We start from the raw sequence: 72089 nt of genomic DNA, 5'->3' as shown, positions 1-72089 counted from the left end.
TCCCTTCCAATAACACGAGATAACTGAGTCAGGAAGGGGGAGGGTAGGATGCTGCTGCCTACTCAGTGTAAGACTTGGCTAAACCGAGTCCAGTTCCAGTGGGAGAACGTTTTGCATAGTAGCCTGCACAGAGTAAGTGCACAGTAAATAGTAGCTACTGTTTATTAGTGGACCCAGGTCTTCTTGCTCCAAGCCCGGTGATGCCTCCTCTGTTTGCTTCCCAGAGTATACCTTTCAAAGATACTCAACAATCTCTAATGCCTTCTTAGCAAAGTGAAGGTTTAACCCGACATTCAGTGGTCTGTTTCTGGACCTACCTATCATGGTAACCATATCTCTTTTGTGACCCCTTTACTCTCTCTAGGTTGTGTGGTCAATTGGAGTGTTGTTTTGATTCCTGTAAATACCCACGGTTTTCTTCTTTTCCCTCTTTTCTGTCAGTTCCCTCCCCTAAGCTACTTCCCTCAGTTTCCTAGAAGCCTTTAGTACCTGATTCTCTTCCTGCTTGCTTGAGCAGTATTTGTTTCATTCAAACAATTCATTTGACCCCTACATTTCCTCAACTCCAGAGATTTTCCTTCTTCACTCATATTTTCATTACTCAGAACTTTTCTCTAAAAACTGACAGCCCAGTATCCCACTTGGTGGCCACCATGTCTTGTCTTTCTGGTTTTTGGACTTCCTATCCTATGACACTGCTTTTCCCTTGTGTCTCAACCTCTATGCCTTTATTTTCCTTCCCTCTGCTTCCTCAGCCTTGTCTGTAGTTTATCACTTCACTCATCCTTAGCACCTTCTGCCTTACTAATCCTTCAGCCGTGTCTTCCCAGCTCTCAAGCTGGGATTGATTTCCCTGCTGTGTTTCTTTTCATTCTTCGGCCTGGGTATCTGAGTTCTACATAGCTGCCACTGCAGAGTTACAAGTTGACTCCTGAATATTTCCCAAATTTGAGATTGTGTTGCTGTGTCTCCTCCCCCGTCCATGCGTCTCCTAGACTAAGCTTTGCAAGGGTAAGAGCTCTGCATTAGATATCTGTACTCCAGCACATCACACAAATCTCACCATCCAGGCCTTAGTAAATGCCCTTGAGCTGAATGAAACAGTATCCTCCATTTACTCACCAGCATCTTGTATTGGAAGGAGACGACCCAACGTCTGTGGAATGAGTGAAGTGAGGGACTGGATGCCAAGACTATTCATTTTTGTCATCCATCTATTTTATCCAAGCCTTTCTTGAACCTTTAGTGACATCTGGGCTACAGACATATTTTTAAAATAAAAATGTGGTCTTATAGACAAGTCAACCAAGGCAAGAGCTCCAGGATATAGGTCCAAACTGTACAGCCACATTGCTGGATATGTGAGCTCCAGACTGTAAGTGACATAGCAGTTTCCAGAGGAGTCAGGCTAGAGCATGAAAGGAGAAGCATTTGAGGATTTCATGGAGGAAGAAATCAATCAAGGAAGCTTCACAGTGTAGAAGGAATATAGGATGTGGATGTATGTGAGGAGGGAGTAAAAGGAGCATGGAGAGCTTTGATTAGATGCCTTCAAGAGACGTTCCAATCCTAAGTGCCTGCAGAGTGGAAAAGTCTGGATCACAGATCTTCTCTCAACCCAAGCATACCAGAGGGATGTGACATATGCCACTGGTAACAGTGGCTCACTTGGGTACCATTTCTAGTGCACAGATCCTTTCTCAGATAATCAGTGAATTTAAATCAGTTCACCTATTTACACAGTGGGGAAATAAGGGGTTACGCCTAGGTGTGCTGCATGTTGGCTAGGGCCTGAAATCCCTGTATCCTGCCTTTAAGTCTGGAGTTTCTCTAATGTTTCACATAAATTGAACTCTGGCAGAAAACTTCTGTTACTGTGTGAATACAGAACTCTGTTGTTTTTTTTTTCCTCCCAAAGGTGAAAATATAAAAGATTCCATGAATAGTTAATTATCAGGCATCATGCTTTCTTTTTCTTAAATAGGCAATTTCCTTTAAGTATAATACATTTTTGCAGATAAGATATCTAGGGACCAAGGACTGAAGTACCTTAAAATCATGGTGGTTCGTCGATAATGAGATGATAATCTAGTCTTGAGATTTATGGATCTAATCTCCATTTAATTTCCACCATCCTAAATGCAAGACACGCTGGGGGGGGGGTGCATTTTATGACTCACCACAGCACCTAATGGGCAGCTTGGAAGCTGAGGGAGGCAGATGGGTAATGAGCAGTAGTGACAAGGCGTCTTGCCAGCACCAAGTGCCTGGGGATATTTATTATTAATCACACTAATGGACAACAGGGAGGGGAGGAGAGGGTTTCTTCCTGGCTTTTCCTCACATAAAGTTGTAAGCATTTCAGGATCTTCCCCCAGCCAGGAGATCAATTCAATTTGAACCAGTGTCCTCTTGGAATAAGAAATGAGTCCTACCAACAGGAACTCCCAGTCTAGTCAGTAGATCCCAGTTCTGTCACCAAAGACAGGCGGTCAGCCACATGTGACCAATCTGCATGGGTGGCTTGGGTTTCCTCCACAAAGCATGAGTGAGTGCTTCACCCTTGGCAGTTCTGGGAGGATGTGCCCCCTCCCTCCCTCCTGCTGTGCTCCATAGTGCAGGCCACCTCCCAGAGGCCAGGCTCTGTGAAGTATGCTCACCCTCATCCTTCCTAGCAGCTCTCCATCTGTTAGTGGTTTTGCTGTTGGCACTGTCTTGTATGTGAACGGTATCATCTTGTTTAATACTCCTGTTTGACCATCTCTGTTGGTCAGTAAGTTGGGCTCTGCTGTGTGTCTGTCTTCTACAGCTCCCTCCCTCCATGTCTCCCAACAATACCTGAGGTCCACCCTTACCAACTGTTTTGGATTGTGAAGACTAGGTACCTAGTCTTCTTGCCTCTAGGTTGCCCTGTCCTGCCCTTGCAGTCCTCTCTGTGGTTAGCATGGTGATCTTCAGAAATGGCAACTTTGGCCTGTCCTTAGAGTTGGCAGGTGTCCTGCCCCATGATACACACACTTCCCTTCCCAGCCTTTCCTTTTTCCAGCTCCCTGGCACAGGCCTTCCCCTTCAGCCAGGTTACTCTGGCCACAGGCAGTGTGCGCCCTCTTGCCCCTGGGCCACCTGGGCCTCACCCCTATGAAACCCTCCCTGAGTCTCTATGCCCTCCTTGTGTTCTCTGCTTCTGCTTAGCTCCTATAGCACCCACAATCAATTCACAGTGCTCATCAGGCCTCCCTCCACATTGGCTTTGTCCAGTCAACTGCTACTCTTCTTCTTGACTTCATTCCAGGCTGGGCTGTAGCTGCTTCCATAAGAAATCACACGTTGTATTCCAGGCAGAAGAAGCCAGTACACTGCCCTCTATATCCTTGGCCCGCAGAACAGAGTCCTCCAGTGTTCTCACTTTTCTGATTGCCAGCCTTGCATACCTATTAGCTAGTTTGTATATTTAGTGTTTCAGTGCAGACTAGCAGCTATCATTAATTGCTTGCCATTATGTGCCAGGCACTCCGCCAGGCATTCTATGTGAGCTTTATTTATTCCCCGCAAGAACCCTATAAATTGAAGTGTTAATTGTTTTCATTCTAATGAGAAGTCATAAGAAACAGGTGTACCAAAGAGCTGGTTCTGCATACATGGTCCTGTTGGGTTTTGCACTCCATCTGCTGTGTTGTGCTGCCTATCAGAGGCAGGTGTGAAGTTCAAAGAGCAAGTTCAAATTCCAGAGTGTTGAGCTATGATGTAGGTGACTTTGAGACATTGACTTTTTCCCTACTCTGTCCCTCTGTGTGCTTAGAGTCTTCAAAGCCATGGGGCAGGTCTTACCAGATGAAGAGCAGGAGAAGCTGCTGCGAGTCTGTTCCATTTATACTCAGAATGGAGAGACTGGCTTGGCCAAGGCAACTGAAGGTTCTGCCTCCTCCTCCTCCTCCTCCTCCTCCTCCTCCCCCTCCACTGGGAAAGCTCCATACACATTGGATACCTTACATCAGGACCTACAACCACCTGGTACCACCTGCGACTCTGAAGAAAATATTCAACAGAAGGAGCAAGGAAACCTTAAGGATGTCAAGCAAGAGGAGGAAAAGGAGAATGAGGAGGAAGAGATGGAAGAGGAGGAGAAGGAGGAGGAAGAGCAGGAGCAGGAGGAGCACCAGGAGGAAGAACAGGAAGAGGAGGAGGAAGAAGAGCAAAAGGTCTTTCAAGATCAGATGGAGGCAGATGTAGAGGAAAGTGATGGCTTAGAAGAAGAGGGGGAAGTAGATGAGGATGAAGATGATGATGACGATGATGATGATGATGATGATGACGACTATGATGATGATGATGAAGAAGAAGACAGGATGGAAGTGGGGGGATTCTCTCTCCTACATGGATCCTATATTTTTGAGAATGCTAGGGTCATGTCTCGGAAAAGAGAGGCTTTGCAGGGTTCAGCTTGGCAAGTTAGCTCTGGTAAGTAGTCCTCACACCCACTTTTATTTTCTTCCATTTATTAATTCCCTCGGTTCTTGATGGGCCCCTTCTTCCTGTCCCCCCTCTACCTTTCCTCCCACCTCTTAAGATTGAGTCTCACAATAAAATCTTGATATCCTGTGCCTAAGCCTTCTAAGTTAATGTCCCAGTATCCAGACAGCTTTAACTCTTCATTTCAAAAATGAAGATTGCCTGAAGATTTCCCCTCTCTCAGCCTCCTGAGTAGGTGAGCTTATAGTTTGATACTACTATGCTCTGCTAGCTGAACCTTGAGACTTTCCTTCACTCTAGAGAATAGATAAGAAAGGAATACGATGTGAACAGTATATTGCAAGCCTCAGAGGCAAGTAGATAGATGAATGGCAAGTGACTTTCCTCTTAGGTTGGAGTATATAAGCTGTTAAACTGATTACTGTTTCATAAAAGTAGCTGTGTATGAGCCCTGGGCAGTAAGAGCAAAAGAATGTGAAAGGTGAGGGGTAAAATTTATTAGAGCACGTGTTTTCATGTACACTCAGTGTAGTAAAACTGGGTTTTTCTCCGTGTGTTCAAACCCAGGGCATCAAGTCAGAGAAACCTAATCAAAAGAAAATATGGAGTGGTTCAGATTTTAGATCTTCATCCAAGTCTTTGAAATTGAAGCTCAGAAAGGATACAGGAAAGCTTGGTGATGGGGAATGAGGTGCATCAACCTGCTGCTCTGAGGGTCTTCGAATGACTTCATCCAGTTTAAGAAGGAGGAGCCTCTAGGGAGGCAGACATGCAGCAAGTAGAACAGTCAGTATAGGGTGGTACATGTTTATATGCACATGAACACCAGAGACATGGCTCAAGTACCTGGAAAATAACTGAGACCAGTGAAGAGTAAGATATAATCAAATAGGTATCATTGAATGAGTTCATGGGGAAAGCTGGAGCCTTTGCCCTGTGAGGACAGGGGTAGAAATGTATAAAAACTTGAGTGGGAGTTCTAGGGGTGAGTGAGCACATTGTATGTGTGTGTCCCTACACCTAATAGGTAAATTATGACCAAAAAAAAATAGTGACCAAAAAAAAAAAAAAAAAAACTAAGGGCAAGGAAGGCTGAAGTTGGAGATTTTGTAAATAGCAAAAGAGAGATGAATTGGTAGAGGAACAGTTGTGCTATGGGGTGGGTTAGATGTGGGTATAAGAGAAAAGTAGGGGCTGTGAAAAGAATCTCAAGTAGGTCATAGTGTTGTATATATTTTCTGAAGAGGAAGCATAATCAACTAAGAACCATGTGATGCAGGAGGTATCTATGTGAGGGATGATTGGAAGCCTGTTGGAGGGGTTTATGACTAGGCAGTGAAATAGTCCTTATGAATTGTATTTGTGTTATCATTGAGGAGATATGTGTAAGAATGTCAGACTAAAGATGCATGGGCTATATATAATACACGTAGCTTTGGGAATAGTCAACTCAGTGCCATTAGATAGAACCCAGGGAGTGATCCTTGTGTATACAAATATCTATATTATTGGGTGCTAAAGATCATTAAAACAGATACAAGTTCCTGTAAGGGTCAAGGATAGAGAGATAGGCAGTTTGGGGGTAGCTCTTCACTTTGTGTGTGTACAGTTCTGAGAATCAAACCCAGGAAATCAGCAGGCTAGGCAAGTGTTTTTCCACTGAATTATACCCTCAACCCTTCCTTTTTTCAACTGACACTTAATTGTATATATTTATGAGATAACAGTATGATAATTTTATATTATATAACATGAAGTGACCTTCTTGAGTGGTTTGTATGGTTTTTATATTTAAAAAGTTGATTACAAGGCTAAATGTTATATCATACATCCAAAGCTGTGTTACAGGGAGAATTATGTTTCATCCCAGAGTGGAACATTTTCATGTATACATGTATGTTTTGTGGAAATTTTAGATTACGAATTAAGAAAGGTTATAATGTTAAGTCCTTCCCTCTCCCCACCTTGTTCTCATTCTTTCCTCCCCCCCCCCCCCCCCCCGTGGGTGTTCATGCGGGGGCGTGTGTGTGTGTGTGTGTGTGTGTGTGTGTGTGTGTGTGTGTGTGTATCTTTGGAGAATGCCTCTAAGAAAGAATATGGCATTCAAACACATCATGGGGAGTATAGTTGTATAAACAATTTCAGTCACTCACATAATTCTCAGTATTGGTGGGTATGGAGAAGACGTGCTTTGAAATTCTCTGATTTCTATTTGTGGATTGCCACATCTGAATTTTCGTGCTTATGTGGAGTTCTCTCTAAAAAGAATGTGAGAAGGAACAAAAATGTGGCTATGTGTGTGTGTATAATGTAAGCATACAGGGGTAAGAGTTACAAAGTGCTAAGCTGTACAGAGGTGTCCTTGAGAAGTTGTAACAATGAGGACTGAGCCCAGGGATATGCAGAAAGCCCATGCTGAGTTGGCTAAGATGGATGGGTAGATCGGTGGGCCAGTGTACTAGAAGGAAAACCCACTGTTTTCTGTAAATGTTATTTGATATTTTACAATTAATTTTTTAAGTTTTGGTGAAAGTATACACTGTATGTTAAATATGTTCCCCATCATACCCCTTATCCTCATTTTGTACTCTTTCATTAGTTTACCTCATTAATGTCTGACATAGTACATATGCATCTTTATAAGATCTGGAAACCACAAATGAGATACAGTATAATATTTGTCTTTCTGAGATTGGCATTCTTAGTGATTTTCTGCATCTGTATCCATTTTCTTTCTAAGAGCTGAAAAAAATCCTTTGATTTTATGTGTATCACATTTTCATTAGTCACGCCTCTGTTCTTGGACACCTCTGTTGGTTCCATGGGTTAGCTACTGTGAGTAACGCAATATAAAGCATTGATGTGCAAAAATGTGTGTCATACATTGATTGTGGAGTTCTTTGGGTAAATAATCAGGAGTGGAATACTTGGGTAGAAAAGTACTCTGGGTTCTTTTTTTTTCTTACAACTTTATTTTAAAAAGGGGTTGTTTGTTTTGTTTTAAGAAACCCCTATTCTGACTTCTACAGTGGCTAGACTAGTTGGCATTCCTATCAGCACTGTTTCAGAGTCCTCTTTCCATATCCTTGCCAGCATTTATTGTTATTAGGTTTCTTAATGGCTGCCATTCTGTCTGAAGTAAGATGGAATCTGAGTATAATTTTGACTTTTCCAGAGCTCATTTGTCTTGTCCTCTCTTTGTTCTACAGAAGATGTACGATGGGGTACATTCCCTATAGGCCGAATGCCAGGTCAGACTGAGGACCCTGCAGAGCTTATGCTGGATAATTATGACACCATGTATCTTTTGGACCAACCTGTACTAGAGCACCGGCTAGAACCCCAAAAGTCCAAGAGTAGGTGGGTACCTTTGGCAGTGGGATTTTTCACATCTTTGATTGCTACTTTCTGGATAAGAAACAAAGTGGGGTAAATGAGTCAGTGGCTGTGCCCTTGTTAGGATTCCTTTACCCTAACATAGGGAATTGATGAAGTCGCCACACAGATGAGTTGACATCCCTTCCAGGTTGAGACCAGTTTGTGTGCAAGTGTCTGTGTATACACTGGTCTTTGGGCCATTGGAATTGAGAGTCCGTTCCTGTTCTGCTTGCTTATTCCCTAGGAGATGACTTGAACTCAACTTTCACAGGGTATTCTGGGAGAGGGCCCTAGATGCCAAGTGTCCCTGAATCAGATGAAACAGAGGGGGTATCTGTGGAAGCCAGTTAGAAGTAGAATACTATTGCAGTATATTTGACCACATTGTTAACACCAAGATTGTATTATTTACTGAGACAGTCTGTTTTTGGTTGTGGTGTGGTTCAGCCCTTAGCACACACCTTTAATCCCTCATAAAGACAGAATAAGCCAGAGATGAGAAGGATCCAGAAGATTAGAACAGATTGCTAGAGTTTGAGGCCAAGCAGAGCAATTCAAGAGAGAACTAGAGAGAAACAAGATTGAATCAGTTGGCAAAGTTGACCAGACAGCCAGAGCTCAAAGGGTGAGTTTATTCAGCAGTAATCTCAGAGGCTGAAAACATTTTAGGCCTAGATAAGAATGCACGGAGGCTAGAAGCTTCTAGGACTAGGCCTAGATTAGGCAATGGAGGCAGTAAGCCTCAAAGATGACAGTTACCTCGGGCGAATATGTTACTGTTACAAGATTCCATTGTTTAGAGGCCCCATTCTCTTCCAGCTAACCTGACCTTAGGAAAGCTTAGTCCAATGAGTGCCTGGTTATAGAGGGGGAACCGTGTGCTGGTAGAGCTGTTGACCTGGCCCAGCTTGTTAGCCCTCTGCCATTCGTAGTTAATAGATAACAGGCTCTCCCTTAATTCTTTCCTCAGCCTCACCCTGGACTTGGCTATGTGACTTTGGCCAAATCATTTCTTATTCAACTCTGGAACTCAGTTTCCTTCTTTGGAAAGTTATGGGTGGTGGCAATGGGTGGGACTAGAGTACTTCTAAGGTTTTGTTTTTCCACTACAGTAGTATAACTATGGATCTGCCTGAGTGAGTGAAGGATGATATCTCCTCTAGTTGGAAAGTCCTTTGACCTACAGGAAGCAGGGACTTGAGTGTTTTTGAGCTAGGTTAGGGAGATGGGGCACTTAAGCAGTGTTAAAATATGGGTTGGAATTAGGCCATATTATCTCTGTATCCCAAGCCTCACCTTAAACTGTTAACTAGTTATTAGACATGGGAGGGATCCAGCCAAGTCTTCTCTGGGTCCCTAAGCTCTAGAACCTTGGAAAGAGGACCTGCTGAGGCAGCCACTCTGATTTCTCTTCCTGGGGCTGGGGTGGAACTTTTATCCCTTAATCTCAAGCAGCAGCACCCTGCATGCCTAGTTTCTATACTGCAGGTCTGTATAATGCTTCGTTTTAGTTCTACCCTTCAATTTAGTGGAGGGCAGAGCCACCCCTGGTTCTCATCTGAAATCACTTGTCAGAGTAGCTCTTGTCTCCTTATAAAGACAAGCAGGAGGTTGGCCCTTCCCATAGACACATACAGGTCAAACTCCTGCAGAGTTTAGAATGGTCCCTGACCAATTGTCCCTTCTCTTGGCAGGGCTCTGAGCTTATGTTGTGACAGCAATAGCATCCACATGGAGGGCCTTCTCTGGAACCAAGGACAAATGCATAGGCTCAAAGCTGGCCTGCAGCTCTTCTGATGGCTGTCCTGATGCAAGTGTCCATGTAGCCCTGCCATTGTCACAGCTCAGTCCAGAATCCACCCATGATACAGACTGGACAACATGGGAGACAGATCAGCCTTATCAATTCAGCTTTCTACCACAATGGAAATTTGAATGATTTTTTCCGCGTATTTTCTGTTGTGTTTTGAAAAATAATAAAGAGATTTTTGTCATGGTGTTTGTGAGATGAGAGATGTGTCTCTTGGGGTAGACCAGTTGATTCTTCCTTTACTTTGTGGCTATTCTAAAGATGGTAAGATTAACAAGGCTCTTGAGTAGAAGTTGGAGCCTTAGACCTATGAGGTATACCAATTCTGATTACTTTCCTAGCTAGTCTGTAGGCATACATTTCTGCCTGGCTCCTTAAACTTATTTCTGCATCTCCATCCCCTGTAATGTGGGCAAGCCCACATAAAAGCATCAGGGCCTAGAGAAGAGGCATAGCTGGCTATAGAGCCTAGTGAACATCTGAGGCTTGGGGATGTGTGGGGGCAGGAGATAGCATGGAGTGGGAGGAGGATCCAGTTTTTAGTTAACAAGAAATAGGAATTGAAAGCTAAAATATGTAATACTTTGTTGCTCTCTGTCCTTTGGCTTAGAAAAGACATGATGTATTCCTGCAGTGGCTTTTGGAGCTTTAAGAAATACCTTAGTGATAACAGGATTTCTTGAATCCACCAGCACAACAGATTTGTTTCCATGTAACCAAACACGTGTTGACAAAGCAAGCTTGTACATTGGGCTAGACAAAGGGTTTTTTCCCAGTGTTTCTCCTCCCACAATGACAAAGGTTTTCTGGCATACTGGAGAGTTGAAGCTGGAAAGATCCTCAATGAACTTCTAGATTAAATGTGGAGAAGGAACTTGAAAATATGAGTATTCATATACTGTGGTCTGGGTGGGGGACTGTGCCAACAAGGTTTCAGTTCTAGTCTACCTGAGAGTAGTTCTCACTTTACTGCATTTGTTTTGGGGACTTAAATGATACTACTGCTTTTTTAAAGATTAGTTTTTCCACTAAAAAGAAGTTTTGAAAATAATCGTTCTGGTATGGTTGCCCCTATGGTCACCAACCCCCCCCCCCCAGTATATGTACACATTTTTTCCCAGACTTCCTTACCCCTAATCTAGTCCCCCACTATTTTTTTGAGTTAGTTTCCCTGTGTAACAGAGCCTTTGGCTGTTGTGAACTCACTTTTATAGACCAGCTTGACGTCCAACTCAGATCTTTCCAGCCCTGCCTCCTAAATGCTGGCATTAAAGTGCACCCCCACCACCTGGATTAGTCTCCTGATTTTTAATTGTGTTGATATACTGGGACAGACAAATGAGGAGTGACTAACCTGGGGCTAAAGAGCATTTGCTGGGTTGGTGTATATCAGTATATTCTTGAACATTATCTGGGTTTATATTAGGAGTACAAATTATTATACTCCAGTGGCAGAATGCATACCTAGCATTTATAAGACTTTGGGTTTGATCCATAAAACAATAAGAAACACAGAAAAAATAGAATTTGGTAACGTTCAGATGAAGTCTGGGAGTGGGGCTGGGGATCTGTGCCCCATTGTTTATTTAACAATGTACGTCAAAAGGACATATGCTTAGTATTTCAGGAACAAATTGGAGTGTGCATTATTTGTGTGCGCAGTTACTTGTTGCTGATGTTCTTAAAGAAAGAGCCATCAGTGATTAGTAGACAAAGTTTATGCAGTAAATGGGTTTACAGTTCATTGTTGTCAACAATACAGCATTTTCATCACAATTACAGGTGAAACAAGAATCTAATGAAGTCATAAGTACACTCATGCTTGTGAGAATATTGTATAAAGCATTGCACATGCATTATAGAGGCAGACAAAACTGGAGAAGGGTTATATTTTTCACTCACCTCAGGTTGGCTCTGTGTATTTTGTCATTGAGACTTACATTATATTTGGGTCAATCAAGGAACCCAAAGTGGTTTTATAAAAAGTTTACAACCATTAAACAATACTGTTTAATCCCACAAATGGATAAAACAAATTACTATAGCTCAATGATACACAAACCAGGACTAAAAAATAGTCAATCTGCCTATGTGTATAGCTAGCTATAATACAATAGATATCAAATATGCTGACTCTTCACAGAGGCATTGACTACTTTAGACAAGCAAGTTCTAGAAATACACTGGTTTCAAATGAAAACTAACATTAGTGCCATTTTGGTTGAAGGTTATGCACTCCTCAGTGTCATACCGAAGAGAAGCAAACTAGGAGGTGGAAGAGAAGGGTTAGGAGGAGACCTGAGCGGGGGCTCTTTGGACAGCTTGGCATTACTTTCCCTGTGCAAATCCAAACCTGATTTACAAAGCAAAACAAACTCTATTGAAATTGCTGGCACTTGTACAAAGCCGCACACTTAGAGCACAGATAGAACGTTAACTGAGAGCCTCTTCACAATGAACTGTTCCATGTTAGAGGGAAACTGTAACAAAGATGAATAGATATTAATGATTGACGTTTTTATAAAGGTTATTGATTCCGAGAGTTAAAAAAAGGATTGTGGAGAAGTAGTCTCTTAGAAACTAGAAGAGGTTGAGAGAATAAGAAAGGGAGAAAAATCATGCCATATGCTTCATTACTTAGAAGAAAAGTTTTACAGACCATTTCCATAAGGCATCTGTCATTTTCCCTTCCATACCTGGCACCTTAAGTGAGTTCAACAGTCCCATGTTACCTTTGAAAAGGCTCCTCTTTCTTTGAGCTGTCTTATAGAAAGGGTGCTCTGGATTGACCATGCCCTTCCAGAGTCACATTTCTCCTTTAGGTGGAAATGAAAACAACAACAATAATAAGGTCACAACAAGAAAACGAAAATCAGAAAATACAAAGTCTAAGGCCTGGACAGGCACAGATTTGCTATGAGGTCAGAAAATCAGTGAAGGAATTCAAATGGCAAAGCACCTCTTACAGAATCCGCTGCTTCTTGAAAACCACACAGAACACTGTGCCTTAACCCCTGCTGTGTACTTGGAGGTAAGTATCCTGAAGGACACATACTTAGCCCCTCGAAGGGTGCTACCGAGGTCTCAATGCTCTTCTTTATTTGCTAGTTTATAATCATAGACAAAATGGAAAAGTCAAGAAGTATGCAGATCTTGATATAAAAAATGTTTCTCTAATGTAAGAACCAAGTTGGATTTATGCATTCATATTTATACAGCTCCTTAAAGATTCTTACATATGGTTTATTACTATTAACACTTTATAAAAATCCCTTTTATAAGGACATTAAATTTAATAGGCTAAAGAGAATCACAATGTTGCAGATTGTACACACAATAGTTGTGCATCTAACAATAAAGAGGCCTTGAAAACTGTATTTGTCTATAAACTACTACCGCCCTTTGGAAATAAAAGCTCCCTCGTGACCCCTGGGCTACTTTCCTGTGACACACAGTGCCACAAATATGGTGAAAATTAAGTACTAAACATAGTTTAAGATGAGTTTTGTATATTCGTTTCTGTACAATCAGGAGAAAAAGAGATACAATTTGTATCAACGAAAGGTCATTTCTGGTTATTTGAGACATTGCTCTTAGCTGCTTTGGTTCATACACATTTTATGAGGAGAGAAGGATGGCAATCCTTTCTTAGAAAGTAAAAAATACATATGCTATCTTTAAAAAAAGTCCCCCTACTGGGAGGATCTTACTGTTGTTTTGAATTTTAAACACAAACATATTCCAGATGAATTGCAGCTGTCAAGACGAATCTTGGGCTTTCCCACAAAATGGAAAGCTAGTGGACACTGCAGTGTCACCGGTAGGAAGATGAACTCATTGGTACAAAGGCATCAGAATATTCTGAGATTGTCAAATACCCTGATCTAGTCAAGGGGCAGATTTAGAAGGTTCAGGAAGCTCAAGGTGTGAAGTGATGCTTGTGGGAGACCAACAAGCACTGCAGAGGCAACTGTCAATCTTTATGGACCCACTTGATAGAAAATATTGTTACACTTTATTGGTGTACTGGGGGATGGGACAAAGAGGGCAGGATGAGATAGATATAAAATTGTGGCTAAGTGAAAACTGGTTAGGATGTACTATTCCTCAACTTTCACACAGAGAAAGCTGGAAAGCAGCATGTAAGCCATTATCAAACCACCAGAAACAACCCTGACTACAGCCTCACATTCAGAGTGTTTCATAGTAAGAAACATTTATAGGCAGTATTACACCTTCTCATGAAGAAACAAAAGGCCAAGGCCAGGCCTTCTCAACTCTCATGAAAAAGGACTGTAGAAGTTAGTAAGTTCCAGCTTCAGAAACTGGGAGCTGGCCATGGTTCAAAATGTTGAAATATACAGTGAATTCAGAAAGGAGGGCTCATTTAGTGCATCTTAAAAAAAAATAAAACCAATTAAATGCCCCTTCTAGAGGCATGCAGCTACAAATGGTTCTACCTAGAGTAAGTTTCAAATTGTGCAAATGGTGCTGCCTGGCCCAAAAGTCATACTTTCTTTAATAATGCATCTCAGTATGATCTAATCCAGTGCACCTTCTTTGCATGGATTTGAAGTGTGTAACAGAACACTTCCCCTTTGGAAACTGCTTTTTGCCACCTAGAAAATACCCTGGTTTTGTTTCCTAAAGAAATTCGGTTCTATTAATTACTGATCTTATTGCTCAAAGGGTGGACATCTAGAGAGAGTGGCTTAATACTATGTACTAATACTTAATACTTATAACATAAATACCTAATGCCTGTACACTCTTTCACTACACTTTGTCCTGTAATGTTGAATTGGTCAGAAGTTCCAACTCTGTAGCTATCACGTAATGCCATCACTCCTGGGATAAGGGAAGTAGATTCTGCTAGTAAGTCCCTTGGTCCTGGTCCAGCTCTTTAGCACTTGTGCATCCTATACATACTAAGTGTTAAACATGAGCTTATAGACTGGTTCCTCTATAGAAGGCTTCAGCCTGACCCCTAATTTGCTAAGGTGGAGAGACTTTCTGAAAGTTAAAAATGGTTAATAAACATGGTCAAGTAAAATATGTAGAAGAAATACAACTGCTTTACTCTTGTCCTTAAGAAAGCAAAATTTAAATGTTGCCATGTGATTTCACTTTTGAACCTAATTGAAACTATAAAATGTGACAAAAAATCAAGTTGTATTTGTGATCTATACAGATGTAAACTAGAGACTGTATAGAGCTTACCATCTCATCAACACTAGAAAAGTTGATACCAGAGATACAAACACACCTGAAACCAAATACAAAAATTCATACATGCAGAGGAATTGCTAAGAGGAAGGTTCAACTATTACTCTAGAAGCTTCAATGTGACCCTATACTTGGTTAAAGATATTGAATGATCAGATACCCATGCAATAAAATCTTTTTTCTTTTAATTTTAAATATTTCTATTAAAAAAAAACCTTAAAGGTTTAGTTCACAATACAATCTGATCCTCGTGTATTTGCTTTCTAAATTGGACAGATGATTCACACTTTATAATATGGAATTTGTGACTGAGAAAACACTGGTAGCTGGGTGTGGTGGCATACACCTTCAGTCCCAGCACTCTGTAGGCAGAGAAAGGTGGCTGTTCGAGTTCAGGCCAGCCTGAAAGCCAGGGTTACAAGGTGAGACCCTGTCTCAAAAAACTAAAAAACTAAAAGAAAAAAAAAGGAAAGAAAATAATGGTAATGAGTTCCCTTGGGGTTTTTTTTTTTTTGTGCACACAGGCCTCCTGGATTTTGTCCTCCATTTTCTCTGCACTTTAGTGGAAAAGGACATGGGACACTGGGCCAGAGAACATAGGTGTGTGTCTTGACTGTCATTTGCTAGCATCAAGCTTTGTTTCCGTCTCTATAAAATCCAATGTTACTGAGATCTACCTCACGGAGTTGTTATGTACTTAAAAGATAGAAATACTCTTAATTTTAAAAGCACAACACAAATTATTACTTACTAGAATTATAGTATCAATGAATTGATCGGATTCATATTTATGTAAAGGAATAAGTCCTGTGTCATGTCAACGTGCAGCCCTAAGCTTGGCAACAATCAAGGCTGCCAGTTGTTGAGCATCTGCTGTGTGGGGATTCTTCTCCATCACTGCAAGAACAATGTTAGAAGGGAAGATGTTGCAGAGGTTCTTGTACGTCTGATATTGATGCTCTGGTATCATATGCTCCCTAGAATCATTACACATTCCGACCCAAGGATTCCTCCAAAGCTGCTCCATTTTTTCAGGCATGCTCCTTACCATGACTGGTTCATAACATGGTTGCATGAGGCTGTTACCTAAGGGATAGGAGTGGTATCCATAGGAGTCAGCTGTACAAGGCAATGGGTCCCAGCTAGCATGCTGTTCCCTGCACAGAGGAGGCCGCCTTTGCCTCATGGGGTTGCTGTCATAGAGGCGGGAGTCAGAAATGCTGTCCATCCGAGTCATCACCAGAGCACGGCCTGGCTGGGAGGGTCCCACCGGATGGATATTGGGAGGCATGGTGTAGTCTCCGGGACAGCTAGAGTGTGCTCCAGTTGCTGGATTCTGGCTATGCAGAGCTAAGTGAGGGACTGACTGCTTGTGGGGTGCTTGCTTGGAATCTTCTGAACCATAACTTTGAACTCTTGCTAAGGCTTCATGGTAACCATGGGAAAAAGGCTGAAGATGGTTATGAGATGCTGAGCGGTGCAGCTTCAAAGTGCCTTCAGGATGGGCATCAGCTACAGCCAAGTACAAGTTGTTGTAAGAGGAATAGTTGTCATTCCTGGTATGGCTCATGTGACTGTCGGTACATAGGCCAGGATTCCGAACATATACCCCCTGGTTTGCCTCAGCCATATAGTATTCATGATTATGCATGTTGTTGATGCTCAGTTTGGAGAAGTCGCTTAACACTGAATAGTAGTCATGGTCCCCCATGGTCTCAAACTTTGGGTATTGCTCAGTATAGTTAATAGGGGTGCCATGGCTGTTGGTAACCAGGATGGGTGGATATTGCATGCTTACCATGTGTTCCAAAGAGGCCTTTTGATGGGGAAAATGGGAGGACCCTGGCACTGGGCTGCTGGCTGAACGGGTGTTGAGTGCACCCACTGCATGGCTTTTGGGGGGAGGGATTGTAGGGACACTTAAAGCGGTCACAAGTGAAGGGACAGAACTGGCCTCAGGTTTACGGGCAATGGACAGCCACTCCTCAGGCTCTACAGCCACAGACCGGATGCTGGGATCTGATTGGCGCTTGGAGGCCACACGTTTGATCTCTGAGGTTATCTCACCTTTGGCAGTAGACATCCCTGTGCCACATTTGGCCAGGGTGTCTTCACTCATTATTTTCACTGTGGACAGTTTGGCACTGATGCGGAGCTCATCAGCCACCGAACGCTGGGGTTGGTTGGCCCGCTCCGGATGATAGTATTTGCACTTGTGGCCGTAGGTACATTTTTTGCCTGAAAAATAATGCCTTGGAGTAAGACTTTCTTTCATAGCGGTGTAACCCTCTGTGCCAGAAATTGTCCTAATAATCTGATCACTCAGGTTAGAGGTATACTGTTCAGGGTTAAAGCAGAAAATGAACTCTCCACAAAGATGAGAGACAGACAACACCAAGGAGTCACCACATACTGTGAAAGGAGAGGAAGGAAGTGGAAAGCTTCAGAGGAAAGTGCGTAAGAGCTAAGAGCTGAGCTGTGGACTAGCCTCATTTTTCTGGTGATGGACAACTTTTCTTAGGCATAATCTGTGTGCTGAGGCAGCCTAGAGGAACAGAAAGCAGAACAATGCAGTGCGAGGAGCACGGATTTGGAATCCAGTGAGAGCTAAGTTTCGATTCCAGCTATATCCTTCACTGGGTGACCTGAACAAGTGACTGTTTCCTAAGGCTCATTTTCCTCTTTGGTCAACTAGTTTTATAACCATGTCTATATTACAGGATCACTGTAAAGATGAAATGAGACAACACACATGAGTTGAGGAAAAACATGCCCCTCAACAAGTGATTATTCAACAAGCTCAAACATCTCAAACAGCCTTACAGCAAGCAGTTCATGTTGCATTGTTAGGCTCACAAACTTCACAGCAGGGAGGGTTAGTACAAGCGTAATAATACTTGAGGAAGCTATAGATTACATATACAAATGAAAAAAGCGGAGGCAACTGAAGTACAAATCAGAAGGAAAATGGTAAAGTTAGTTGACAGAGGCATAGTTACCTACCTAAGAAATATGATCTTGTTTGGGGTCAACCCTTGGAAATTGCCCCTTCTGTTTCTGCAGGCTATATAGTTTCTGCATGTCCTTACTCCCAGCAACATTACTTAGGACTTAGGCATCTTGAGCACATTTTAACAAGTGACAACTAGTTCCCACCTTCAATTCTAGTTACCCCTTCCTCATGCAGTGGTTCTAGGGTGGTTCTTTGTGCACCTAACTGAGAGTACATAAAGACACAAATTTTCACTCACAGAAAGTGGACACACCAAGATTTCTCACTTGACAGAGAAATCTGAAAAGGAAAACGATTCAAAGAATCTGTGTGCTTCCCTTAGTACAGAATGTAATTCTATCCAGAAGTACTCACCATAAGGACATGGTTGCTTTTTATGCTCAGGAACCACAGGTCTCTTTCTTAAGAAATTCTCAAGGCTCGGACCATGGCGTCCAAGAGGATCATCTGGCGGCATAAATCTGAGAGCAAGCCAACAAGAGGTGAATGTATTTCTTGCTGTCCCTACCACAGTTTATAAGAGTTTAGGCCTTCCTTCTCCCTTGCCTGTACTGCAGTCATAGCATTCTAATTGTGCTTTCTGGCTTCCATCTATCTTCTGTCAAAACAGCATTTCTTCCCTTTGTTCCTAATTGATTACACAGAAAGAATTATTTCCTTGTGTGTCATTGTTTTTCATGGACGATATGCACCAGTCATACTGGCTTGAATGTTGGTTTCCCTGAGTACACCAGCCACTTTCATCTCTTTATAGATTTATCTATCCATACTGTTCCTTTCACATGCCATACCCAGCAGCCCTCTTTAGTCTATAAAATTCATTTCAAAAGACAAAGCAACTTCTAACATTCTGTCATTATTTTCTCTCTACCCTATCTACCTTTCTTCACATATACCTTGAGCCCCTTGATGGTGAGTCCTGCTTCCTATTTCGTCATTTATCTTTAGAGCAAACCAGCACAATTCATGGTATACTGTGTCTAACATATGGTTATTGAAATGTGATGCATTGCTACCAGAACTTTTACACAACTGTTTAGAAAGAAACTCACTTATCATTCACAAAAGAATACATCAGCAATCGTTCCTCTATAAACTTCTTCCATTCTGGCTTTTCAACTTGAAGGTCTCGGTAGTTATCATTGGACACAATGATGCCATCAGAATCAAAAGCCAATTTGACTATAAACCGATCATCATAGCAGACCACCCTTCTGCCTTGGACTCTTCGGGATGGTGTGAAGACAAGAATCTTTTCCTTCTCCAGTTTACGTAGAATGTCTTGATCTATCAAAATATGTTTATGCCACATAGTAGAAATCATCTTTGGAAAATAAGTGCGTTATCCCCATATTACCAAAACAATGGGTTAGTACTAGATAAATGGTTGATTTTTAATTGGAAAACAAGTGTGCTACTTTTCTGGCTGTGACATTAAATAGAATTGTGACTTTAGATAAGCCAACTTCTCTTTTACACTTTAGTTTTTCTTTCAGCAAAACAAATAACAGAAACAAAACAAAACAACCAGAGATTTCAACACATTTAATTAAAACTACTATGACAAATAAGAACTAACACATGGTTTAACATTCCTTCTTTTTTTTTTTTAGAAATTTACACACACACACACACACACACACACACACACACACACACACTGTAGCTGTCTTCAGACACATCAGAGGATGGCATCGGTTCCCATCATAGATAGCTGTGAGCCACCATGTGGTTGCTGGGAATTGAACTCAGGACCTCTGAAAGAGCAGTCAGTGCTTGTAACCAATCCCTCCAGTCCCACGTTCCTTCTTTTTTGTTTAAGACAGTCTTACTATGCAGCCTGGGATAGCTTGAGGCTTCAGATTCTTCTATCTCAATGGCCTAAGATCTGGGATAACATGTGAGTGTCAAGACACTCAGCTTACTCTAGTATTCTTGATATTTGTTTTGCTCTTTGTGTGAAGCATCAGATTCCCCCCCCCCTCCCCAATGGTGGTGGGATTGAAACCCAAACTCAAGAAAACTCAAGAGGAGAGTAGGCGAGTGTTCTACCACTGATCCACATCTTCATCCCTCCACATCTTCAGGCCTAGCTTAGTTTCTTCTTCTTCTATACACTGTTGCTGTCTTCAGACACACCACAAGAGGGCATCAGATTCCATTACAGATGGATGTGAGACACCATATAGTTGCTGGAATTTGAACTCAGGACCTCTGGAAGGGCAGTCAGTGGTCTTAACCACTGAGCTATCTCTCTAGACCCCTAGCCTAGCTTTTTGACTGTTTAAGTTCAGAAATAGCAAAGGCTGTGTCTGTCAGGAGAGTAAACCATGACTCATGAAGACTTTTGTTTTTTATTTTTACCTGGAAGAAAAATAAAACTAAGGTGGGACAACAAACTATAGCATTTAAGCAGTTGTGCAGTGTGTGCACGTGCGTATATATTTGCATGTGCATCTGTGTGTGTACTGTGACACATGTGAAGGGGTCAGAGGGCAATTTTTGGGAATTAGTTCTCTTTCCACCATTTGGTTCCCAGGGTTTGAAGTCAAGTTATCAGATTTAGCAGCAAGTGCCTTTACCTGCTGACTCATCTTGCTGACTATTTTGGACCCAATTGTTTAGGAGAGAAAACTTGCTTACTGGGATTGAAGAGTGCTGAGATCTACTCTCACACTGGGGCTTGGGCCCGCTTGGCAGATATAGACAGCTCAACACAGAACTTACCTACCCACTCACTGTACTTTCTGAGTAGTTACGTCAGGAATGAGATGGTGGTAATCAGGAGACTGAGATCTGAATGTTCTTCAGTGCTATATAGAGCACATCTTATGTGGAAATGTAGTGACTGAGCTGCCAGCATGAGCACAAGTCTTGTGAAATTTAGGTACCTTTGTTTTCATGAGCTCTTTTATTCCATAAAGGAATCTTTAAAAGTTCATTTTAGAATTGCACTAATATAAAGAAAACATAATCCAACTAAGTGTGTTATTGTATATTTATTGTTATTCTCTATTTTTCTTATGTGAAAAGAACAAATTGAATACTTTTTTTTTTTTTTGTAGAGCTTTAAAAACCGAGATCATCCCTAGGCTCTGAGCCTTCTTTGTCTCAAACACAAATTGGATTTTCCTGTCTTTGGACTTTTCTCCCCTCTGTTATTCCTAACTTAAAAACCCCAGAGTTGTTTCTCTGATACAAAAATAAGATTGCCTATATATCATGTAACCATTAATTTCTTAGAAAAATCAGTTATGGGCTGGAGAGTTGGCTCAGCGGTTAAGAACACTGACTGTTCTTCCAGAGGTCCTGAGTTCAAATCCCAGCAACCACATGGTGGCTCACAACCATCTGTAATGAGATCTGATGCCCTCTTCTGGTGTGTCTGAGGATAGCTACAGTGTACTTATATAATAAATAAATAAATCTTAAAAAAAAAAAAAAAAGAAAGAAAAATCAGTTATAGTCATAACCTCATTTGTTCCCTACTGTCTGAAATCTATACTCAAGCAGGCTGCCCTTTTACTCATAAATAGTGCAGGTTAGCCCCAAACTCACCATCCTCTCGCCCAATCTATTGTGTACTGGGATTGCAGGTATGTGCCGATTTCTATAAGAATATTGTTCTTTTTTCCAACTATATTCTTTGTAGTTTTTCAAATGTAAATTCTTATTTAACTATTACATTCCACAAAACAAGAATTGTTTCATATGGATCACTTTATAAAAAATATACTTACTAAAAGACATTTTAAGCATACTTAACTTAGAAAAGCAATTATCTAAGTTGGGACCATCTGCCTCTCTCCAAACTAGCTTTTCAGCTTTGACTCTCGAGGAAAAGATTTTTTTTTTTTATTTAAAATAATACCTGTAATTGGTGCATCAGGGCGGGATTGCTCCTTTCTCCATGCTGGTACAAATACAGTAATATCTTTATGGCCTTTGTCTAGGAACCAATCCACAGCAAGTTGTATTCCTCTGCAGGAGAATTCTTCTTTATTCCCATGGCTTCAGAAACATTGAAGAACAAGAGTCAAAAAGGTTAACAAGAGGCAGCAAAAAGAAACACTTCACCAGTGCATTTCTCGGTGCTGGGATTAATGACAGACATTTTAATTTCTTTTCTCATACGTTATTTTTTGAGACTGGGCTGCACTATATAGCTTAGGCTGACTTAAAACTCACTATCTAGAGCCTGTGATCCCCTTGCCTCATCCTCCCAAGTACAGAGATTAAAGAGTACTAACATCTTTCCTGACTAACAGTTGTTGATGATGTCAAATATACATACAGATATGTATACATACATGCATCTGTATGTATATTCAAGTGCACAAGATCAAACTCAGGACCATCACAAGCTTGATACTATTAAGCCATATCTCTATGGTAAAATACTTTTTTAAAAGAGACAACTCTATTCTCTTTATTTTACTGTTGTGTTATTATACATTTCACTCAATGCTAAGGGTGATTAATAACAACTTATAAGTTATAGCAGACATGACAACTACTATTAGTTTCATTTCCTCCTTTCTATTTCTGTTGCCACCTTTACTCAAAGATTTGGGTATTCATACCAAATTGAAAAAGAAGGGTACTTTTCAGAGGATTAGAAAAAGTTTATATGAAACAGTTGTTGTGAACACATGTGCATGAATGCACATACTCACACACAGCAGTCTGCATTATAAAGTTCATGGCCTTACAAATGTTAGAGAAGCCTCTTCTGTGACATACTCCCAGTCATTAAGCACATATATTAAGGTTAAAATGTCAGAGTGAAAATGACAAAATAAATATGTTCTTCTTCTATGTCTAAACTTTCCTCCAAAGTCAAGCATTTTTTAAATAATCAGAACATGATGCAATAAGAGAAAAACACATCTATATCTACAAACATTGTGTAATTTTTAGAAAGTCCAGGAGGGGCTGGAACAATGGCTTAGTGGTTAAGAGCACTGACTGCTCTTCTGGAGGTCCTGAGTTCAATTCCCAGCAACCACACAGTGGCTCATAACCATCTATAATGGGATCTGATGCCCTCTTCTGGTGTGTCTGAAGACAGCTGGATTTTAAAATACAGGAGGTGGAGGGCAAAAACCAGCCTCTTCACGATTCAGGCATCACTATAACGAACAAGTATGTGATGAAGAGGTGGGGAAAAAAAGGTGTAGTAAGTGTGCTGTGAAGAGAGGTGGAACGAGAGACAGAAAGGCAGTGACAGATGAGAGGTCTGAGGTTGACAACTAACCAGTTAGAGTCAGTCAGTCGGGCTGTGCACAACAGCCCTGAACTTATGCAGAAGCAGACTCAGCCCCCAAACATGCCACCCAGCTGTGGGATTGTCCTGATTTTGGGCAATGATGGAGGCCAAAATGAGGAATGGTTCACTTCCTAGATTGGACCACTATGGTCAATGATGCTACCTACTAGAGATGATCCACACTGCTGTCTCAGGCCGTGATGAAGCCCGTGATCCATGTCGACGTATGTGATCTGTGTTGCTGACTGAAGCCTTGGGCTCTGCTGCCTGTGTTGGGAGTCATGTTGATGTTAGTGGACTGTGTAGTCATCTGAGGCCATGTCGAGGTTTATAGTACATGCTGCCACTAAGGACCAAGTAGGTCAGTGGTCCTTATACAGCTGGGAGCCTTGTTGAAGCCTGTGGCCTGTGTTACCATGCAAGGCCATGAGGATATCCATGCGATGCTGCAGCCAGAAGCCGTATTGATATCCCTGGGCCATGCTGCCACCGGAGGCTATCTGGATGTCCGTGGTCCTTCTGCAGCTGGGGGCAGTGTTTGTGGTCTGTGCTTTCACCAGAAACCATGTGGAAGCCCATGATCTGAGCCACCTCTTACTGTAACAACAAGGAACCTACTTTTGCAGTGATATTGATGACTGCAGATGCATAGTTGAGAAAGAGAGATGTGGAAGGTTTCTGTGAGAACCCTCCCCCTCCCCCATCCCCCTAAAAGTAACAGCCTAAACAGCAAGCATTAAAGAGAACTCTTAAAAAGTATGACAAGGGTGCTGGAGTAATTTGCCCACAATTGATGGCTTATGGCAGGGGTGTGAGAAGAAAAGGACTCGGTTCTATGTAAGGGGAAGGCCACTGAGAGTTTGACCATACTCCAGTGAGTATATAGATAACACAAATTGGACTTGTTTCATTTTTTTATTTTTATGTTGGGGGAGTCACGGGGGAGGGAGCAAACATGGAAGGTCTGAGAAATGAGTATGATTGAGTACATCATATGAAAGTCCCAAAGAATCAACAAAAAGCATTATGAAAAATCCAAACCATATTTTCATAGTATATTATATAGTCATTTTGCCACTTTTACCTTTGTGGCAACTGATACATTAGGGTTTTTTTTTTTTTTGTAACTGATTTTTATGTATATTTATATATGTTACATAACTTAATGTTGCTGCCACAGCAATTTATTTTCTACTCAATTTTATTAGGGTTTGATCCTTGATGAGGATAATTAACACTATTAACACCGAGGATGTTTGAAAAAGCCATAGGACATCATTACTCTATGTTCATTTAAATTTATAAAATGTAAATATATGGAAAACAAAGTAACAACACTTGGAGTATCAAGAATGTATAACCTCAGCACTTGAGGGCTTAAGGTATGTGGCTCTTGGGCTGGATGGCCAGCCAGTTTACCCAAACCAGTTAAGTTCCAGGTTCATTGTCACATCTTAGGTGGAGAAGCAATTTAAAGAATGCATTCAAATAGCAACTTATGGCCTCCACATACACCCACGTGGGCAAGAACACCCACATACACACATCACAACACATACACACGTGAAGGAACCAGTTGAGTAGGAGAGGAGGTATAGGGAAGAGCAATGATCAATAAGAAAAAGTAAGAATGAGGAATACAGACATATGTATAATGATACCATGAAAATGAAACATGATTTCTCCTGACTCCACCCACTCCCCCTCGACACACTGGAATTCCCCTACACTGAGGAAATGAGCCTTCACAGGACCAAGGGCTTCTCCTATTGATGCCAGACAATTCTCTCCTCTGCTACATATGCAGCTGGTCACTACATGTGTACTCTTTGGTTGGTGGTTTAGTCCCTGGGAGCTCTGATTGGTTGATATTGTTGTTTATCCTATGGGGTTGCAATTCCTTCAGCTCCTTCAGTCCTTTCTCTAACTCCCCCATTGGGGTCCCCATGCTCAGTCTGATGGTTAACTACAAGCATCCTCATCTGTATCAGTAAAGCTCTCACAGAGCCTTCTCACCCGTCCCCCGAAAAGTAACAGCCTAAACAGCAACAGAAATTCAAGATCTCAGCTAGGACAGCCCATGTCTCTTCGTTTTCTCCTAGAATTTATTTGCTTCCTCCATTCTATTTGGCCAAAAGTTTAGCATATGCTGCAGCCTTCTCTTTATTTTTCTTACTGCAGTCCCAGTGTTCCTTCAGAGGAATGTTCCAGCGGTTTTTTTTTTTTTTTTCAAGACAACTGGAGTAGTAACAAGAAGCTGAATCATGGGTGCTTTGCTCTTATGATTCTGACACTGGGGTGCTAACTCTGGAGGCATAATAGTATTTGTTTGTCCAGCTTCCCCCTCTCCCTCTCTCCCTCCCTCCTTTCCTCTTTCCTCCCTCCTTCCCTCTCTCCAATAGCCAAGCTGACAACACTCAGATTGGCATCTACTATGCATGTATGAAGAGACTCATGCTTCATATCTCTAGTTCTCTTTGATTTATAGCAATAATTCACCTTTTCCAAAATCAGGCACACTGGGCTGTAGCTCAAGACAACTTGCTTCTTGGAAAAAACTTGTATTTTATTCCCACTATTGATTTGGAAAACATAGCCTGTCCGCTTTTCACCCAGATACAATTTTCTCTTATCACCCTCACTATGAGCCTCTTAAGTTGTATTATTTTTATTCTTTAATTTATCTTCTCATTTTATTAGATCTTTGAAAATTTTGTACAATTCATTTTGATTATATTCCCTCCCTCCAACCCATTCCATGAGTAGCCATCTTTTCTTCTCTAACCAGCCAACTTTGCATAATCTTTTTTTTTTTAATCCATGAAGTATCGTTTATGCTGCTCATGTATTTTTGGATGGGTGGCCTTACCTAGAGGTTGGTGTACCTACCGGGGCCAAACCCTTAACAACAACAACAAAAACCTCTTCCTTTCCCAACAGCAAGAAACTGTTAATAGCTCCTTATCAAGGGAATGGGACTTAGTAAACCACCTCCCCTCTCCATGCTAGAAGTTTGTCAGGCTGGAATTTCCATAGGTCCTGTGCATGCTGTTTCAAGTGCTGTGAATTCATATGTCCCTGTTCTCTGATGTGTCCAGAAAATGATTTCTTTATAGACATCCACACACTATAGTCTTCACTTTTATTCTGTCAAGATCCTATAGTCAACAACACTGGAAAATCTAGTGGAAATGGAGCCTCAAATTCATAGGCACAGGGGAAAATTTCCTAAACAGAACTCCAATGGCTCATGCTCTAAGATCAAGAATTGATAAATGGGATCTCATGAAACTGGAAAGGACAGTCAATAGGAAAAACCAGCAACCTACAGATTGGGAAATTTTTTTCACTAACCCCACATCCAATATAGGGATAATATCCAAAATATATAAAGAACTCAAGATGCTAACCTCCAAAACCCAAACAAGCCAATCAAAAAAAAAAAAAAAAAAAAAAAAAAGGAGTGTAGAGCTAAACAGAGAATTCACAGTAGAGGAATCTCAAATGGCTGAGAAGCACTTAAAGAAATGTTCAAAGTCCTTAGTCATCAGGGAAATGCAAATTAAAATGATCCTGAGATTCTACCTTATACCAATCAGAATGGTTAAGATCAAAAACTCAGGTGATAGCATGTGTTGGCAAAGATGTGGAGAAAGAGGAACACTTCTCCATTGCTGGTGGGATTGTAAACTGGTACAACCACTCTGGAAATCTGGAGATTCTTCAGAAAATCGGAAATAGAGCTACCTGAAGGCCCAGTTATACCACTCTTTGGCATATACCCAAAGGATGCCCCACCATGCCACAGGGGCTTATGCTCCACTATGATTATAGTGGCTTTATCTGTGATAGCCAGAAGCTGGAAACAACTCTCAAAGGAAGAGTGGATACAGAAAATGTGGTCCATGTACACAATGGAGTATTTCTCAGCTATTAAGAACAAGGACATCATGAGTTTTGCAGGCAATGGATGGAAGTAGAAAATATCATCCCTAGTGAGGTAAATCAGATCCAAAAAGACATGCATGGTATATATTCACTAATAAGTGGATGCTAGCCAAAAAAGTGCAGACTACTAGGATACAGTCTACATAAATCAAGAAGTTTAACAAGCAGAAGGGCCCAAAGTTCAATCCTACTTGGGAGAGAAAAGAAATCAATTATGGGAGGCAGAAGGAGGAAGGGATGTGGATGAGAAAGGGGAGGGTGAAGGAAAGGGGGAATATGATCAGGTATGGGAGGCCTGGAGACAGGAGAGAAGCCCCGAGGGCAAGCAGAATGAATGAAGACATGCAACATCATTGGGTGGGAGGTGGAGGAACGCTCTAAAAAGTACCAGAGACCTGGGAGGTGAGGGACTCATGACTCAAAGGACCTCTAGTAGAAAGACAGGATATCAAGTGGAGGGATGGGGCTGCCCTCCCACAGTCAAAAACTCTGACCAAGAATTGTTCATGTCTAAAAGAACTGCAAGGACAAAAGTGGAGAAGAGACTGAGGGAAAGGAGGTCCAGTGACAGGCCCAACTTTTTTTGATCCAGCTCAAGGGGAGGCCCTAAGGCTTGACAGTATTATTGATGTGAGATTACAGACAGGAGCCTAGCATGGCTGCCCTCTGTCTGAGAGGTCCAACAAACAGCTGTCTGAGACAGAAGCAGATATTTACATCCAAACATTGGAGTGAAGTCTGGGACCCCTGTGGTTGAATTAGGGAAAGGCAGGAAGAAGTTGAGGAGGAGGGTGACCTCATAGGAAGACCAGCAGTCTCAACTAACCTAGACCCCTGAGATCTCTCAGACACTGGATCACCAACCAGGCAGCATACACCAGCTGATATGAGGCCCCCAACACATATACACTAGAGGACTGCTGGGTCTGGGTTCAGTCAGAGAAGATGCACCTAACTCTTGAGAGACTTGAGGCCCCAGGGGAGGCCTGTTAGGGGGCATCGTCCTCTTGGAGGCAAGGGAAAGAGGAATGGGATAAGGAACTGTGGGAGGGTGGACCAGGGATGGGCAATGACTGGATTGTAAAAAAAAAAAGTAATAAAGAATAATGTAAGGACGGGGAAAACTTGCACACAGCGAAGGACACAAACAGAAGAGTTGAGAGACAACATTCCAAAATGGAACGATGATGTCAGTTATATATCTGATGGGCTTAATAGTTAGAATCTATGAAAAAAATCTCAATAATATTAAATAACAAAATGTAAATAATCTATTAATAGTTGGGTAAATAAATGGAACTAATCATATCTAAAAAAGAAAAAGAAACACAAATGATGAGTAAATATTTGAAAATTTTTCAATGTCAAAAAAAAAAAAAAAAACCCTCAAGTGACAGCACTTGCTGGTGAGGATATAGAGAAAGGGAAACTTTTTTCCACTGTTGGTGGTACAACCACTATGGAAATATATCTGGCGGTTTATCAGAAAATTGGAAATAGTCTTAACCTGAAAACTCAGCTGTAGTACTCCTGGGAATGTACCCAAAAGACGCTCCACCTAGCACAACCCACAGACCCTAAGAGCTAAACAAAAAGACACAAGCTAGGATACTTGAATCTTACATAGAAGGTGGAATAAAATAGTCATTGAAGGAAGATGGAGGGGGCGACTGGGTGGGAGAGGGGGACTGGCAGGGAAATGTGGGGTTCTGGATCATGTGTAGGGAGAAACAGGAGAGAGGGCCAGAGGGTCAGGAGAATGAATTGAAATGTGCAGTTGCCAGAGGTGGGGAATAGGTGCCAAGTACAACTGTCCTCTGAGAGGACCCCCGCCCCGTGTCAGGAGCTGACTGAAACAGATGCAGAGGCTCACATCTAAACAGTGGACAGAGTGTGGGGACTTTCTTTTAATTTGTGATTTTTATTGGCTATTTTATGTATTTACATTTCAAATGTTATCCTCTTTCTCCCCTCTTCTTCTATGAAGATGCTCCCACTCCCCACCATCCAATCCCACCTCAACACCCTGGCATTCCCCTACACTAGAGAAACAAACCTTTACAAGACCAAGAGCATCTTCTCCTATTGATGCCAGACAATACTGTCCTCTGCTACATATACAGCTGAAGCCATGGGTCCTTCCATATATACACTCTGGTTGGTGGTTTAGTCCCTGGGAGCTCTGGGTGGTCTGGTTGGTTGGTATTGTTGTTCTTATGGGGTTGCAACTCCCTTCAGCTCCTTCAGTCCTTTCTCTAACTTCTCCATTGTGGTCCCTGTAGAGCATGGGAATATTGTGTGTATGGGAGCTTCACCCTTTTAGAGGAGAAGGGGAAGGAAAATGGTGGTAGGGACTTGTGAAGGGGCACCAGGAGGGGAGCAGCAATTGAGATGTAAAGTGATTTTTAAAAAGAATACATTCTATAACAGCCAGGGAAATATGATATCTCTACTATTGAGCTCAGTCGTTTTACTACAGGAGGCCCTGAATAATTCCAACATAGCTGAAGCACAGGATAAAGACCTTAACGCCAACCACATGAAAATAATAGAGGTGAGGGCTGTCAGGTGGAGAGAGGGAATATGGGACTAGATGGCTGGAACTGGAGGACATTTGAGGAATGGTGTGGAATTCTAGTATAGCAGAAGCTTCCTGGAATCTATGGAAGTGATCCTAATGAGGTGTTCTAGTAACAGGTCTAGTAACAGAAGTCTCAACTGTACATTGCTAGAGCCAGGCAAGGCTTCCAATGGAGGGAGACTTAGGATAAAACCAGATGATTGGTCTGTAAAAAATCAATAAAATGACCTCTAATGATATTCTGCTATACTCATAGATCAGTGCTTATACAAGCACCATCAGAGAGACTTCCTCTGACAGCACACAGGAACAGAGACCCACAGCCAGACATTATGTGGAGACAGATTCTAAGAAGGTCTCTAGCCAATACCCAAATTTAGAGCTTAGGAAATCCCGTAGAAGACAGGGAAAAAAAGATTGTAGGAGTCTGAGGGGATGCAGGACACCAGGAGAACCCTGCCCTCTGAGTCAGCTAAGCAAGGTGCTTAAGTTCGTTCACAGAGACTGAAGCAGCAAGCTCAGGGCCTAAATGGGTCTGCACCAGGCTCTCTGCATATGTTTTCTAGCCATCAGCTTAGTGTTTCTATGGGACTGCTGACTGTAAGAATGAGTGTGTCTCTGAATCTATTGCCTGTTACTGGGACTCTTTTCCTCCTGTTGCATTGCTGAATCCAACTTCGATATGCTAGTTTTGCTTCATTTATTTTATTTTATTTTATTTTGCCGAGTTGCTTGTTATCTCTTAGAAGCCTATTCTGTTATCATAAAAGGCAAAAAGGAACTAGCCTGTCCCCTCTGTCTTTTGCTCCTCCCTGCCCCCCAAGGTTCTGGTTCCATCTTTTTTTCTGTTCACAAACTACCTCTGGACAGTTGTGTGTGTGTGTGTTGTTGTTGTTGTTGTTGTGGTTCTATGTTCATTCTTAGACAGACACCATTGCTGCTGCTACCAGTGCCAGATGTTTATTCTCCCGATTTTGCCTGTATTGCCCCCTCTCCCCACGATACACTCTAGGGAAAGGGGGGGGGTGGAGCACAGCAGGCTGGTTACCTACTACCCCACACTAGGGAAGATGTGGAACATAGATGCAGCAGAGTGAGGGGGACCCACTTTGATGGGAAAAACTACCTCCCCTTGGGTGGCCAGTATTTGTTCCAGCCTGGGGCTCCCCCTCTGTTTTCCTATTTGCAGTTACTTGAATAAAAAAAGAGCCTTTTCTGAACAACAACAACAACAAAAAGACAAAAAGGATTTAAAGGGGAGTAAAGGGGACATGGAAAGTATCTGGGAGTACAGAAGGGGGAGGGGAAATACAATCAAGATATATTGTATGAGAAAAGGATGTAATTTCAATTAAAAATGACAAAGTATAAGAGAGCAGTTTATAAGATGTATAATAAAAACAGCTTATAGAAGTTGGGTGGAGAAACATAAACATGGAGGCTTTTTTTAATACATCTGTGCTGAGTTGAAGTGTGAAATAATTCTCAGATCCTTCTGGCTTTTATAAGCTCCACATGGTCTTGTCCTTAGTTTTTTTTTTTTTTTTTTTGTTTTTTTTGTTTTTTTTTTTCCAACATGTTTCTTTTTGCTATACAGAAAAGTTACTGGTTTTTCCTAATAGTTTGTCTCTCTGTGTACTAGGTGGGTAGACATGCATGACTTGGGACATCTGAGAAGGTCAGAGGAAAATTTGTGCAGTTAATTCTCCCATTTCTTTATATGACTTCCAGAGATAGAACTCAGGCAATCAGGTTTGTACAGGAAGTGTCTTTGCCCCTAAGCCATCTCACTAGCTCTCTTACTAATTTTTGCATGTTGATTTTATATCTATCTACTTTCCCCAAATGTTTATCAGTTCTAGTAGGTTTTTGGTGGAGTCTTAAGGTGATTTCTGTATGTAGTTATGTAATCTGCAAATAGAGATAATTTCACTTCTTTCTTTTAACTTGTCACAATTATATCTCCTTCAAAGGACCTTCCCTCCCCCATGGTCCCTTTAGAACCTCTGTGGTTATTTGTACTGTAGTATACATACTGTAAACTTAAAAGCTAACACCATATATATGATAAAATGCAATATTTGTCTTTCTAGGCTTGTGTTACCTCACTCAGAAGGTTTTTATTTTCTAGCTACACCCATTTACCTATAAATTTCATAATTTTCACCAATGTAAACATTGGTTTTATTTCTTCAGAGGAAGGGATGAAATGAGTGTTGTACCAATGCTTTATGAATGCATGGTTTTGGGCTGAGCCCAATGTATTTATAACTGTCCCTAGGCCTAGACATGGAACTTTTTAGACTCCATTAAATTTAATCTTCTGTAAGCCTGGACCTTTGAAGTCTTCAGCTTCAAGCCTCTGTCTGCTAACCTAGAATGTTTCAGCCTACAAGATTTTCTGCTGAATATACTTACCCTTTCTACTTCTTTCTGAATTCTGGCTGGCTGGTTCAACTCAGTTTTCTTGATCATTCAAACTCCTCTCCAAGCTCACTGATTCAAATTGACTTCTCTCAGCTTCTGAATATTTATTCTGCTTGGAAAAATGGTTTCTCAATTCCACAAACTCAACTGTACTGACTACACAAAAGGAGTGGAACTGAATGAAACTGTATGAACTCAATTGAACTCAACTGCATTCAACTGAACTGCACGGAACTCAAATGAACTCAACTCTACACATCTCCCTGCACTGTTCTTTAGTAACTTATCTTTCCTGCCTTTTCTCCTGAGAGTTGGGTGTATCCTATTTCTGACTCATTCTGTCCAATCTTTTTCTGATTTGTCACTTTGACTATCCTTCAATTAGACATCACTGTTTAGGATTAAAGGTGTCTACTAAAGGCACCTTTAATCCTAAATGTCTGCATTCTAGCCAGAGGGACTAAAAGTGTACATATTAAGGGTGTTCAGCATTCCATCAAGATCACAAATACCTAGCTAGGTTTTTGGATGTGATCCCTTTCCAGAGTATCCATGTTGCAGGATTAAAATTCATCTACACACTATCAATGAATAACACCCTTTCCTCTTATTCTCACTAGCATATGCTATCAGATTTTGGCCATTCTGACTGGGTTAAGATGAAATCTCAAAGTAGTATTGATCTGCATTTTGATGATAGCTAAGGGCATTGAATAATTCTTGAAGTGTTTCTCAGTCATTCATTTTTTTTATCTTTTGAGGCCTCTACTCACCTCTTGTCTTAGTTATGCTTCTATAGCTGTGAAGAGAGACTATGACCAAGGCAACTTATAAAAGAAGGAATTTATTTGGGGCTTGCTTATAGTTTCAGAGTGAGTCCATGACTATCATGGTGGGAACAAGGTATCAAGTATCAGACACGGCCCTGGAACAGTAGCTGAGAGCTTATATTTTATCTGCAAGTTGGAGGTAAAGTGTGAGCAAGCATACAACTGGGAATGGTGTAGGCTCTTGGAAAGTTCACAGTCCATTGCCACTAACCTACTTCTTTCAATATTCTATACCTCCCACAACAAGACCTCATCTCTTAATCCTTTTGTATTGTTTTCTTGATGTTCAGATTTTTTAAGTTCTTTATATATTTTAGATAACTAGTGAAGAGTTTTTCTCACTTTGAAGACTGCTTCTTTGCTTGAATAAAGATGTTCTTTGCCTTACACAAACTTTTCAGCCTAATGAGATCTATCTTATTGTTTGGTTTGATGACTGTGCTATCCAGTCTATATTTAGAAGCTTTGGTAGGATGACCATTCTTATTATATTAACCCTATTTATCCATGAGCATGAGAGATATTTCTATCTTCTGAGATCTTCAGTTTCTTTCTTCAGTGTCTTATTTTTTTTTTTTTTATTATTATACAAGTCTTTGACTTGCTTTGTGTCTTCATTCCTGTTGTATTGCTGTAAAGAAACATCATGACCAGGGCAAGTCTTACAAAGAAAAGCAGTGATCTCTTTCAGTTGTCTTATTTTTCTATCTAAGACTTTACATATTATAGTGGATACTATGGAGAGAGTGGATAACCTTGTCTTGTTCCAGATTTTAGTGAAAATGCCTGCGTTTTTCTTCATTTAGGTTGATATAAGCTGTAGACTTGCTCTAAATTGACTTTATTATGTTGAGGTATTCCTAGTTTTCCAGGATTTTTATCATGAACGGATGTTTGATTTTGTCAAAGGACTTTTCTGAACCTAGTAGATGATCTTATGGTGATTGTATTTCAGTCTGTTTATGTGTGTGTGCAATTACATTTATTGATTTATGTATATTGAGCTCTCCCTGCCTTTCTGAGATGAAGCCTATTTAATCATGATGAAAAATCTTTGATGTGTTCTTGAATTCAATTTGCAACTATTTTATTGGGAATTTTTATATGTGTTTTTATAACAAATATTGATCTATAACTTTCTGGTTTTCCTGAGTATTTATATAAACTTGGTATCAGGGTAATTACAGCCTTATAAAAAGCACTAGGCAATATTCTTTCTGTTTTCCTTTTTGTGGAATAATTTGAGGGGAATTAACATTAATTCTTCTTTGAAGTTGAAGGTTTGGGAATTCTGTACTGAATACAACTGTTCCTGGGCCATTTTTGTTGTTGTTGAAACACATTTAATTATTACGTCTATTTCACTGGGAGTTAAGGGTCTAACTAAATTGCTTATTTGATGTTGATTTAACTTAGGTTAGTCATATATATATATCAAAAACTTACCCATTTCTTTGAGATTTTTATTTGTTGGAGTACAGATTTTTTTTGGAGTAAAGATTTTTAAATTATGTCTTTATGATTCTCTAGATTTCCTCAGTGTCTATTGTAATGCTTCCTACCTTCCGTCTCTAATTTTATTTGGATCTTCTCTCTCCCTCAGGGTTCATCAGTCTTGTTGATTTTTTCAAAGAACCAAATGTCCACCTCATTGATTCTTTGTATTGTTTTTTTTGTCTGCTAAGTCACTAATATGAGCTCTCACCAGTTTTGTTTTTGTTCTTTTAATATAAAGTTTAGTATATGAACATGCCTCTTTGAACAGCCTTCCTTGTGTCACTTAAGATTGAGTATGTTCTCATCAGGTTCCACATCCTCACTGCTAAGCACCCACAGTAAGACGGTGGAGCCTCTCCCATCCCAGGTCTCTTGGACTTTCTAGAGGTTCCCCTAACCCCACCCCTGATGCTATGTTGTGCTTTCAAACAGACCAGAACCTATCATGGCTGTCCTCTGATAGGATCTACCAGCAGCTGACTGAGAAATATGCAAATACTTATGGCCAACCATTGACCTGAGATCAGGGATCCCTTTGGAAGAGTTAGGTAAGGACTGAAGGAAATGAGGGGGATGACAATGCCACAGGAAGATCAATAGTGTGAAATAACCTGGACTCCTGGGAGCTTCTAGAGACTAAGCCACCAACCAAAGAGCATACATGGGCTGTTCTGAGGCCCCTGGCACACATGTAACAGAAGATTGCCTTGTCTGGCCTCAGTGGGAGAGGATGCGCCCAGGGAAGAGAGATGGCCTGGGGTAGTAGAGGGAGAGGGGAAGAACTCTGTGAGGGGGAACTTGGAGAGGGAAACACTTGGAATGCAAATAAATAAAATAATTTATTGAAAAGATTGAGTAGGTTGTGCTTTCATTTTCATTCAATTCTAAAAAAAAATTTAATTTCCTTCTTGATTTCTGTCTTGAGCCATTTTTTATTTAGTGGTAAGCTGTTAAGATTCCATGAGTTTGTATACTTTCTGCTTCTTGGTTGTTGTTACTGATATCCAGCTTTACTCCATGGTGATCAGATAGGATGCAGGATATTATTTCAATTTTCTTGTATCTGTTGATACTTGCTTCATATTTTAGTATATGGCCAGTTTTGGTGGAAGTTCCACTAACCAATGTGTTCACATGGAGAGACCCATGGCCCCAGATGCATATGTAGCAGAGGATGGCATTGTCTGACATCAATGGGAAGAGAAACCTTTGGTCTTCCTGGTGTAGTGGAATGGCAATGTGCTGGGGTGGGAGAGGGTGGTTGAGAGAGGAGCATCTTCATGGGAGCAATGGGAGGGGGAAGGGGGATGGAATTGAGGAAGGGGATAAGATTTGAAATGTAAATACAGATAATATCCAATAAAAATAGAAGAGAAAAAAACCCCAATAAGTGCTTCAACTGCAATAATTCTTATGGAGTAGAGTAGCATGAGTAGATAGTATGGTGTGTATTGCGATATTAGTTATTAAGGTTAGGAACAAAAGGGAAACAAGCAGAGGAAAAATAGCAACAAAATCTGTACTCTCTTCTATTTTCCCACATCTCTTTCTTCGCTGTATCTGAAATGAGTGTTTTGCCACCATTAAAGACTTCACAGGATGGCTGGTCTCCGCTTATTTTCTGGAGATTGTAGCAACCCATAACATTGCATTCTTCTGCCTTGGTTTAATTTTTTAAAAAGATTTATTTATTTTATGTATATGAGTACACTATAGCTGTCTTCAGACACACCAGAAGAAGGCATCAGATCCCATTACAGATGGTTGTGAGCCACCATGTAGTTGCTGGGATTTGAACTCAGGACCTCTGGAAGAGCAGTCAGTGTTCTTAACCACTGAGCCATCTCTCCAGCAGACCCCCCTTCCCCCCTGGTTTAATTTTGTTAGGTCATATATACATGTATAGATTTAAAAATAAATTCCAGGGTTTTTTAGATATAAAATTTCAAAATATTCTGTAATTATCCTTCAGTTTTCACAGGTAATTTTAAAAATCTCCATCCTTTTCATTTTCAATTTTGTAATTTTTTTTCTATTTCTTTTGATTAATTTGGCTAAGTGTTTACCAATATTGTCTATCTTTTCAAAGAACCAATATTTTGTTTCATTTTCTTTTTTATTCTTTGAAAATCATGTACATAATGTTGAAATTAATTTAATGTCATTTTACTTGATTAAAATATAATCACTCCCTATGCCATCTTTCTGGGGGCCTCTCCTCCCTCTAATCACAATATACCCTTTATTCCCTTTCAAATTCATGGTCTTTTATTATTTAACTATTAAATATGTGAATAAATATATGAATGCAACCTGCTGAGTCTGTTTAGTGTTACACATATACATATAATATACATATACATACACATACACATACACATACACATATACATATACATATAGAGTTTGGATAACTATCTAGGGAGCTCATCTCTGGAGAAAATTAATTCTCCTTCTCTTAGCAAATTTTAATTACCTGTAGATCTTCATCTAATGTTGGAAATACCTACAATTTCCCTCATCCATGTTGGCATGCTAACTGGTGTTGTCATTGTTCAGGTCTTGTTTAAGAACGGTTAAGATTTCATGGATGTAGTTCCCTATCCTATATTGGAAACAACTATCTTGCAGCAGATTTCGTGGATCTCTGGCTTTTACCATTTTTCTGCTACCCCTTCTATGATGTTTTCTGATCCTTAGGTTGGAGCTATATTGCAGATTTATCCAGTGGGTATCCCATAAATGTCTCTTAATTTTGTTAAGTCTATAGTGAAGTTTCGATATAAAGTTTGTTCATCTGGATGAGCTATGTCTTTAAGAGAATGGGCTACAATAATCTTCCACCATTGTTATATTGGGACCTTTCTGTTCCATTATGCTCAGTAGTATCTGATATATGAAATTGGTTACACAGTGATTGGTGTATACTTATAATTGCATGTCTTCTTGATAGATAATTATTTCCATTAATATGTGGTAGCCTTCTTTATATCTTCCAATTTATTTTGTTGTAATGTCAATGTTGTGAGATATGAGAACAGCTACTCTGCTTCCAGCTTCTGCCTGCCCTGCATATCACTTCCTATTCTTATATATTTGGTATGTGGGATTTTCCACCAATAAAATGTGTTTCTTACACATGTCACATAAGTGGATCTTGCCTCTAAATCAATCATTTACTTTGTTTTTTAAATTGGAGAGTTAAAACCGTGTGTGTGTGTGTGTGTGTGTGCGTGTGTGTGTGTGTGTGTGTGTGTGTGTTCCTGTGAAGGTCTGAAAATGATGTCACATCCCCTGCCCTGAATGTACAAGGTGGTTGTGGGTTGACTGATGTGTGTTCTAGAAACTGAACTCAGGTCACCTGGAAGAGCACTCAGTATCCTTAACTGCTGAGACTTTTCCCCACCCCCTTCTTCTATATTTTATTGAGAATGTATTTTGAGCATGCAGTGTGTATTTCAGCTCATTTTTCTACCCCGTGCATCCTTAAGTCCGCTGTCTTACACCCTGAAATTGTTGAAAACAGTAGTTATGCTTGCCTATTTTTCTATTGTCTGAATGTAATAGTTCCTACTATTGCCTCCTGTTTTATCTGGATTATCAGTAATACACTCTGCTGTATTTTAATTTGATTTAGTCAGTTCTTCATTTCAATTATTTAGTCCATGTTTCTGATTTTCTGAAGCGCCTTTGAATTCAGAACTTCCTGTAATCGACTTATCAAATTGACTTCCTTACTTCATTCATCTCTGTGACTCGTCCTTGTGTCACTGGTCATTTTTCAAACTGAACTTTGACTTCTTTGTGTGGCAGTCAACCATTTAATATCTTTGGATGTAACTATTAGGCACTGTGGTCTTTCAGGGGCTATGTTTTCTTGCATTTTCCTATTTCTTGCATTTCTAAGTTGTGATTTGGGCATCTGTTGAGGTCAGTGTCTCTTCTAACTTTGTTTTTGGGAATATTTTACTGGTCAGCCTTATTTTGAGGTCTCAACCACAACACTGAAAGAGAAGGAAAACAACTGCTGCTCTAGCAACACCCCCAAACTAAATTATAAGGAAAGATACAATTTAAATCTAGTCAAATCCCTTTATATGCCAAGAACACTAGGAAATAAAGTAGCAAATGGCAATGGAGAATAAGCTGCGAAGCTAGAAAAGGTGTAATTTTAAAAAAAGAACACAAGGATTGTGGTGGGCATGGAAAAAGAAAAAGGAAAGAACACTTTTTCTTTTCTCTGTTGCTTAAAATTTTGGTGCCATATTTGAAAACTATTACAAAACCCAGAATTATAAAGGTTAAATTTTTTCAGCAATGATTTAGATTTAGTTCTTATATGAAGTTCTTTCTTTGATCCACAATTTATACTGACTTCTATCTTTTTTTTTTTTTCTTTTTAAGAACATAATTTACTATCATTATTACTACATGTGTTTGCCAAGGTATAAATGTGGAGTGCAGAGAACAACTTTGTTGGCTGGAAAGAACACTTTTAAATAAAAGAAAAAATAGTGGGAAAAAAAAAAGAATTTGAACTCGCATCATCCAGAAGAGCACTCAGGAACCTTTTCTGCTGAGCTGTATCTCTCGGGGCCCTCCTGCTACACTTTACTCAGAAATGGACTGAATTCAAATATAATGACTAAACTATATTTTGGTAGAGGAAATTCCAAAAGGGTGTATCATTCAGGATATAGCATAGTTACTGTTCGCTGCACTTATTTAAGTCTATAGTAAGATAAAGATACAAGGGGGCTGTATAGATAGTCCAGTTAAGAGTATTTGCTGCTCTTCCAGAAGACTGGAGTTAAGGTCCCAGCACACAGTTGCTTACAACTGTGTATAACTTCAGCTCCAGGTGATTCAGTGCCCTCTTCTAGCTTCCATGGGCTCATGCATTCATGTGCACATGCATACATGCACACATACAAACCAACAAGTCTTTTAAAAAAGAAGAAAATGTAGAGAAGAAAGGTAAAGTGTAAAGTTTGTTCAGGAAATGAGAGGAGGTTTAAAGTTTTGGAGAAGGGAGATGAAGACAAAGCATCTGTAACTATTAGAGATTAGAAACATTAAAGAGAAATCTCCCTTGAATGAGAAAGGTTTTTGTTTTGTTTTGTTTTGTTTTAGGGCAAAGTTACATGTTGTGACAATGTTAAAATACTTGTAAGGAGAGAGCTTAAACTGAAAATGCAGCTGAAGTGTTTCTCTGCTCTAACAAACAAACAAACAAACAAATAAAAAACACTCTCTAGGAAAGTGTTTTTCCAGGGTTAGCAAAAAAGGCATACAAAGGCTAATACTGCTGTGAGAGAAGGGAGGGAGACTACATTTTGACATCCCAGCTGAACTTGGAGGCATCATACCCCTGGTAATACTTTTACAGGCATATGAAATGAAAGCCTTGGTGGTCATCAAGTCTTGTACTAACATTCCTGAGAGGCGATGAGACCGGGCAGTCTACATGTAAGGAGTTTCTAAAAGTCCATTTCATAAATCTGGGAATGTGAAGTGTAAATTGTTATGAACACTCGAGGATTTTGGAGGCACTGGTATAAGATCTCTACTGAGAAAATCTGAAGTTTAATGGAGTCATTAAAAAGATACGTGTCACAGGGAACAGTCCTGGACAAGTGAGGATTCCCAAAATTATTGGAGTCCACATGATGCCATCCTAAGTTCCAGATGTGATACATCAAGGTGTAGGATTTGCTGTTTCTCCTCTAGGTTTTACTTTTGCTTTAATCTCATTTTTTTCCTTGCTATTACCAGATTCCTCCCTTTTGGAATAGGATTGTTTATTCTGGTGCCTTTAGTTGGGAAGTATGTAACTTGTTTTCAGATTTTATAGATATTCACAGCTAAGAGATGCTTTTACATTTTAGAAAAGATCTTATATTCTTGAATAGTGTTGGGATGGACTAAATACATTTGAAACTGAGTCTTTAGAGTCCTAACCTAGAATATTATGGTCTAAAATTATGTATTTGGGAATGAAATTGGATGCAACGGCTGTAAACACTAACTTTGTCAACTTGATCACTGAAGTTGGAATTCCCATGAGAATATACCTCTGGCTGTGTCTGGGAGGTTGTTCCTAGAAAGGTTTAACTAACAAAATCAGACCCACTGTGAATAAACTGCAGACGTAGACTGAACAAAAGGAGAAATGTAGTGAACAGCAGCACTTATATTTTTGTGGTTTCAGACTGTGAATGCAGTGTGAGCAGTTTTCTTCTGCTTCTGCCTCCGTATGTTCTCAAGCATGATGTACCATCAAACTGTGTGTCAGAAGAGGGACTTTTTTTCTTAAGCTCCTTTTGTAGGATATTTTGTAACATCAATGAGAAAAATAAATAATAAAGTCTCCTTCATCTTATTGCCTTTCAATGGTTCCCTTCCTCCCAATAGCCTTCCCATTTGCCGTGGTGGGAGACCTTCCCCCTATACACACCATGTATACATACACACACATACATATTTAAACTTAAGTTCTGCATATAAGAGAAAATATGTGATACATATTTCATTTCAGTTTAGACTCTTTTTCTACTTCTGTGTCATACATAATATTTATGCTTTTATATCGACACTGGACACCGAAGAAAAAAGTCAGCCGTTCTTCCTAAATCTGAGTTATTTTACTTAAAATGATAAATCTCTGGCTTACTCAATTTTTCTTCAAACAGAACACCTTTCTGTATATACCACAATTACTGTATCCATTAATTGGTCTATGGGCATTGAGACTGGTTGGATATCTTGGCTCTTCTGAATAGTGCACCAAGAAACATGCAAGCATCTCTGCGGCATTCTTAGATTTTTTAGTTACACATCCACAACTAGAATACTTGGACCACATGCTACTTCTATTTTGAATTTTTTGAGGAATCAGCACACTGACTCTCATAGTGATGACACTAGTTCAGTCTCACCAGGAGTCAGTGTATATCAGTTTACCATTGTTATTATGACAAATTACTCCATAGATAGTAATTCCTGTTTTATAGGTTAAGAGATCAGAAATCTAAAACCAAAGTTTGGCAAGGCTGCTTTCTTTCTTCAGGCTTACAATGTTTCCTAACACTTTTCAGCCTTTAGAGTCTACCTTCATTCCTGCGTTCATGACCCCCTTCGTACACTCTCATTCCTTATTTCTGTAGCATGTCTTGCTATTTCTTCTGATCCTGTTGCCTTCCTCCAGCAACAGCTCTTGGCTAATCTCGCTCATACAAGGTACCATTCCCAAGCTCAAACTTTCTAAATTAAATACATATACAAGGTATATTTTACTACTTAACAGACTTACAGGCTTCAGAGATTAGCACATGGATATCTTTGTGGGGTAATTATTTATCCTACCAGGGAATCGCTGAGTTTAGAAAAACCACAGAGATGTAGGTGGTACGCCTTAAAGGGTATGAAGATAAGGAGAGTGGAATTTCTAGCTTGGGAAATGACATGAATACAAGCGGTGGATATAGAAACTAGCATAATTTACAGGATCATTAAGGAGACTAAGATAAATCATACAATTAAGTGGGGGGAGACAGTCCAGATCATGCTTTTGCCTTAAAGGCAGAAAGATCCCAGTGTTGTGTAGTAGAGACTGGGAGTTACAGAAAGTTTCTGAGAATTCAACTGGCAGTATGTAAGCAGTGGTTTTGAAGATGACTAATCTAATAAGGGCAGGGCACTGGCATTAAATATTTTGCCTCTGTTGAAGCATCACCAATATCTAATGTTTCATCAAAAATCCTTGAAGATAAATTGGTACTAATTCCAAAGGAGAATGAAAAGGCAAGAGAAGAATAATGTTAAAGTTTGTTCATCTATGGGAATGCAAGACACAAACAACAAAGAACTTCTTATGGTGCTTTGTAATGTAAGACTGCTTTAGAAGGAGAGAGAAAAATACATGAGGCTTACCTCATTGCCACATTACTTCCATCAATAACAACTGGTCTTAAATTATCACTATTGTCTATTTCATCTTCAAGAGACAATTCAGGGCTTGCAGTCTCTCTGGAGCTAGCTCCTCGGGGCAATAATAGATTCAAGTTGACTTGTGCTTCTGAATCACCTTTGTTTCCAAGTCTGACAAGCTCTGCTAATACATCATTAATAAGTGATTCTGGGCCTAGTTTATTAAGCACTGATTGAATTTGTTCTTCTGCATAGCCCAACTTTAGAGCAAAATCCATCTTAGCTTGGTATTCTTTCTCCAAGTCTACCTTCCCATCCTGTAAAATGCTGCTCTGGGAGAAGCTTGGCCGGTCTAGGCAGGGTGACCGACAGAGTGGACGATGTGGCTTGGAGGGCATCTCTTTCTTCTTCAACTGAATATCTGCAGATTGATAGCTGTCATGGCCACTCTTGAAGCTCATCGGTTCGGGGTCACTCTCAGAGTTCACCCATTCTTCAGGTTCAGCATTGCCTCGGTCTGTGCTGTCCTTCTGCTTTGGCTGTTGCTTCTCTTCCTTGGAAGCACTCTTCTCCATTTTCGGTGTCTCCACTGCAGCTGTGGCCGTCATCCCGTTCACTGGGTGCTCTGAGATCTAATCAGCTATTTTTCTTTTTAACCTGCTTGGAATCCATGTACAGTGGCATTCCTCTAGAGTAAAATGCTGGGGAAGCAATGGTGCAAGAGTTTGTCTGGTTTTGTATGTTCAGATGTTAGCAGTCTCTACAAATAAACACATATGGCATAATCATATATAGTAACATTCTGGGAAAAACACAAAATACACAGTTCTCCCTCAGAAATTACAGATTCTCTCGAATTTGACTTTCCTGTTTACAGTGGTATAAAGAGTCATTGATTACAATAGTTCCAGATGAAATTTCAGTAGGGGTATTAAAAGTATAACCCCTGAACCACAGCTATAATTACTATTACAATTTTGAGAGAAATTGTACTCTGTCAGTGTGTGTGTGTGTGTGTGTGTGTGTGTGTGTGTGTGTGTGTGTGTTGACAAGACTCTTTTTCTTACTTTTCCTGGGAAAGTATTTCTAGATACACTCTAGGTCTGTCTTGTTAAGACTGCAATCTACTTCTGAAAAGTATATCCTTACTATTACTGTTTACAAAATATTAATTAATACTCCTATCTTCTAGGGAAAATGAATAGAGATTAAAATTGCTTTCAGACAACTAAAGTATCATGCAAGGGACACATTACAAAGACATGTTATAGATGTGAGAAAGTATGTGTATATATGTGTGCAAACTCATTCCTTAAACTACCTACCTCTTTTACTCATTATAAGTGGTAGACAAAAGGAGCAAACCAGCTATGCATAGTGATGCATACCTCAAGTCCCATTAATTCAGGAGGCCAAGACAGGAGGTTCCCTTGAGCCTTGGGAGAGATATCCCTCCCCATAGGCAACAGAGGGAGACCCTGTAAAATAGAGAAAAAAATATCAACTCAACTTGTATGATAAACATTAAAATATTAATTACAGAAAAGAATTAGAAGCAAATTTATTTCTATCTTCTCACATACACACTCCATCTATCTATTTTTTTATCTTTTGGGATTTGATTTTTTTTCTTACGTGTGAAATGAAGATGTTAATTGATATCTCACAGAATAATTGTAAGGAATACACAAAAAGAATGATGAAGATGCTTAGAAAAGTTAATAGAATGCAGTAAATTCTCATCATACATAAAGGTAGCAGCAGATTTTACAGCATTCAAGCTTTTCTTTGGGACAGTGTCTCACACTGTAGCCCAGGCTGGCCTTGAACACAAAAATCCTGTGGCTCAGCTTCCTGAGTAAGATACTACATCTGTTTCTGAGCTGTTTTCTTTTTACATTTTTTATTTCACTTTTTGAAAAGTTTCTTACCATGTAGCTTGGCTAGCCTTGAACTTGTTATATAGACCAGGACAGCCTTGAACTCACCGAAATCCATAAGCCTCTATCTGCCCAGTTCTGGAGTCAAAGGCATGCACAACCATACTCACCTATTTGTTGGTTTATTTTAATATTTTTAATTTTTGTGATTATGATTACATTTTCTTCACCCCCTTTTTTCTCACATACAGCCCATCTTGCTCTTTCAAATTCATGGCCACTTTTTCTTTAAGTGTTCTTACACACTATCTTAAAGAAAAATGGAGCAAATTTGTAAGGTCTGTGAGCATGGAAAATTTTTTTCAGGCATCAGCTGTGCTCACTAATATAAAACAAGGTTATCCATGTAACCAATATACTAGAGACTTCCAAGTCATACCAATTCTATTTATACAAGCAAAAAGAAAAGATCCGTACAGTTTTAACAGTGTCACAGCTGTTTGGTTTTGTTTGTTTTGTTTTTTACTTTGAGATTCATATCTGGAAACATTCATATAAAAATGACATTTCTAAACTGGTATTAAATGAAGTATACAATAACTTTTCCAGTGACTTCACTAGTACTTTTGGCTTAAAAATTTTCTGTTTGCTGGGAATTATGGTTCATGCTCATAATTCTAGCCCTTGGAGTCTGATACAGGAGTATTTCCATGTGTTCAAGGCAAACCTGGTCTACACTGTGGGACTCTTGTCTCTAAAACTTTTCATTAGTTAATTGCCCAATACAAAGATACCAATTTTAATTTTTGCTTTGCCATTTATTGGGTTGTTAAAACTTTTAAATTGATTTCTTTTGTAATTTGTGCATTTATTGATTTATATTTTGTTCTCATCAGAATGATATCTAGTGTACAAAGGTACAGAAGTTTTGTCTAGCACTTATTCAAAATTCCAAAACTCACTTTAAGAAACCACTTATGGGACTTTCTGTTTATTTTGGGCACACATTAAGTATGTATAAAAGACTTACATTGGCATACTGTGAAAATTCCCACCATGTTCATAGAGACACATAACATGATTAAACTCACGGACAATACTACCTAGACCAGAAATTCTTATTGAAATTATTATCAATTGAAAACTTTCTCAAAGAAGGAGAAAAGTATCTCAGTAGAAATAAACTTGGACCAACCTTTCAAATTATGAAGGAATTTTAAGAAATCTGTTATTTGTCCTATATCTTGTATTGGTATATGCCACATATATTTCTGTTTTAGAATGGAACTTGAAACAAATTAGACCTATATGCATTGTTAAATTATTTTTAGCTAACATACAATTTAATATTTCACAATGCTCTCTTATATTTGATTTTACCCTCATATATTTTATATATTATATAGAATTGTACACACTCCCATGTACACAGTCACACACTGTGTGTATTTTGTACACATTCATCCCTCCTTTATTCCTTTTCTCTATTTCCTTAACTCTGCTCCTTTCCTCCCCCAAATACTCCACTCCTTCTCTACACACACACACACACACACACACACACACACACACACAAACACATTAATAAAATGATTTTTTGAGACAGGAGCTCTTATAAACAACTTGGTATTTAGTTGATTTAGTTGATGATGACTTTGTACTTCTGGTCCTTCCTTTGATTAATGTTTGATGCTGTAATAACCACTGCTATCTTCTTTACATCTAAAGTGTGCACTTTCAATACATTCTAGTGCCCTTTTTGGTCACTTTTTAAAAATCTATTTTTGAGTTCTTTGACTAAAGATCAATTTTTGATTGGTCTTTCTAACTCTGGGGTTTAACACATTATCTAACACTTTTTATAAATGAAGAGATAGTACACTGCTGCCGTATTGTCTTAAGATGCTTGTAAGCATACATACAGGTTTTTCTGGGACATCTCTCAGCCTGGGTCTATTATTTTGGTATAATTATTAGTGAAATACCTTCATTCTCAGTATCCATATTTGATTCCCAGCGCCCATATGGTTATTCACTGCCACCTGTAACTCTAATTCCAGAGATTTTGATGCAAAGGCAAACATTCATGCACTTAAAATAAAAATAAATAAATATTTGAAAATATACCATGACTGTCTTGGTCAGAGGTGTAGTCCACCATCATAGTGGAGATCATGGTGGCACACACGCAGTCACTGTGCCAAATATGTAGCTAAGAGTTCTATAACTGTATCCCAAAGCAGCAGAAAGAGAGAGCCTCTGAAACTCCAAAGCCCACCCCTAGTGACATACTTTCTCCATACGCACCCTAACAAGGCCACACATCCTAATAATCCGCCAGTACATAGCCTATGGAGTCCATTCTTATTCAAACCACCATGTTAAACTCCTGACACAACTAGTCTAACTTCAAAAGAACCCGCAGGATTTCAGTAACATGTTCCAGATTAAATCTGGATTAGAGATACATCTTCCTACCTCAGAGATTCGGATTTGAAATAGATAAAATCTCTCACAGGTATGCCCTCCAAATTTTGGGTTTTAGTTAATTCCAGATATAGTCAAGTTGACAACCAAAAAATAGCTATCAGAGCTACAGATTCGGTTGTTTTTAAATGGGAATTAGATATAGGCAGACAAATGAGTATCTGAATATAAATTGTGCCTAAGTGGTTAATTTTTTAAATAGTAACAACTCCCGGACAATAAAATCTTTAAAATTATAAACACATGAAGATGAATATGATAGAATGATTTGGTCAACATCACATGCCTAATACCACTAGTGAGGTGATAAATGAAAACACTGAGGGTGGCTTTGAAAGGATGGGGAATGGGAGAAGAACTTAGATGAGTTTTAGTTACCACTTGTAGCAGGAATTATAAAGAGTTGCTCTATTTCGTTGTTATTGAGTTGAAGAAAATTACAACTCATCAAATGCTGACACAGTTTTGAAAATCAAATTAGTTGGATGAAATTGTAGAACTAGATTAATTTTCTTTAGAAATTAAGAGGCTTGCCACCAGATACCTATAACTTGGTTGAGAATCTAATTAACGCTAGGTGATCTAGTGTGTATTCTTGGCACTCACGAGGCTGACCTCGGAATCAGTGGGAAAGATACTGCTTCAAAACAGCAATAAAATAAAAACAAGTGAATAGGTCATCATTTGCAACTGAACTAAAGCAGCAGAGAAACTGGCAAAAATTCCAAAATCTCATGGAAATTTCACCAAGCCAAAAGGTCAGTTTTCTACTTTCTTCTCCTATCCACAATTCTTTCATTTTGTAACAAAATTCATCCAGTTTGCATTTGCACAGAGTAGTTTTCCATGCTCAGATTTACTTTAATCCATTTCAAAATGTGGTATACAACACCCACTGGAAATATAACCATCTTGCCATGTTTATGAAATTAAAAGAGTTAAATGCTATAAAAAAGTCTAACAGCCATATAGGATAGGGTTATCCAGAAACAACCAAATAGTAATCTTGACTGTTTTCAAGTAGATAAGCCACTTGATGGTTGTTCTGTAAGAATGCATGTTAATTAGTAAGTTAATTTCAAAATATAGTGTTCCAAAGAAGAGTTTGAACAGAATTACTCTGTATAGATGAACATAGATTATTAAAAAAATATATAAGAAATCTAAGTGCTAGGCATAGGTTACTGCCCTACAAGTTTTTGATCAGGAAGGCACCAAAAACATTCATAATACTATGTTATTGCCCTTGCTCTCGGTTGCCCAGAGTAATTAAATGGTAAGGTTTTATTGATGAAAACAAAACATACTTTTGTAACAGAACACAGAGAAACCAATTCGAAAGTGGAACATAACATGTTAAATAAAGTCTGGGGAGGCAAAAATAACATGATTTGTCTCATAGGCAGAAGCTAGCTTCTAAATTTTATATGTGTTCATTTATGTAGTAGTCTGTGTGGAGCCCAAGAAAGGGAGTAAGAGGGGCTTTAAGTGAGGGGAATAGTAGTATATATGTGATAGGAAAGTGGAAGGGGAAATGCTGGTGGTACACAGGTTTCAGTGAAGCCTGGGGACACGGAGATGGAGGAACAGAGGGTACTGAGAGGATTAACATCAGCAATCCTGTTACTTAGTAAGGTAATTGAAAATAAAAAATTAAAAATGACAAAACTAACAGAGTGTACTCTAAAGATATAAATTATTTGTAGCAAATATGAATATATTAAATGAATGGAATAAAGGATGAGTATAGAAAAAAGGTAAACTACATACAGGCAAGTTTAAATAATGGAAGGGAAAGGAAGTAATGGAAATGACTGTTAGGGAACGGGAGGGGAGGAGATGGGAAGGGAGGGGAGAAGGGGGGAAGGGAAGGGGGGAGGGGGAGGGGAGGGGATGGTCTTTTGTTGTTTTGCTCTCATTTGTTGTGTTTGCGTGCTGTAATTTTTTTTCTTTTTTTAACTTTATTTTAATAAACAAAGATAAAAGAACAAATTTTAAGCATTTTTGCATAAAAGTATACGAATACATTTTTGTCAGTGCTTGGCTTTTTTTTTTTAAGGTTTGATACTCTGCATTAAGGTCTTACTAGTTACAATGAGCAAAAAGTACATGTAAAACAGGATGTAACCCAGAATTAGTCAACGTGTTCTTGGTGTGTAAGGACTGAGCATAATGTTTTTTTGTTTTTTTGTTTGTTTTTATTTTTTTGTTTTTTTTTCTTGAACTTCACACAGTCTGTGAGTTGTTTCTGGGGTCTTCAGAGCTTTCTGGGGTTAGCATCCCACTATCAGTGACTGCATATTATGTCTGTTCTTTTGTGACTGGGTTATCTCACTCAGGATGATATTCTCTAGATGCAACCATTTTCTTAAGAATTTTGTTAAGTCATTGTTTCTGATAGCTGAGTAGTACTCCATTGTGTAAATGTACCACAATTTTTGTATCTATTCATTTACCGAAGGACATCTGGGTTCTTTCCAGCTTCTGGCTATTATAAATAGGGCTGCTATGACGTGCATGTATGTTTGTTGTATATTGGAGTGTCTCTGGGGTATATGCCCAGAAGTAGAATAGCTGGATCTTCAGGTAGTACTATGGTTGAATGACTAATGCTCCTCTCCCTATACCATGTTTTTTCTGTGAATTCTTCCACCCTTGTCCTGCTGTCTGTGGTCTCAGCTACAGAAGAAATGGAGGTAAGAGGATCATCTGAGCCTAGGATTCAGCAACCAGCATCATGAGACCATCCATAAATAAATTAATTAATAAAGAAACGCTAAAAGTCTAAATTATATGAACACGGGGGAAACGTAAGGTTTAAAAAAATAAACAGTAAATTAAAGTTGAATTACTACTAAAATTATAATAGGAATAGATTAAATGGACCAACAAAGATAAAAAGGGAATGAGGAGAAAAATGTTTGCCTAATTTAAAAATTCAGAAACAAGGTTAAATAAAAAAAGATATAATGGGCAATAAAATATAAAGACATTCAAGTTTTAATAATGTGCTACAGTAAAAATCATAGTGTAAGTATGGCAAAAGAAACAACATAGGAAGTACGAAAGGCAAATTAAAATGTTTTGGGGGAAGTTACTGAAAATTGGACAGTGACAGTTATATGCATGTGGTAGGGAGGGATTGTTGGGCTTGTGAACTCTTTCATGTTGTTACTGATGCTGGGGATGCACGCATGCGCACACGCACATATCAGAGCTGACAATTCTTTTGTATCTTCTTGTCTGTGCATAAATCCCTAACATTGGATGTATCCGGCCTGGTGGCATGTGCCTGTAATTCAGCATCTGGAAAGTGAAGGAAGGAGGATCAAGAGTTCAAGGTGAACTTTGGCTGCACAGTGAGCCACTCAAGGCTAGCCTGGGTATCTCAAAAAGTAAAAATAAAAATTAGGATTCTCTGCTAAATATACTTAACATTGAAGACTATGGACTGAGTGGGTTCTCCGCCTTCTAGAGGCTCCTCAGATTGTACCCCCCCCCCGTGGCTAATCTTATAACCAGTGTTGGGGTTCCGCTGTAAGAAGCAATCCCAGCACTGAGATCAGTACAAGCATATTACTTGTTTTTGTCTTTTCAAAACCTGGTAAATATTGATCAACCTGCTGTGAGGATGATGCTATGGGTTTCAAGGAGTCTGTTGTAGTTGTAGAGTTTTTGGACTCTACAGTAGTAAAAAGAATGTAGGTGCCTCCAGAGATTGATTTATCTGCTGTTCAGGGATTTTAGAGTCCAGGGTTATTGGGTCTGTTCTAAGCCACAGAAGTAAAGGTACTTTTTCCTATGCATTTCACTGCATAGGCTGTTCCTTTTTGACATCTGCTCTTTTAGGTCTGTCTGTCTATCAGTCTTGCTCTCCACAACTATCTCTCAGGTATGTCCTAGGGACAGTAGCCAGCAAAACTTGGACTTTCTGACTTATGGTAATACTTTGAGCCCTGGAGTAGTCCCGTTTGAAACAAATTCCTTATCTCTATAGTGCCCATCCACTATATCCTCTGAGAAAAGCAAATTAATGGAGAAAAAGTTTGTTTTAGCTCATAGTTTATGTTACAGTCCATTATGGTAGGGAAGTCACACTTGCAGGAGCTTTAAAGCAGTTGGGTTGCAGTATGTCCAGAGTCAGAAGTGAGTGAGTGCTTTACTTATATGGTCCAGGATCTTCTGCCTAGGGAATGGTGCCCTCCCAGTGGGTAGGACTTTCCACATCAATTAGAATAAGCAAGAAGATCTTGCACAGAAATGTCTAGAAGACAACAGCCTAGGTAATTACAGATTTTGGCAAGCTGACAGTTAACATTAAGCATCACCTACCCACAAGCCTATCTTCTGAATAAAACTTCTGCTTCTCTTCCTCATTCTGAGGACCCACAGAGCTAGAGGTGGCTTCCCTTACTTATTTTTTCATTAAATCTTTCTTTTTCTTCTTACTTTTTGGTCATCTTACATGTCTAAATTTTCAACTCTTCCTTTATATCTCTCTTTGGAATTGAATCTATTTTTTCTTATTCTGACTTTTCTCCTTCACTGGGCCACCTAAAGAAGTTTTTAATCTGCAACTGTACTAATAGGTTTCTAAATTTCCATTTTATTATTTTTTAAAAGGGGACATCTATCAATCTGTAATCCACCCAAGTATAAGATGAGCCTAAGTGTTGAGGTCCAGCTTAGCACCGAGGCCTGAGGAAGGCGGTGAAGGGTGGTTCTGGATGGTGATACTGGCCAAAAAGCTGATGAATTTTGGTGATTAACTCTTTCTCTGAGGCCAGAAGATGATGGCTTCTGGCAACTGAGCTCTTGTTATTTTGGGGGCAAAAGCAGCTGGCTTCTGGCAATTAGCTCCTGCTGATAGCAATAGGGGAAAATAATTTGTTACTTGGGCTGATTTCTCTGACTCAGGCCTCTTGCTGACCAGGCAAGAGCCAGAGTGAAAAGAAAAGAAAGGAAAGAGAAAGTTGAGGTGTACAGAGAGATACACAAATACATGTTAGATGAAGCTCAAGATGGAAGCTGCACCTATGCTTTATTGTAGTAGTTCTTAGTTTTTATACTTGCTCAGGATAATTGGCAACATGGTTTTCTAAGCATTTTTACATTCCATAAATTCATAGTAAGTTTGAAGCAATAGTTCATGTCATAGATCAATAAAGACTTAAAGAGATACAGCAAACTCATTTACATGTCTGTCCGTTAAGACTAGTACTTGAGTAAACATCTGTTACTAGCTTCATAGGTTCATTATACTTTAAAGCAATAATTTTTATGTTATAAGTTTGCATTTTTTTCAAGAGACAAACCATATGCCTTGTGTCTTATTATTTTGAAGTCTTGTATACATAAACTAGAATACAACCAGACTGCAGTAAGAATCAGCATCAGAATCCTGGTTCCCTTTAAGCCAGTTCAGTTCATTCCAAATTCTATTACAATGCCTTAACCTGATGAACCTATAAAGTTTTTGTTATATAACTTCTATCCCATACTTTTCACTTTTCTGAACAAAAATAGTGATATCAATTGTCATGAGGACTTCTTCCTGATGTGTCCAATCTTGGGGGCAAATCTTCTGCATCATGAATAAGTATCATGGATGGCCCCACCCCGCCCTGAAGAGCCATGGGGTAGTTAATGACTACTATGAGAGTGTAGATCAGTTTCTTAGTGCAGTAGCCAGTGGTTAGTTGGCCACTTTATGAAAAATACCCCCTAACCAATGCTCCTGCAAGCAACCCTAATTAAGCACAGTTAGTTGCTAAAAGGCCCGAAAATAAAAAGGAAACATTTGGAAGAAGTAAGGATTCAGAAAAAGAAAAGGAAAAGAGAAAAAGAAAAAAAGGACGGGTAAAAAGAAAGTGTTCAGTGAGAATAAGAGGAGGAATAAGTGAGAATAACAGAGTATGGGTATGATCCATCCACCCATCCACCCACCCACAACTGCTCCACTAGAGACCCATTCCATCTGCAGACACTAAATCCTCACACTGTTGCTGATGTCAAGAAGTACTTGCTGACAGGAGTCTGATATGACTCTTTCATGAGAGCCTCTGACAGCACTAAGACAGATGCAGATACTCACTGTCAACCATAGGACTGATTCTGGGGGACCCCAATGGAAAAGTTAGGGGAAGAACTGAAGGAGCTGAAGGGGATGACAACCCCATAGGGAGAGCAATATCAACTAACTGGACCACCCAGAGCTCCCAGAGACTAAACAACCAACCAAAGAGTGACTCCAGATACATATGTATCAGAGAATGACCTAATCTGACATCAAAGGGAGGACAGGGAGCCTTGATGCCCCAGTGTAGTGGGATGCTAGAGGGGTGAAAGAGGACTGAATGAAGACGTGGAAGGGCACCCTCATGGAGGCAAAGGGGATGGAGGAGAGGGGGGATGGGATGAGGGTTGGTGAAGAAGGGTAACTGGGAAGGGGAATATCATTTGAAACATAAATGAAAAAAATGATTAATTCAATAAAAAGACCCTCTCAACAAGAGAGCTACCATGCTTGGTACTGGAAACCTTGATAAGTACTCAGTGCCAGTGAAACCATGGTTGTCAGAGAAGAATCTACAACCACTAATTTATTAAACCAGCATAATCACTAACAATAATTTATAAACATTTGTTCTTATACCAGAGATAGGGGTAGTCTTTCCCCCTTCATCAAGGATACTTGTCTTTGCTTCAGATGGGGACCATTATATAAAACCACATTCAATCAAAATGCAGTTGTGGATCTTAGTACTGATGGATGCATCTTTATTTTTTTTAAGATTTATGTATTTATTATATGTAAGTACACTGTAGCTGTCTTCAGACACACCAGAAGAGGGAATTAGATCCCATTACAGATGGTTGTGAGCCACCATGTGGTTGCTGGGAATTGAACTCAGGACCTCTGGAAGAGCAGTCAGTGCTCTTAACTGCTGAACCATCTCTCCAGCCCTGGATGCATCTTTAAAACACTCCTTTACCTAAGGCTCAGGGAACACTGTTGAGAGTGGGAAGAACGATTTTAAGAGCTAGAGGATCCAGGACTTTGCTGTGAAATTATGTACATCAGAAGCCACTACTATTTCTTAGCAATACATAAGTCTTGGCCTTAATAAGAACAATAAATATAAAATAAGTGAACAACTAGTACAGTGACCATCACATGATAATTATCCACTTAGTGTTAATTTTATTCCATTTGATTCACATTCTTAGTATGGAAACTTACTGTCTACAAAGTACTTTCATATTTGATACTTAAATTTATTTTCACAAAACTATGTGAGGTAAAAACTGTACTTTTATTACTGATAAGAGAATATTTATTTTTAGAGGTAGTAAGCCAAATGCCAAAATTTACAGTCTGTAAATAGAAGGCAAACTGTAATTTCAACTTAGATTTTTCTGACTTCATATGAAGGGTTTTTTGACACTATTACAATTGCCTATGACTTGGGTATACTTAATGTATTTTAAAAAAATATATATATGTGGTTAAAATTAACATATGCCATGAGAAAAATTTTCTAAATCTTAAGGTTGCATGTAACAGAAATACTTATATGATAAACTTACCTTGAAAAATATATAAATACTTCTAAATCACAATATCAAAGAGACTTCAATTCTTTGAGCATTTGTCTAAATTTGTACATGATTTTAGAATCAGAATGAACTTTGCATTGCTGCTTTTAGCTAAATAAATATTTCAAAATGGAAAGCTTGGTTTCTATAGTTACAAAAGATACACCTACTCTAAAAAATATGATTTCTACTTTTGTAATATATGAAGCATGTAGAAGGAAAAAGGAAAAATTAACAGCTGCTTTCTTTCTTGTGTTCTTTCTCCTTCCTCTCCCAGTTTCCTTCCTCCATATTTTTATTTCCTTACTTCTTCATTTCTTATGTTCTGAGGACCAAACCTAGGGGTTCGGGCATGCTAGAAAAGTATGCTATCACTGCAATATGCCCTAGCTGCAACTTGTTTTCTATACTGCTGAAAATGGTTGTTTCTTTGTTTAATGCTGTTTTTTTCTTTGACAATTTATACACTAGGGCCAGTGATGTATTTTCTGGATATACCATGTGAAAAAAATGAAGTAGAAACTATTCAAAGAAAATCATGAAATCATATAGTCATGATTTTACCTTGGATATTCAGTTCCCTTTAATCACTGTGATAGAAGCTGGAAAATAAGTGTGCATTGGTCACAGCCACCTAGGTTTTGATGATTCTGAAAACATACTGTGGACAAAAGAAAGCCTCTTCAACAATAGACTCTGGGAAAAAACCAAACATCCACACACAGAAGGTTAAAGGTATTTTCCCATCTTTAATCTTATTTAAAAATTCAGTTCAGAATCATTAGGGACCTTAATGTAAGGTCTGAAACTGCTAGAAATATACTTAGAAAAATGCTTCAAGCTGTCAACTTAGGAAATGATTTTCATAAGGAACTCTAATAGCTCAACAAGTAAATAAAAAAATGAAAATTGTGATTTCATGAAATTAAAATAATTTAATTTCTGCAAAACAAATGAATTGATTAATCAAGTGTAGAGACAGCTTGAATAATGGGAGGAAATATTTGCAAAACTATTGATACCAGAGAAGTAGCTGTAATATGTAAAGAGCTAAAAGAAAATGAAATACCCTAACCCCCAAACAACTAAAGTAATCAATGGGCTAATGAAGCAGACAAGCAGCTATTAAAATACGTGGCCAATAAACATAAAAATGTTCAGCATCCTTAGCCATCAGTGAAATGTAAATTAAAATTAAAAGGAGATTTCATTTACCACAGTTAAAATGGCTGTGATTAAGGCAAGAGCAGAGGATGCAGGGAAGACAGAACTGTATATACCTCTAGTTGATATGTAGATTAGTATCGCTACTATGTAAATCGCTATTGAGGTTACTGAGAAATCTAAAAATAACACTACCACATGCTTCCCCAGTATCACTCATTTGTATGTATCTGCTGGACTCTATATAATTCAAAATACCACAGAAACCCTTGAGCATCTAAACTTATTATAACACTTCATCATAGACACATTATAGAATTTGTCTAGGTATCTGATAACAGATGAAACAAATACAGATAATGTTGTATGTATGCAAATTGGAATTTTATTCAGTCATAAAGCACAACATACATTATGTAATTTGCAGTGAATGAATGGAACTGGAGTTCATTTTAGGCAAAATAGGTCCTCAACTTGTTTCTCTTATATTTTATATATATGTTTTCTTTCTATCTCAAGATTCTAATTTATGTTTACATTTCTTTCGTTATTAGTATTTCAAAATTCATACTGTACACATTTTGAGTCTTTTTATTACTCATTTATAGTGTTTTTCTAATGTAGTAAGAAAAATCTGATATGATTTCAGTATTCTTAAAGTTCTTAAGCATTGTTCTTTATCCTACATATGATAAAACCTGGAAATTTTTCCATGTATATCTAATTAGAGAATATTCTCTTATTTAGCATAATGTTCTTTGTGTTTTATTTTGTTTTTGTTGTGCTTAACTTTTTATTGATTCTTTGTGAATTTCACATCATGCACTCTAATCCCACTCACCTACCTGTTCCTCTGCCCTTGCAACCTTCCCCCAAATAAAACAAACATGTCACTATAGAAGCTGTGGTGTGTCATGGTGTGTCATATAGTATACCCTTTTTACTTGCAAATGTTCATTGCAGTGACTCATCTGTCTGGTTTGAGGCCTCTGGCCTCTGCTACACTATCAACAATGGATCCCCTCTGGGACTCCTCTCAGATGTCCTATTGTTGTTCTGTGTTGTTGAGATCCTTGGTTCAGAAGGCCCACCCCTTCACATGCTCCAGCAGTTCAAAGATAGGGTAGATGTTGGGGTGGGCCAACTCAAAGCGTTGGATCTGGGCCTGGGCGGTAACCCAGTTGATCAGCTCAATAGCTCTCCTATCCCAATACCACTGGAGCCAGTGCTCCAACTGCGTAGCATGACACTGGTGAAAAGGCCACCCACACCTCCTGCAGGAGTCATCTCTTCATGCTTCTGATGTATTTGGTCTATAACACTGCTTGAGTCCAGCGCTATGTTTTGATTGTTCTGTAGGGATAGTCTATCTACTTTTGAAAATGGGGAACAAAAGGTAAAACTATTATTCTATTTCTATGGAAGTTTATAATTCTATTAATATTCACTTGATGTATTTTGGTGCTCAAATGATAGCTACATGCAGGTTTATAACAATTACATCTCTATGTTAAAATTACACATTATATTATGATACTTTGTTATCATTGCTTCCTTTATAACTCTAAGTATATGTTACCTGATATGGTGACCTCTGATTACTTTGGGTGATAATTTCTAAAGAACATATGTCCACTGTTTTATCTTTAGTTTATTTTTATCCTTATATTTAAAGAGATTGTCTTTTAGGTTGTTGAATTTTCTTCTTAATTCATGAAGCATTTAGATATCCTTTGACTTGGGGTCTTAATCCACTTACATTTAAAATAATTATAATTTTCTATCATTTTCACAGTTAAGTTTCTTTATGTTTGCCATATTCATAATTGACTGATTTTTTTATATTGGCATGATTTAAATTTTTTGTTTGTATTTTATAGACATTTTGTGTTTACCATAAGGTTTACATAATACAAGTGTTGAAAATCTATTTTTGCTGATATTAATTTTAGTTACTTTTACTTCTTTAATTTTACTTATTCATATGTAATCAATTGTTACAGATCATGTTTTTTACATTGTATATCGATATACATATTTCATAAAGTTACTTTAAATAACCTTTGTCTTTATTTCAAATTAAAATGATTGATATAACACTATAGTAATATTCCTTATTAGTCTATAAAACTATATTTTTATGCTTGGATATATTTACATTTCAAATGTTATCTCCTTTCCTGGATACCCCTCCATATCCTCTATCCCATTCCTGTCCTCCTGCTCTGACCACCAACCCAACCACTCCTGCATCCCTGCTCTGACATTCCCCTACACTGCAGCATCAAGCCTTGGGAGGACCAAGGGCTTCTCTTCCCATTGATTCCCAAGAAGAACATCCTCAGCTACATGTGCAGCTGGAGCCATGGGTCCATCCATGTGTACTCTTTGGATAGTGATTTAATTCCTGGGAGTTCTGGTTGGTTGGTATGGTTGTTCTTATGGGGTTGCAAACCCTTTCAGCTCCTTCAATTCTTTCTCTAAAACCTCCATTAAGGACCCCGTTCTCAGTTCAAAGGCTGGCTGTGAGGATCTGCCTCTGTATTTGTCATGCTCTGGCAGAGCTTCTCAGGAGACAGCTACATCAGGCTGTTGTCACAATGCACTTCTTAGCATAAGCAATATAGTTTGGGTTTGGTGGCTGTATATGGGCTAGATTCCCAGGTAGGGCAGTCTCTGCATGGCCTTTCCTTCAGTCTCTGCTCTGAGCTTTGTATTCATATTTCTTCCTGAGAATATTTTTGTTCCCCTTCTAAGAAGGAGTGAAGCATCCACACGTTATTCATCCTTTTTGAGCTTCATGTGGTCTGTGAATTGTATCTTGGGTATTTCAAGCTTTTGAACTAATATCCACTTATCAGTGAGTGCATACCATGGGTGGTTTTTTTGTGATTGGGTTACCTCACTCAGGATGATATTTTCTGGATCCATCCATTTACCTAAGAATTTCACAAACTCATGCTCTTTAATAGCTGAGTAGTATTCCATTATGTAAACGTACCACATGTCCTGTATCCATTTCTCTGTTGAAGAACATCTGGGTTTTTCCAGCTTCTAGCTATTATAAATAAGACTGCTATAAACATATTGGAGCATGTGTCCTTTTTTATATGTTAGAACATCTTTTGGGTATATGCCCAGGAGTGGTATAGATAGGTCCTCAGGTAGCACTATGTGCAATTTTCTGAAGAACTGCCAGAATGATTTCCAGAGTGGTTGTACCAGCATGCAACCACACCAATGGATGAGTGTTTCTCTTTCTCCACATCCTTGCCAGCATCTACTGTCACCTGAGTTTTTGATCTTGGCCATTCTGACTGGTGGGAGGTGAATCTCAGGGATTTTTTTGATTTGCATTTCCTTGATGAATAGGGATGTTGAACATTTCTTTGGGTGCTTCTCAGCCATTTGATATTCCTAAGTTGAGAATTCTTTATTTAGCTCTGTACCCTATTTTTTAAACTAGGGTTATTTGGTTCTCTGGAGTCCAACTTACTGAGTTCTTTGTATACATTGGATATTAGCCCTCTATAGAATGTAAGATTGACAAAGATCTTTTCCCATTCTGTTGGTTGCCATTTTGTCCTAAGGACAGTCTCCTTTGCCTTACCCAAGCTCTGCAATTTTATGAGGTCCCATTTGTCGATTCTTGATCTTAGACCATAAGCCATTGACATTATGTTCAAGAAATTTTCCCCAGGACGAATTGTTCAAAGATCTTCCCCACATTTCTCTTCTATTAGAGTGTATCTGGTTTTATGTGGAAGTCCTTGATCTACTTGGACTTGAGCTTTGTACAAGGTGATAAGAATAGATCAATTTTCATTCTTCTACATTCTGACAACCAGTTGGACCAGCATCATTTGTTCAAAATGCTATCTTTTTTCCACTGGATGCTTTTAGCTTCTTTGTGAAAGATCAACTGACCATAGCTCTGTGGGTTCATTTCTAGATCTTCAATTCTATTCCATTTATCTACCTTCCTGTCTCTGTACCAATACCATATAGTTTTTGTAACTATTGGTCTGTAATACAGCTTGAGGTCAGGGATGGTGATTCTACCTGAACTTCTTTTATTGTTGAGAATAGTTTTCGATATTCTTCTGGGTTTTTTGTTGTTCCAAGTAAATATGCAAATTGCTCCTTCTAACTCTATGAAGAATTGAGGTGGATTTTTGATGGGGATTGTATTGAATCTGTAGAATGATTTTGGCAAGATGGCTAATTTTACTATATTAATCCTGCCAATCCATGAGCTTGGGAGATCTTTCCAGCTTCTGAGATCTTATTTCTTTCTTAGAGACTTGAAGTTCTTGTCATACAGATCACTTGCTTGGTTAGAGTTACACCAAGGTATTTCATATTGTTTGTGATTACTGTGAAGGGTGTCTTTTCCTTAATTTCTTTCTCAGAATGTTTATCCTTTGAGTAGAGGAAGGCTACTGATTTGTTTGACTTAATTTTATATCCAGCTGTGGTATATTTACACAATGGAGTACTACTCAGCTATTAGAAACAATGACTTTATGAAATTCCTAAGAAAATGGATGCATCTAGAGAATATCATTTTGAGTGAAGTAACCTAGTCACAAAAGAACAGACATAATATGCAGTCACTGATAATTGGATACTAATCCCAGAAAGCTCTGAACACCCCAGAAACAGCTCACAGGCCACAAGAAGCTCAAGAAAAACAAAGGCCAAAAAATTGAAAGCCCCAGTCCTTCTTAGGAAAAAAATTAATGTATAGCACCCTCTTAGAGTGTGGTATACCTGGACCTTAAATCATTAATAATCCAAGAGTTAAGAATATAGCCTTGTGGCAATTTTTGGCACTCAAAGATCATTATGCTTAATCTATACTCACCAAGAAAACCATTTCCATGTTACTCTCTGTCCTACATGTACTTATGCTTATGGTAACTAGTGGGATTTCAATGCATGCTATCAAACCTCTAAAAGAATTAAGTACTGACAAAAATATTCATATAGTGTTATGCCAAAATGCCTTTAAAAATCTGCATATGTATCCCTCTTTTTTTAAACTAAAGATCTAAGAGAGAAAAAAGGCTTAAATATATGGAACTGGGTATGATATAGTATATACCATCTTACTGACTTTGTATAAATTTTGCCAAGAGCTAGATTCTGACGAACAAGGAAGAATTCAATGTGACTTTAAATATACTAGGAAGGAGATTACAAAAATTTCTAGACTATGTACAAAACTTTGGAGGCCCAATAGGAGACATTAGGTGGCATTTAAAGTGAAAAAATGTTGTACTGTAAACAATATAATGATAAAAATAAATGGCAAAGTAGGAACTGAAAAAAATTATATCTAGCTACTTTGCTAAAGTTATTTATCAGGTTCTCTAGTAGAAATTTTGGGGTCACTTAAGTATACTATCATATTATCTGCAAATAGTAATATTTTGACTTCTTCCTTTCCAATTTTTATCCTTTTGATTTCCTTTTGCTGTCTGATTGCTCTGGTCAGGACGTCCAGTACTATATTGAATAGGTTGGGAGAGAGTGGGCATCCTGATCTAGGTCCTGATTTTAGTGGGATTGCTTCAAGTTTCTCTCCATTTAGTTTGTTTGGCTTCATGTTTGCTGTATAATGCTTTTAATATGTTTAATTATGGACTTTGAATTCCTGAAATTTCCAAGACTTTTAACATTAAGGGGTGTTGAATTTTGTCAACCATTTTCTCAGCACCTAATGAGACGATTGTGTGTGTGCGTGTCTGAGTAGACTATATTGATGGATTTCCATATATTGAACATCCCTGCATCCCTGGAATGAAGCCTACTGGATCATGATGGGTGATCATTTTGATGTATTCTTGGATTAAGGTTGCAAGAATTGTATTGAGTATATTTGCATTGATATTCAGAAGGGAAATTTGTCTGAAGTACTCTTTCTTTTTTTGGTCTTTGTGTGGTGTAGGTATAAGTGTAATTGTGTCTTCATAGAAGGGATTGGGTAGGATTCCTTCTATTTCTATTTTGTGGAATAGTTTGGAGAGTATTGATATTAGGTCTTCCATGAAGGTTTGATAGAATTCTGCACAGAACCCATCCGGTCTTGGGATTATTTTGGTTGAGAGACTTTTGATAACTGCATCTGTTTCTTTAGGGTTTGTGGGACTATTTAGATGGCTTATCTGATCCTGATTTAACTTTGGTACCTGGTATCTGTCTAGAAAATTGTCCATTTCATTTAGATTTTCCAGTTTTGTTGAGTATGGGCATTTGTAGTAGAATCTGATGATTTCTTGAATTTTCTGTTTCTGTTGTTATATCTCCACTTTCTTTTCTGATTTTGTTACTTTGAATACAGTCTCTGTGCACTCTGGTTAGTCTGGGTAATGGTTTATCTATCTTGTTAATTTTCTCAAAGAACCTACTCCTAGTTTTGTTGATTCTTTGTATAGTTCTTTTTGTTTCTATTTGGTTGATTTTAGCCCTGAGTTAGATTATTTCCTGCTGTTTACTTCTCTTGGGTGCATTTGATTCTTTTTGTTCTAGAGCTTTTAGGTGTGATGTCAAGATGGTAGTGTATGCTCTCTCTCCAGTTTCTTTTTGGAGGCACTCAGAGCTATGAGTTTTCCTCTTCACACTGCTTTCCTTGTGTCCCATTAGTTTGGGTATGTGGTGCATTCATTTTTATTAAATTCTAAAAAGTCTTTCATTTCTTTATTTCTTTCATGATCAAGTTATCATTGAGTAGAGCATTGTTCAGCTTCCATGTGTATGTGGGCTTTCTGTCATTTTTGTTGTTATTGAAGACTAGTCTTAGTCCACGGTGATCTGATAGGATGCATGAGAGTATTTCAATCTTCTTGTATCTGTTGAGGCCTGTTTTGTGACTGATTATATGATCAACTTTGGAGAAGGTTCCATGAGGTGCTGAGAAGAAGGGTTTTTTTTTTGTTTTTGTTTTGTTTTAGGATGAAATATTCTATAGATGTCTGTTAAAACCATTTGGTTCTTAACTCTGTTAGTTTCACTGTTTCTCTGTTTAGTTTTTGTTTTCATGATCTGACCATTGCTGAGAGTGGGGTGTTGAAGTCTCCCACTATTATTGTGTGAGGTGCAATGGGTGCTTTGAGCTTTAGTAAAACTTCTTTTATGAATGTAGGTTGTTTTATGAATTCGGAATTGAGATTTCATTTTGGTGCATTTTTTCCCTTGATAGTATGAAATGTCCTTCCTTATCTTTTTTGATAACTTTTGGTTGAAAGTCGATTTTATTTGATATTAGAATGGCTATTCCAGCTTGTTTCTTGGGACCATTTGCTTGGGAAATTGTTTTCTAGCCTTTTACTCTGAGGTTGTGTCTCTCTCTTTTTATTGGGGGATTGTGAGTCTATTGATATTGTGAGATATTAAGGAATAGTGATTGTTGTTTCCTGTTATTTTTGTTGTTGAAGGTGGAATTATGTTTGTGTGGCTATATTCTTTTGGGTTAGTTGAAAAATGATTACTTTCTTGCTTTTCCTAGAGTGTAGTTTCCCTCCTTGTGTTGGAGTTTTCCATCTATTATCCTTTGTAAGGCTGAATTTGTGGAAAGATATTGTGTAAATTTGGTTTCATCATGGAATATCTTGGGTTCTCTATCTATGGTAATTTAGAGGTTTGCTGGCTATAGTAGCCTGGCCTGGCATTTGTGTTCTCTTAGGGTCTGTATGACATTGAAGAGTAAAAGGTTGTCAAAGGACACTGATTCCTTGCCCTAGGGATTTCCTCTGCAGGAAATCGCTCCCAGGAAATCCCACTTTCTTGAGATTTGAGTTCCTAAAATAACTGCAGAAGGTCCAGAAGACCTCTGTGGAATGTTTCAACGCTCTAGATGTGCCCCGGGTGCACTGATAAAAAAATGTATGATTCTTCCCCTTTGAATTTCCTCATTGCCCGCTTTGAATTTCCTCATTCCCCCTGTCCTCCCCCTTTTGTGGTTTTTGCCTTTATAAGCCCCGTTACAAGTTCAGGCTGGGGTCAAACTCCTCTACCCCTGCTTGGTATATGAGTCTCGACCCCAGCATGCTGGCCTGAGATCTCACTCTGTTTCACTTTCAATAAACTTCCTCGTGCGATTGCAGCAAGTCTGGTCTCCATTCCTCGCTAGGTGCACGCCTCTCCTGAGATTTGAGTGACGGTCTCCCTTCGGAGGTCTTTCAACATCTGCCCAGGATCTTCTAGTTTTCATAGTCTCTGTTGATAAGTCTGGTGTGATTCTAATTAGTCTGCCTTCATATGTCACTTGACCTTCTTTTAATTACTTATTTTAATATTGTTTTGTGCATTTTATATTTTGACTGTTATTTGACATGAGAAATTTCTTTTCTAGTCCAATTTATTTGGATTTCTGTAGGCTTCTTGTATGTTTATGGGCATATATTTCTTTAGGTTAGGGAAGTTTTCTTCTATGATTTTGTTGAAGATATTTACTGGCCCTTTAAGTTGGGAATCTTAGCTCTCTTCTATACGTATTATCCTCAGTTAAATCTTCTCATTGTATCCTGGATTTTCTAGATATTTTGGGTTAGGAGCTTTTTGCATTTTGCATTTTCTTTGACTGTTGTATCAATATTTTCTATGACATCATCTGCCCCTGAGCTTATCTCTTCCATTTCCTAACTCTCATCATTTCTCTTTTAATTTTTGATCCTGTATGGTTTTGTTAAATTCCTTCACCTGTTTGGTTATACTTTCCTATATTTCTCTAATGGATTTTTGCATTTTTTTGTGTGTATTTCCTCTTTAAGAGCTTTTACCTGTTTACCTGTGTTTGTACTGTATTTCTTTGAGAGTTGTTTATGGCTTTCTTAAAGTCCTCTAACATTATCATGAGTTGTGATTTTAAATCAGAATCTTGCTTTTCTGATGTGTTGGGGTATCCAGGACTTCCTGTGATAGGGGGACTGGGTTCTGATGATGTCACATGGCCTTGGTTTTTGTTGCTTAGGTTCTTGGACTTGCCTCTTGTTATATGTTTATCTCTAGGGTTAGCTGATCTTACTGTTTCTGACAGTGGTTTGATCCAACTGTACGCCTCTGTGTCAGCACTACTGGGGGACCAGTTCTCTCCCAGAAGGGTCTGGGTAGAGATAGCTGTGGTACAGGGTCAGCACAGGGAGCAGACAGAAACTGGAAGGTCCTGTCCCAGATTGTTCCTTGGTTCCTGTGTTCTGAAGGCTCCCGGAGGCTTTCTCTTGGGCCAGGAATTTGAGCAGAGGTGGTAATCTTCCTTGTGCTCTCAGAGGTGTCCACATTCCTGTGAAACAGGCTCTCTCCCAGCGGGGTCTGGGTACAGAGTGCTCTGCCCTTGGTGTTTTCTAAAAGGCAAGGTGATGTTGTTTCTCAACTTTTGGTTGCAAAGGACAGATTTTTTTTTTTTTTTCATTTTGGGAGTATAGTTCTGTTAGGCATAATATCCTTATTCAGTAGTTTTTTTTAAATTTCAGTATTTTAAGTATATCATCCTACTCCCTTATGTTTTTAAAATTTGTTGTGAGAAAGTGATAGTGTTATGAGTTCCTTTTATGTGAAAAGTCAGTTTAACTGCTTTCAAAATTCTTTCTTTGCTCTTGAATTTTAATGAAGCAAATATGCATGACTGCGTCAACAACAATAACTAAAGAAAGAGAAGTCATGAATTGGAAATCAAACACGGAAGTTTATGTTGGAGGGGTTGGAAGGAAAAAAGGAAGATAATGCTATTATATTTTAATTTAGAAATAAAAATGTTTAAATGGGGCTGTGATGTAATTTTTAAAAATTAATCTCATTTTGATCAATTCTTAAATCTGGATGTCTAGTTTCTTCCTCAGAATTTGGGTGGGGGTGTATTGGTTCCTTAAATAACCTTTTTATATCTTTTTCTTTTCTTCTCTGTTTGAAATTCCATACTACACATATTGATCCTTTTGATGGTGTTCCATATGTGCCTTAACCTTTTAAATTCCTTTAAAAAAACATGAATTAAAGAACTCGTTAATAGAGTGAGATAGGTGCATGCCCTTAGTACTAAATTAGCATCTGAAATCAGCATTTGGGAGACTGAGCCAGGTGGGTCTCTGTGAGGTAAAGGTAGGAGAATAAAGATTTTGGGCCAGTCTGGGCTACATTGTGTCTATCTAAAAAACAAACAAACAAACAAACAAACAAACAAAACAAGAAAGGAAAGGAGCAAAGCAAAAAGAACTGGAAATAATGAATTTGGTCATGTACCCAGATAGAAGGTCAAGATATAAAAATTATTGATTTAAAATCATGGAGGCCGCCAGGTTTCCTGTATGGAGGGTCACAGTGCATCAAGAATTAGAGCCTGCTGAGGCAGGTGCTACACAACCTTGCCTAGGGTGACCACACACAGGCTTTTTGCAGAGAGGTGATCTTTCTTGCACAGACAAAGTCCAAAAAGGATGAGGGACATTTGGGAAAAGACAGCAGAAGTAACATAACAAGTTGGTCCATACCAGGGCATACATCAAATGAGATTTGGAAAGCAAAGTGTCTCACTGACTGAAAATGGAGTCTCAAATGTGAAACAGGGAAAGCTTGTGGGGTCATGAGAACCATGATTTTCAGTTAAAACAGAGAAATAAGTGTAAACACATATTTATATCCTGAGGTTTGTCTACCAAAAGGAGCTGGGAAGAAGCAGGGGTGCAGATCAGACAGACGGCTAACAGAGGGACAGAGGTTACATAGTATAACCAGACTCCATGTCAGGCCCAGAGAAGGGACTGCAGGACACCAGGGCATTCTTTGAAAAGTTACCATGAAATTCACTCTTAAAGTCATGAGGCAGAAGCTGGGAGGTGGTGGCACCTGCCTTTAATCCCAGACCTTAGGAGGCAGGGGCAAGTGAGTATCTGTGAGTTTGAGGCCAAGCTGGTCTACAGAGCAAGTTCCAGGATAGCCAAGGTTACACAGAGAAACTCTGTCTCAGAAAAACACAAAACAAAGCAAAACCATGACAGAGGCAGTCTGAGAAACTGTTTCTGTGCTACTTTGAAAAAAACTGAATTTGTAACTTCAAAACAAAAATTGGGCTGAGAGTATGGCTTAATCAGAAGCATAAGCAAAGCTCTGGATTCTGTCTTAGCACTCCAATAGCAGTGGCCCTGGTGGCCCTGGTGGCCCTGGCAGCTCTGGAGGCTCTGGTGGCTCCTGCCTATAATCTTGGGGGAAATGGAGGCAGGGAATTAGAAGTTCAGAGTTATCCTTTAACACTGGGCACTATCTCAAAGGGAAAAAAATATTTTTGTTTATGAGACAGGTTTCTCTGTGAAGCCCCGGCTGTTCTAGAACTCAATTTATAGACCAGAGCTGACCTCAAACTTAGGGATCTGCTGGCCTCGGCCTCCGGAGTGCTAGGCAGAGGATCAAAGGCAGGCACCACCACACCCAGCTACAAAGAACAATATTAACTGGGTGTGGTAACACTCATCTGTGGTCCTAGTCTCTACGGAAATGGAAGAAAGGGAACCACTGGAAACCTAGGCTACATAGAAAGTTTAAGAACAGCCTAAACAAGTACTAAATAAAACCTTCATGCTTGCATATAAAGGAATATCCATGTTAGAAATGGAGAAAGTTTGAGCTGGGTGATGGCGGCCTTTGAGCCCAGCACTTGGGAGGCAGAGGCAGGCAGGTGGATCTCTGAGCCTGAGGCCAGCCTGGTCTATGGAGTGAGTTCCAGGACAGCCAGCACCACACAGAGAAACCCTGTCTCCGGGGAAAAAAAGAAACAGAAAGTATGAAAATGAACTTTCTAAGTCGTTAGCAGAAAAAGAGCAACTTCAACTCACAGCAAGGAAAGGAAAAAGAAGAAATTGATGGGATGGGGAACAGACACACATTAGGGAGAAATCAATGCAGTTGAAGGTTCTCTGGCAAGAATAATGACATTGATAAACCTCAAGATAGACTGATCAACAAAAGCCAAAGGAAGATGCAAATTATTAATGCACCTTGATTGGAGTTGGCTTTCCTCCTAGGTTAATCACTCAAATGATTCTAGAGTTAAAACTAAAAAAAAAAAAAAAAAAAAAAAAAAAAACAGGTTTCCCTAAAAGCATCGTTATCCACTCCAGTCTGTCTCCTGTGTTCCTGCTGTCATTTGCTCCTTTGTGCTTTCTTCTTTTATGGTTCAGCATTAGGATATTCAGAAACTGTTGGAAAAATTATAACACACCCCCATCTGCTTAGGGTTAGCTGGACTGTGCTTTCAGGCCTTGACTATGGGAGAGCAACTCGCCCTCCTTTGTAGTGCTAATTGGCCCAGTCTCGGCCTGGTCTTCCAGTTTCCAGCTGCCTCAGATTAGGGACTTCACCCTAGGGGGTGGCTCCTCCACCTGCAGCTAGGGAATTTGCATACCTCTTTTGTAATTACCTCTAAGTGTATATACTGGAAGACTGGAGTCAGTAGTGGCTGACTTGCAGTTGAAGATGGAGTAAAATATTTCTGGTAACACGAATAATTGAGTCATTTCTTTCTTTCAAACCCTTAGGCCTTTGCCTGGTGCGGGGTAAGATAACAGGGCGGTCGCTGTTTATAAGCAGTTCTAATGAGATGATTCATGGGTAAAAACTCTTGCCACACACTGTAGTGATGACCTGGGTTCAATCCCAGGAGCCTACATAAAGTTGGAAGGAGAGAATTGACTTTAAAGTTGTCCTCTGGCCTCCACATGCACGACCCCCTAATTACAGGCATACACACTTGATAATAATAAGTATATTTTTAAATAGAAAGTGAATAAACAGTGAGTATATTTGCACTGTTGTTTTAAGGGCTGGCTTGTGTGTAACTCAGGACTGTTGGAAAAAGCTTAAAATTCTTGTGATATAGTTGTGGGTCTTGGTGAAGCAGGCACGTAACATAAGCACTTGGCAGGAAGCTTTCCAAGAGCTGTAGGCTAGCTTGAGCTACACCATTAGACACTGCTTCAAAAACAAACAAACAAACCCCCACACACCAAGATTTCTGTGATACGTTCAAATATAATCGATAGAGTTAAATAAAAACTTCTTTCCGTGGTTCAAAAATAGATGCCAGTGTGTCTGCTCAATAGATCAGTGGGTGTCGTTATGATCAATAAATGGCACAGAGAATTCCTGAAGGGCCCTGACACTGCAGAAGAGGCCATCCAAATTAGCTTTCCAGTCTGTTCCTCAGAATCCTGTTTCAGATCCCAAAGACCCACTGGAAGGATAGGCTGTTTATCACGGGGCCAGCGCAGCTTGTGGCCGAAAATGCATCTTCAGGAAATGGCGGACTTCAAAAATCCTCGGATTATGAGGAAGCTGCAGTTTTCCCTTGTGCCATTATTAACTCCAGTTCCACCCATTGTCCTAGGTGTGATTTCATCCTTTGTGGCTGAGCGGTGCTCCATGATATATGGACACATTTTCCCAAGTTTGAGAGGGTTAGAGGTCATGACCATCGTGGTGGGAAGCCGGCAGCAGCGGAAGGGCACGGCACCAGAGCAGCGGTAAGAGTCACATCTTGACTCATGTTCGGAGGTTCAGTCTGTTATCATTATGGTGGGAAGCACAGCAGCATCCAAGGAGGCGCTGGAGAAGCCAAGACTTGTTCCAAAGGCAAACAGGAAGACAGCTGCATGTCTTTCAGGCAGCTCTAAATTCCTTTATCTACTCTAAGCTGACAAAATGTCAAAGATTTTTGTGTACGTCACTCATTTTTTTTTACTTCAGCTATGTTATTTGTGACAATAATGACAGTAGGTGGTCATCGTTATCCATATTATTTGTTGTTTAGTGCATCAGCAATTTTCATAGTGCTTAAGATAATTTAAAGTTAGTAGGATCAGAGCGCTGACTGAGATCAACTGAAGTTAGAAAACCAGTTCATGCAAGTACTAACAATAATACCTTTTGATGCCTATGTGCCTTTACTATATTCTTCTTGTAAATGTAAGTTGGTTAGTTTTGTTCTTGTAGAAATATGGCTGACTAAGGATGCTATTTTCTTCTAGTGTTGATGGGGTTAGCCATAGCATATACAAAAAGTGAATACATTTGGACTTTATTTTTCAAAGCTAATAAGCATTTCCTTTGTGGTAAGGCTCTTTAAAAAGCATTTGCTTTTTATTTCTAATTGTGCATGTGCATGCACAGGGCAGGGGTATGCGCACACGAAGGCAGAATGTCTATAGAGGTCAGGAAAGAATACTGAATTCTCTGGCAGTAGTGTTAGAGGTGGTTGTGAACAGCCAGATATGGGCGCAGAAAGAATAGCATTTTAAGTGCTGAGGTACCTTTCCATTCCTAGGGCTAACTGGTTTCATGAGCAGCACGTCCTGAAGTGGAAACTTCTCTTTTTCACTTAATAGTAAATAAAAAGATATCAATGAATGGACCACTGAGCATTCACTGGTTTTTTAGGTCCATGAACAACAACTAAAACTTGAATTAAGCATGTCAGTAGTGAACTGGCCAGTTGTGTTACAAATGAATTAACTAGGGTTTTACCCAGTATCCCTAGGTTGCTTAATATTTGCATTTCATTTAGCTTAGGATATATGATATAAAATAACTGAAAATATCTCATAGAATAAAATTTTATGTGAAATGTATATTACTTACTGATTTTTAAATTACGCTTCACTGAATTTAAAATCAAGCTTCCTTCTTCTTATAACACTGATTTTGATACTAGCCCCAGAAAGCTCTGACTACCCAAGAAATAATTCACAGACCTTATGAAGCTCAAATAGAAGAAAGGCCAAAATGTGGATTCCTCATTAGTCCTTCTTAGAAGGGAGAACAAAACACTCATGGGAGGAAATACAAGGTCAAATAGAGGATCAGGAATTGAAGAAAAGATCACTCAGAAGCTGCCTCACCCAGGGATCCACCACATATGCAGCCACTACATCCAAGTACTATTGCTGATGCCAAGAAGTGCTTACTTACAGGAACCAGGTAGACATGCCTCCTCAGGGACTCTGTCAGAGTCATACTGATACAGCTGAGTATGCCTGCTGCTAACCATCGGACTGAACACAGGACCCCAATGGAGGTTCGAAAGAAAGGACCTAAGGAGCTGAAAGGAGTTGCAACCTCATGGGAAGAACAACATTATCAACCAACCAGATCCTCCAAAACTCCCATGAACTAAAACACCAACCTTTGTGCATACATTGAGAGGCCCATGGCTCCAATTGCATATGTAGCTGAAGACATCAGTGTCTGGCATCAATGTGAGAAGAGGCCTTTAGTGTAGGGAGGGCGAGTTTTCCCAATATAGCGGAATGCCAAGGCAATGGGGTGGAGAGGGTGATTAGGAGAGAGTGCACCTTTGTGAAGGCAAATGGAAGGGGAGGGTTTGGGAGTGGGCGGGCGGTGGGGGGGTGGAAATAACATCTCAAATGTAAATACAGAGTGTCTAATAAAAATAAGATAAAAAAACACTTATTTCAACATTGTGTATTTATAAGTACTTTTATTTTTCATATCTGTGGTGAGAAAAGATACTTAAAACCGAATATACTAAATGTTAGCCTTATTTGGGGTAACAAGTGGTTTTTATTCCAAGTCAAATTCATCAATTATCTCCCTAAGTTTCCTGGGTAGCATCTCTAAGCTATTCAATAATAATTGTGGTAAGGTCTCTTTCATGACTGTTGGCCTTAGGATAGCCCCCTCCCCCAGCAATGGCTCCACCCACAGGTGACCGGAACCTAGCACATCAATTGCCATGGAAACAGCCAAAGCATTTCCAGAAGACATCAGTTCAGAATCCCATCTCCACCTGGACGTCACTACCCATACAAAAGACCGAAACTCCTCCTCCTCTCTCTCTCTCTCTCTTTTTCCTCTTCTCTTCTCTTGACCTTGAACCCCGCCCCATCACGTTCTATTAAACCTCCCCTCGTGGAACGGTGTTTGCTTGGTGTAGTCTGTCCCGGCATGGGCCAAGAAATCTAATTAACAGCAATCACTGCATTTATACTTAGTGGGAAAATGTAAATTTGAACTTTGAGACATGATCTTTGAGTTTAAACAACTCAAAGTATATAGTTCAAAAACGTTTTATCTGTGGCTTGACAGAGGTCCCTGCCACATAAGTAGCAAATGTACAGCTCACGCTTCATGTGGGTCCTGCAACAACTGGAGCAGGGGCTGTCCCTAAAGCTGTTGCCCGTTTGAAGATCCCATTCCCCAATACAGATGCCTTATGTGGTATCAGAAGAGAGGATGAGCCTAGCCCTGCAGGAACTTGATGTGCCAGTGCAGGGGGTGTTGGGGGTATGAGGGGAGTAAGGGGTGATACCCAGGAGGGCCTCCCCCTGCTTAGAGGAGATATGGAGAAGGGACTGAAGAGGGGTAGCATTCAGGTTGTAAAATGAATAAATAAATTAATTAATAGGGAAAAATTTTATCTGTCATTCATGTCTAATACTCTTTCTTACTTCCCTATGAAAGGTCAGAAATAAGAGTTGTGTGAATTCCATACTGCTTACCGTAGGAATCTAATTACAAGATAGCCACCTGCTAATTCCATTTTCTAAGAACTCCTTTGTCAGTCTAGGTGCTGCA

At 39.2% G+C, this 72089-nt stretch overlaps 2 protein-coding genes across 4 annotated transcripts in view; one reads left to right on the top strand and one right to left on the bottom strand.

The window, feature by feature from the left end:
* The window catches only part of LAS1L (LAS1 like ribosome biogenesis factor), a 20143-nt gene extending 10308 nt beyond the window's left edge, over positions 1–9835 (top strand). For all 3 annotated transcript variants that reach the window (XM_080909682.1, XM_080909681.1, XM_080909680.1), the window contains 3 exons: positions 3800–4458; positions 7680–7830; positions 9543–9835. In XM_080909682.1, coding sequence (XP_080765808.1) covers positions 3800–4458; positions 7680–7830; positions 9543–9645 — 913 coding nt within the window. In that variant the 3' untranslated portion in view covers positions 9646–9835. The remainder of the gene's footprint in view (positions 1–3799; positions 4459–7679; positions 7831–9542) is intronic.
* Positions 9836–15701: 5866 nt separating this feature from the next.
* ZC3H12B (zinc finger CCCH-type containing 12B) lies at positions 15702–42986 on the bottom strand (the record flags this gene model as incomplete). Its single annotated transcript, XM_080909935.1, has 5 exons — positions 15702–17122; positions 18252–18358; positions 18950–19184; positions 21769–21908; positions 42382–42986. The coding sequence occupies 5 exons, from the start codon at positions 42984–42986 to the stop codon at positions 15702–15704; spliced, it is 2508 nt and encodes an 835-aa protein (XP_080766061.1).
* Between the last annotated feature and the right edge of the window lie 29103 nt (positions 42987–72089).

The sequence above is a fragment of the Micromys minutus genome (assembly GCF_963924665.1).
Source record: "Micromys minutus genome assembly, chromosome: X".
Taxonomy (NCBI): Eukaryota; Metazoa; Chordata; class Mammalia; order Rodentia; family Muridae; genus Micromys; species Micromys minutus.
Note: the sequence above shows the minus strand (reverse complement) of the source record. Positions and strands in the feature narration are given on the sequence as shown.